The sequence below is a fragment of the Dasypus novemcinctus genome, chromosome 25 (assembly GCF_030445035.2).
Source record: "Dasypus novemcinctus isolate mDasNov1 chromosome 25, mDasNov1.1.hap2, whole genome shotgun sequence".
NCBI lineage: Eukaryota > Metazoa > Chordata > Mammalia > Cingulata > Dasypodidae > Dasypus > Dasypus novemcinctus.
Window position 1 is genome coordinate 55,268,423 of NC_080697.1, and position 72,089 is coordinate 55,340,511.

The following is a 72,089-nucleotide window of genomic DNA, read 5'->3' on the forward strand; positions in this document are numbered from 1 at the left end:
TCAAAATGGTTAAGAAGCCCTGTGCTAGAGACTAAAGAAGAAGCAAGAAAAAATTGAAGATATTCTCTAGAGGCTTACCATGTAACTGTGGAAAGAAAACATACACAAATGATCAGTTTATGCAGGAAGGAAGAGTATAAAAATGAGCTGCTTGTGTAGTAGGTAGAATAGGGATCCTGGAAGAGGCAATAACATGGTTAGAGAAGTCTTCTGGAAAAAAGAGGGGTGGGTAAGCTCTGTGTATTAGTCAGGGTTCTCTAGGGAAACAGAATCAACAAGAGATATCTGTCAATAGCATGCGATTCTGTAAGAGTCTCTCACACAGCCGTGGGGATGCACAAGTCCAGGTTCTGCAGGCAGGCTGCAACCAGGGGTTCCAATGAAAGTCCAACAACGGTTCTTGACAAGTTCTCGGAGATGTTGACTGTCCAAAGATAAGCTGGGAAATTCTCTCTCAATGCTGGAATCACTTCCCCTTTCAAGGCATTCAACTGATTGGATTAAGCATCACTCACTGCTGATGGTAATCTTCCTGATCGATGTAATTGTAATCGGCTATCTATGATGTACCACTGCAGTAAAGTCAATGGTGACTAAAGTCCATAAATGGCCTTGTATTACAGTTAGCCCAGTGATTGCCTGACCAAACAACTGGGCACGATTACCTGGCCAAGTTGACACAATAGCCTGACCATCACACTCCGCAAGGTTGACTCAAGGGCATTCTCAGTAGGAGCAAAGCCTAAGTGGATGGGTCTGGGATCAGCAAAACAAGGAATAGGATCATACTGAGATGGATGGCCCATCTCTGAGACATTGAAAAATCTGTGAGGAAGAGAAGACCAGGTCAGACAGCAGAAGGCTCTTAACATCTAAGTGAGTGGTTGAGCTTTCTTTGTCAGAAAGAGAATCAGCGAGACGGCTAACCTACCTTCTGAAGCAGTGAATCCGGTCCCCTGTTACAGAGGGCAGAATGGTTAAGAGGACTGGAAACTGTTGGGGGAGCCCAGGTGGAAAGGGGTGGGAACGAGAAGTGGGAACAGAGGGGAAGCCAGAGGCAGCAGCTGGCGCTAGCTGCTACTTGGCCATCCCCTGTCTGTCCTCACGGCCGCTGCCCCATTCCAGGCCCTCCCTATCTCTCGCCTGGATTTCTTGCTGGTTTCCCGGCTCTCTTCACTCTGTCCTACCTTCTTTATGGTTTCTGGAGTGAACCCTCTAAGGCCCACTTTGGCTGGCTTACTCCTCTGCTTATAGCCTTCCAAGGGGCTTCCAGCGCGTTGTACAATAAAATCCAAACTTCTTAACACCGCGTGTATGAGTTCCTTCCTAAGCAAGCCCAGTTTAGCTCCTGCCACGTTCCTTCATCTAGAAAATTCTTACCCCATAAACATACTACAGCAAACCTCTCATAGGTTCCCAGGCACGCCCATTTCTGGCACGCTTTTATGCTTTGCACGAGCTGCTGCTTCCTCCGTCACAAAGGCCCCCACATTCCCACACTTGTTAAAATCTCATCGTCCTCCGAGCCTTGGCCTAAAGTTCCTGCACCAGGCCTGGACCCCCAGTGTGGCAGCTCTCAGACTTGAGCATCAGAATCACCAGCAGGGCTGGTCAAATGCAGGTTGCTGGGCTCCAGTGCCAGCACTTGCGACTCAACACGTGTGTCTGGAGAATTACAGGCACTTTGTTGGTTGTGATGTGATGTCGGTCTGGGGTGGGGCTCCAGAACCTGCATTTTTAGCAAGTCACTGGGTGTTGTAGATGACACTGGCCCAGGAACCAGCCCTACTCCCACAGCACTTTGTGCCTCATTCTCTTGGTCCTGATCTCACTGTTCACAGGTTGTTCCCAACTCTGTCTCAGAGCGTGTATATTAATCATGTGTATTTCTAGGACTTTTGGTCACACAGAAGTTTCTGAATGTGAGCAAATAAATCTTGAGCACACTGAGACGTGCCAGGGATGGTTTAATGCATCCCTTTAGCTGCATTAAGAAAGCATGCGCTCTCAAATGGAGCTTGGAAATATGCTCGATTACCCTAAGTTAGGTCTTTGGAATCAAGGGTTTCAGCAAACTTTAATCTTCTCTCACTAACAGCTTAAGTAAAAAGCCAAACATACCCACTACAACTAGAAGAGTTTATCGTAGGCCTCAAAATGTAAAGACTAACTGAGTCTTCTCTCCATTTGAACATTTTTTGGTGGCATTAGAGCTGAGTTAGTGAACAGTTCAAGGTTTGGGCTGTGGCTGTATTTTTATCTATTTTTTAATATTCAGACTCTACCCATCTATGATGCACTTGTCTTCCACACCTTCGAAGTTCATCTCAACTTTCCTTTTAAGTTAGTTTTAAACTTCTAGTAGAGAAAACTGCTAAACCATGCTGAGGATGAGGTGAGTTCAATACTCTTCTTTCACCTTACATGGAGTTTTCAAACAGATTAGAGGCTTTAAAAAGATGTCACTAACATATTACATTAGATGGAAATATAAAATCTAATTTTAAAAAAGTAGTTGGCTTTTGACAACATTAGTAGTAACTAATGTTGGATTCTCTTGAGTAGAGTCAGACTTCCATGAATATACCATGTATTATTTGGAATTTTAAAGAGAACACATTTATGTTTTATGTCCTTGCCTTTTTAAATAGACAAATTTATCTCTAAAGATTTGTGTTTTATTGGTTTTTCTCTTTTTAGTAGATTCTTCTGCTTTATGTTATAAAGTCACAGTTCTTCAGTAATTCAAGTTTGTGTAAAACACGACGACTTTGGCTCCTCCTAGAGGCACTTTTGCTGAACTGCAATTTCCTAAAATGCTGCCACTCTGAGATTCTCCCAGGTCACACATTGTTTTTGCTCTAAGGGCATTTGTTGAAAAGTTCTTTACTACATCGCCCAGTGTTTTCATCGTGACAAACCACCGTGCTGCTTTCAGGATGGGGAGCAGATATGAGTTCTATTCTAACTTTCAAAGCTGCTTTGTCTAAGAAAGTAGATTTCAGAGTTTGGTTTATTACTCACCTCATCAACATGTTAACCATGTAGTTTCTTACGTTTCCTTCTTTGACCATTAGAAAGCTTAGTGCCAGATGTGTGGTGTGCAGCTGATAACTATATTCTGGCTGTGTCTTGCTTTCAAATGTTTCGCCCCTTTCCCTAGCTTTTCTCACTTATTTTCCTTTTATTATTCTTTTAGATTGTGTGTGCTTGTTTAGTCATCTTAAATGCCTTTTTAAACAGGAGAAGATACAGGTGACTAGTTGCTTTTTCTGATTTCTAATTTTCATGTCCCTCTTCACTCAAGCATTTTAGCTTTTTTAATATATAGCAGAAACATACAGCATAGTTTAAGCAGCTTTTGTGGGAGAGCAGAAGAACATCATTGCAGCCTGCACTCTTGACACTTAGTGCTAGGACCAAATAACATGTGCTTTACTTCTGGGAACTAAGGATCATACACATTTCATTGACTGCTTTGTACTTTCTTTCACTTACAGTGAATCCTAACCCTAACTGTAAACCTAATCTGAACCCTGTCCCTACCCTAACCCTAACCCTACACTCAATATGAGCTCTCTCTTTACACTTAGTGCTATGACCAAATAACATTGCTGTACTCTTGAGAACTAACCATTGAACACATTTCATTGACTGCTATGTGCTTTCTTTCACTTACAGACCATGTGCATACACCACATTGAGCTACCACTCACCCAAGTCTGAATTTAGTTTATTTTCGAAATGTATGCAGGACGCATGCCTCATTGATCACAATGGGATTTCTATTACGAGCAATGAGACACAATACTTGCAACTGGTGCTCATCCAAAAGGTAAAGTGTTTTAACACTGACATCTTCACAATACCTGGTTGTATTGAAGGGTTGTATTGCCTGGTATGTGTTAGCTCTTAACCACACTCAGTATGAACTCACTCTTTCCACTTAGTGCTATGACCGAATAACATGTGCTTTACTTTTTAGAACTAAACTCTGTACACATTTCATTGATTGCTATGTGCTTTCTTTCACTTACAGACCATGTGTATAGACCAGGTTTCACTACCACAAGCCAAGTATGAATTTACCTTATTTGCAAAATGTATGCAAGACGCATGCCTCATTCCTTGGACAAGTCACGGCTCACTCGTGTAAAGAACTCAACCTGCAGAAAGGCCTGGCCCTCCCCTGGGCTCCCGGGTGACTTCCAAGCCTGTGGAAAGTCTTACCTGATAGAGGTGCCTTTTTAATCTGGGACTGCGAGCAATGCCAGAAAGCCCTGCAACATGTTTTGGGATGGGTGCTTTCAGCCTCAGTGTCAGCTCGACCTGGGAAGGGGCTGGAGGCTGAGGTCAGCCAGGTGGGCAGTCAGCCACATCTATGTGACGGAGCCCCGGGGAAGCCCAGACACCAATGCTTATGGGAGCTGCCCCAGCAGGCAGTGCTCCATGCACACGGTTGCAGGTCGAGGCCGAGAGTAGCTGACCCCAGCTCACTGGGAGAGGACCATGGGGGGCTGTGCATATGGAATGTTCCTGGGCCCTGCCCCACACATCTCTTCTCTTAGCTGATTTTACTCAGCATTCTTTTGCTGAAATGCCTGTGAGTAGAGTCGTTTTCAGTGAGGTCTGTGAGTCCTGCTAGCAAATTATTGAATTGGACGGTATTCTTGTGAACCTCTGTACTTGCAATTGGTGTTGGAAGTTAAGGGCAGTCTTGTGGACTACTTTTCTGGCTTTGCAAAGAGCCTCGCACCATTCCTTATTGTCAAATTTAGCTGAGAATGATTCAGGCCCTTCTCTTAAGTGACCGATGTGACTTAACTTTCATTTGAGTTATCAGATGTTTGCTTAACATAAAGTTAATTCGTTCTTTCAATACGCTGTCTTTTCTCAAGGTCATATACTTTATGAACTTCCGTGTACTGGGTGATCCCTGAAGGGAATTTCAAAGGCAAGAGCATCGGCCCTTAATGTTTTTTCTTTTTATTATTCTGGGCTGAGTGAAGGACTGATATGCACTCAGTAAAGGCCAGAGGACGGGCTCAGCGTCCTTGTGATGGTTAATTTCATGTGCCAAGGCTAGGTTATATGGTGTCCAGTTGTTTGGTGAAGCACTCACCTGCTTGTTACTGTGAGGGTATTTCATAGATTAGACTTGCAGCCAGTTGATTGCATCTACAACCAACAAAGGAGACTGCTCTCAGCAATGTGCAGAGTGCCTTCATCCAATCAGTTGAAGGTTTAAAAAGCCAGAATCAAGGATTTCAGATGTTAGAAGAATTTCTGCATCTCTTACAGAGAAGGCATTTGACAAAACACAACACCTTTTCTTGATAAAAATACTCCAAAAGATAGGAATAGAAGGAAACTTTCTCAATATGATAAAGTACATATGTGAAAGCCCACAGCTAACACTGCACTCAATGTTGAAAGACTGAAAGCTTTCATGGTGAGATCAGAACAAGGCAAGATGTCTACTGTCCCCAATGTTACTCAGTGTGGTGTTAGAAGTTCTAGCTAGAGCAATCAGGCCAGAAAAGAAATAAAATGCACCCAGTCAGGAAAGGAAAAGGTAAAACTTTTGTGATTTGCTGATGATATGATCCTACACTTAGAAAATCCCAAAAAATCCACAACAAAACTATTAGAACTTACAATAGCAGCAAAATGGTGGGAACAAGATTAATATGCAAAAATCAATAGTGTTTCTATATACTAATAATGAGAAATCTGAGGAGAAAGTCAAGAAAAAAATTCCATTTACAATACTGACTAAATGACTCAAATACTTAGGAATAAATTTAACCAAGGACATAAAGTATCTGTATTTACAAGACTATAAAACATTGCTAAAGGAGGCTGAAGATGACCTAAATAAATGGAAGGAAGTTCTGTGTTCATGGGTTGGAAGAGTAAATATTAAGATGTCACTTCTACCCAACCGATTTACAGATTTAATGCAATCCTGATCAAAATCCCAATATCCATCTTTGTAGAACAGGAAAAGTCAATTATCAAGTTTATCTGGAAGGATAAGTGTCCTTGAATGGCCAAAAATATCTTTAAAAAATGAAGGAATGAAGTTGGAGGCATCTCACTTCCCGAATTTAAAGCATATTATTTAGCTACAGTGGTAAAAACAACATGGTACTGGCAGAAAGATAGATAGATAGAACAGTGAGGTCGAATCCAGAGTTCAGAAATAGACCCTCACATCTACAGTTCAGTGATATTTGACAAGGTTGTCAACCCCACTCAGCTGGGTCAGAACAGCCTACTCAAAAATGGTGCTGGGAGAACTGGATAGCCACATCCAAAAGAAAGGAAGAGGACCCTTATTTTACACCTTATACAAAAATTATATCAAAATGGAACAAGGACCTAAATGGAAGAACTAGGACCATGAAACTCCTAGTAGAAAACGTAGGAAAACATTTTTAAGATCTTGTGGTTGGTGGTGGTTTCTTGGACCTTATACCTAAAGCATGAGCAACAACAACAAAAAATAGATAAATGAGACTGAAATACTTCTGTATTTCAAACAATTTTGTTAAGTTGAAACAATAGGCAACTTAATGGGAAAAAATCTTCAGAAACTAGGAACTGATTTCCATGTTTTATAAAGAGATCATATAATGACAAACCGACAAGCAACCCAATTAAAAAACGGGCAAAAGAATCTAACAGATATTTTTCCAAAGTGGAAATACAAATGACCAAAAAACATATGAAAAGATGTTCAACATCAGCAGCTATTGGGAATTGAAGGCCAAATACAATGAGATTTCATCTCACACCATACAAAATGGTCATTATTAAGAAAACAGAAAACTACAAATGCCGCAGAGAATGTGGAGAAATGGGAACATTCCTTCACTGTTGGTGGGAGTATAAAATGGTGCAGCCTCTGTGCAAGATGATTTGGCAGTTCCCCAGGAAAACTAAATACAGAATTGCCATATGATCCAACAACCCCAGTGCTGGGAATATATTCAGAAGAACTGAAAGCAAGGATGTGAACACGTATTTGCACATCAATGTTCATAGAGGCATTATTCACAATTGCTGAAAGATGGAAACCACCTAAGTGTCCATCAACTAATGAATGGATAAACAGGATGTATTATATTCATATGATGGAGTATTATTTAGCTATAAGAAGAAACCAGTTAGGGAAGCACATGACAACATGGAGGGACCTTGAGGATATTATGTTGAGTGAAATAAGCCAGACACAAAAGGATGACTATTGTATGGTCTCACTGATATGAATTAAATACGATGAGTAGACTAATGGAATTGGACATTTATATTGGTAGGGTGGTGGGAAATGGAATGTGGGATGAGAAGGGGTAGTGGATGCTGGATTTCTGTAGAATGTTTAATAAGATCAAATGTAAATATATAGTAATGTTTGGACTTGATGGTACCACATTGTAACAAATGTAACTGTTGATTTATGGATGTGATCATGACTGAAGCAAGTGGTCTAGGGGGATTAATGTTAGTTGGAGGGCAGCTGGAGGGTGATATAGGGAATGGGTAACAATGATTTTGGCAGGAGATGAGGATTGTGGTTAATAATATAAATACAGGAATATTCTACTACAAGATGGGAAAATTGAACTAATGTAATTTATAGACTATAGTTAACAATACTATTGAAATGTTTTTGTAGCAAAAGCAAAGTTGGTACTACATAAATGCCAAAGGGGGAAAAAACTTGTGGTTTGGTTTTGTGAAATATGATTTAGCATTTTTTCCTCTTCTTCATTTTTTATTCATTAATAAGGAGACCCTGACCATGTCATTTAACTCATCTGTGCTCACCTGTGTCTCTTTCTGAACACTAGAGGAACAACTGAGTAAGTAGCTGCAAGTAGATGAGATAAAAGTGCCTGGACAGAACATTTTTATGAGTTACTTGTGAGCTGCCTTTTCTGTTATTTTATTTTTTTTAATTTAATGAAGTTATTTAAAACAAGAAGAATAATTTCTGCCTTGGCTTCAGTATTGTCTCTTGCCAGAATTTCCAGCCAAGCAGCCTCCTCTGGGCATCTGGGGCAAGGACTTCGGCAGCACCTGCACAGGAGCTTCCCACCTGCTGCCTGCCCTGTGGAATCTAGACTTGCCAGTTGCCGCATGAGCCAACCCCTTAAAACAAGTACCTTACACACGCACGCACAGACACACATATGTTGGCTCTGTTCCCTGGAGAAGTCTGACTGATGTAATCCTTGATGGTCCAATGAAAAGACTCTTCTCTGCTCTCTACAGTGTTAAGAATCTTACCTCGTCAGGGGAACCTGCACTGCTTGGACACAAAGGTCCAGCATCGGGCAGAACTGCTGTGACTGAGCGTGCTCTTGGAGCCCGTGGGATCGAGGGTTCCAACTCTGGGGGGACAGATGGAATTGGGCGGTGGGTGCTTGATGTCTGTAGAATATCTGTCCGCCTCCTACCTGAATTTCCCTCTAGGGAAGGCAATCAATCACTCCTGAGACTAGCTGTGCACACAAGGCTCACACTCAACTGAGCTGAGAAATCAGGGAATTCACCTTAGCACCCACAAAGAAAACACTGGGAAAAGCGTGAAGGCATAAACCAGCAAGAGCTGATGGCAGCCCAGCCCGGGCACTGAGACTTGGCTGTCACCCCTGAACACCCTCCCATTCTCAGCCTCTACGCCCGAATGAGCTCTTCCGTGCTCAGGCTTCACTGAGGTGGTCCTCGAATTTCTCTTTTTCCTCTTATTCCTGTGATGCCTGTGGGATTATGAGGTAGCCTGGAGCTGAAATCTGCCATTTTTGCAAGCTCACCGACATTCCCTATACCCAGGGTAATCCAAGTAAAAATAATACCTTGTATGCACAGGTAGCCTGTGAGCCACAGGTAAAACTGTTGGGCACCGGACCCATCCCTGACCGCTTTTTGTGGGGAGAAAAAACTGACCCTGGCTCCCACATGGCTTCTTTTTTTTTTTTTTTTTAATTTTTATTATTTATTTATTTATTTTTATTGATTTTGTAAAAATATTACATTAAAACAAATATATGAGGTCCCATTCAACCCCACCACCCCCACCCCACCACTCCCCCCCCAGCAACATTCACTCCCATCATCATGACACATCCATTGCTTTTGGTAAGTACATCTCTGGGCACCTCATGGTCAATGGTCCACATCATGGCCCATACTCTCCCCCATTCCATCCAGTGGGCCCTGGAAGGATTTACAATGTCCGGTGATTGCCCCTGAAGCACCATCCAGGGCAACTCCAAGTCCCAAAGGTGCCAAATGGCTTCTTTCTACACCAAAGCCTTGATGAAAAATATCCCCCTGTGACTCCACTGTCTGGTCTGTGGTCAAACCTAAGCCACATCCTTGACTAAGGTAACAGGTGTTTAAAAGGAGCTGCCTTTAGCACCTTACCCCATAAGGCTCCACAGGGTTGACCAGCAAACTGAAATGACAGGAACACAGAATTTGGCCGAAGAAAAGAAAAAGCTTTCTAAAGGTCATAACTGCATCTGGAAAGTGCACCCTGATGTTACTGATGCTCAGGGCAGTGTGGGCTGGCAGGGAGGATCAAGTACCAGAGCAAGGGCCACGCGTGGTCCTTTAACAGACGCACAACCTGAACGTTCATGATTCTAAGAATATACATATGCACATAAGAATCCTTCTATTGCATTTACTGTAAGTGTGGAAAGGAATAGGGCTGATGGTAACACATGGTAGTGAGTGTAACTAACACTGCTGATCTATAAATGTGATTGTCAATTGAAAGGAAGCCAGAGAATCTAAGGATTGTATAAAGTAGTGATTGTGGTGATGGATGAAGACTGGTTAATAGTGCAAATATAAGAATGTTCTTTTATACTAGTGTTAAGAATCTGGAGAGACATAGGAAGAGTATAACTAATATAATTTATAGACAATAGTTAACAGTAATATTGTAATTTTTTTGCAACAATGCCAAAGAAGATATGTAAATTCTAAGGGGCAACAATAGGGGGTATAAGGGAGTATGGACTTCTTCCTTTTGGAGTAATGAAAACATTCTAAAATGGACTGAGGTGATGATAGCACAACTCTGTGATGAAAATGAGAGCCACTGATTGTACACTTTAATTGGACTGTACAAAGCACGGGACTGTACAACACAGGGAACCCAGTGGTGGAAGGTGGACTGTGGTGAACAGAACAAATATGAGAATATTCTTTCATGAACTACAACCAATGTATAATCCTAAAACAGGGTGTTAATAATTGGGCATGAGGGCAAGCTTCTAGGGAATGTGTGAGTGCTCATTTTGTCATAGTGGGTTATACCATTGGATGGAGACCCATACAATGAGAGTGAAGGTATACCCACATTCTGGGGAGGACTGATGTTCTCAAAGAGAGGGAATTATATCTCTCGAGAGAATTGGTGGCTCCCAGTGGGTTAGGGCATCGAGCATGTCAAGCCCTCAACATTGTTGCAAGTATCTCTGAATATGGTCCTTCAAGTAATGAAGATTGATTGTCACTGTGGGCCTTGAGGGGAGGGGGAAAGAGGTATTGAATAGATGGAATCAGTGTAACTGTGGGGCAATGGAAATGTTCCACAAGATTATGCAAAGATGGATATAGGACACATGAAAGTACACCAAAAATGTATAAAAGCCTATAGGCTAAAATGTAAACCATAATGTAAACACAAGTGTAACCCTGTTTGAAAGCTATTGTCTCAATATCTGTACTTCAGTTGCAGCAAATATAATATGAACAGGTAAAAAGATCATTGCTGGGAAGGGACAAAGTGTTTGATGCTGGATATGTGGGAGTACCATATATTGTATATATGAGTTACTGTGATCTAAAACTTTTGTGAAGACAAACTTAATAATTAGGGGAAAAAAAGAAAAGAAAGAATGTATACACTGAGGAAGAAATAGAAGAAATTGCCTTGTCACTGTACATACAGGGCAGTACTTATAGCAGTGATAAAATGCAAAACATCAAAAACAAAGCTTTTTAATTTTTTAATTTTTTGATACCCCAATTTATTTTTACTTTAATTTTTCTAAATTAATATGTATTCTATATCTAACCTTTAAACCCATCACTGTATTCCATTTTACTCTCAATGGAACCTGGCAATATATTAGGTTTCATATTCAAAGAAGTTTTGGATCACAGAGAGGTGCAACTATGGCAGGGGAGGAACACTGGTGTGGGATGTTATCGATAGGGGGCACATGATTGGAAGGGAGTTCTCCAGGGCATGTATATAGGGTACATAAAAATGTTTGGATATTTTCATATTGGTTACAGTTAAAAAATGACAACAGAAGGAGTGCTGAGTTCCTAGCTGGGGGGAGGGGGTTTCTATCACATTCCCCAATGGAACAGCAACAAACCCCCAAGTGCAATGGCTAAGACCAATAAAGAAGTATGGTCCAACAATGAGCCCTTGATACTAATAACTATGTTTGTGAGCCTGTTTGCCTGAAATAAGAACTAGGCCTAGAGCTGCAGGGTGCCTAAGAATTACCTCCTGAGAGCCTCCATGTTGCTCAAATGTGGCCAGTCTCAAAGCCAAACTCAGCATGTAAATGCATTACATTCCCCCCAGAGTGGGACATGACTCCCGGGGATGAGCCTCCCTGGCACCGAGGGATTACTACCAAGTACCAGCTGATGATGTAACTAGAAAACAACCTTGAATAAAAGGGTCAACTCAGACCAGCAGAATATCTCAGCCTACATGTAATATCAGGTGTCAAAAATGCTTTTTGACCTTGAATAAAAGGGGGAAATGGAAAGGACAAATGAGTTTATATGGCTATAAGTCTCCAAAAAAGAATTGGGAAGTCATCAGAGGGGTTGCTCTTATGCACACCTCAGCAGGGTCCCAGAGACTGTCAAAGTAGATACAACCCCAGGTATTGGTTCTTCTGAGGGCTACAGAGACCCACAGGTTCAATGGTCATGGCAGATGTAGTTCAATGCCATGTCAGTTGCTCCTACTTTGGAGTTTGTGTTCCTGAGTGTGATGGAGTTGAACTAGGATGTGATCTTTGTTCATAAGCCTCTCCTGTTACTTTTACTGGACCTGAGGTTGGCCCTGTGGTTTGGTATATGCTCAGGGGACCTGAATCTCTGGAAAGTCCATCTGATAGCCAGGCCCTGAGCCTCAACAGACCTGCAACTCCCACCCTCTGGTTTAATGAACTTACTTCAGCCAGCTAACAGGGAGGTAAGGAAGGTCAACCACCACAACAGGGAGCCAAGAGTGCCTACAGCTGCAAGCAGGAGAATTGCACCCATCATCCATGTGGAATCTAAGCCCCCTCTTGATATAGAGGTGGAGTGGACATAACCATCCCAGGGTCCACAGGATGGAGGAATAGAGTGTGGATTAGAGTGGACTTACTGATATTTTATTCTGAAACTATGGTGATTAGTAATGGAAGAAAATGCAGCATTAATGTGGAGAAAGTGGCCATGGTAGCTTCTGAGGGTAGGGAGAGGGAAGAAGAGATATGACGTGGGGGCATTTTCAGGACTTGGAGTTGTCCTGGGTGGTAATGCAGTGACAGTTACTGGACATTGTAAATCCTGCCATGGCCCACTGGGTGGACTTGGTGAGAGTGTAAACTACAATGTAAACCACTATCTATGTGGGGCAGTAATGCTCCAAAATGTACTCACCAAAAGCAATGAATGTGCCACATTGATGAAAGAGGTTGTTGATGTGGGAGGATTGGGGTGAGTGGGGTGGGGATTATATGGGGACCTCATATTTTTTGAATGTAACATTAAAAAAAAATCCTAAAACAAAAGTTGGGTGCGTTGGGGGAAAATATACCAAATGTAACTATAGTTAGTAGTAATATTTTGATGATACTTTCATAGTTCATAGCAAATATTTCGCAACAATGCAAGGTGTTGGTGTGGAGTGATGAATGGGAGCCTTGTATGATGATATGCGTGTTTGTTTTGTAAGTTCACAACTTTTACTATGCACTTACTGTTTATGTATGTACATGCACGTATGATACACTTTAATAAAACTTTATTAAAAAAAGAATTCTTCAATTGCACTTATGAATCCATGCTTCTACCCATAGAGGGGAGAAGGCTGCCTGTTCTTACGACTTCCAAACACCAAGCTGTAGGAGGTGCAGGATCACCAAAGAGCGCTGACCTCGATGTCCATCTTCTCAGAACCACACGGAACTGAGGCTCTGGGTCAAGAACCAGGCAGGAAGACAGAAAATGCAAGCCACGCCCACAATAGCTGTCAGGTGATGAAGTAATCATGTGCAGAGGCCTGGGGGCAGTTAAGGAAAGAGTTGGATTACTGGAAGAATAGGGTAAGATGGTGTAGCTGTTTGATATTATTGATGAATTCCAAAAAGAAATATTAGATTATGTTTGTAATCTGATCTGTACCTGGGCATGGCAGAGTTACGATTAGGGCATTGAGTCCCCACCTCTTGGTGGGTGTGGACTCACAGAAAAAAGGCATGGCAAAGAACAGAGTTGAGGGTTTCTGATGTTGGAGTTTGATGCTGAAGACTTAAGCTGGAGCTCCAGCGAGTAAGCTCACAGAGGAAAGAGCAGCCAGCCCCAGGAAGAAAGGAACCTTGAACCCAGAGAAAAGCAAGCCCCAGGAATGTAGGAACCCAGGAAGCGGGAACCTTCACAGATGACAGCAGCCATTTTGCTCCAATAGACTTTGGTGAGGGAAGTCATTTATGCTTTATGGCCTGATATCTGTAAGCTCCTAGCCCAAATAAATACCCTTTATAAAAACCAACCAATTTCTGTTATTTTGCATCAGCACCCCTTTGGCTGACTAATACAGGTGGTTAACCAACCAACCGGAGCCCCTACCAGCAGCAGGGCTTTCCCGGGCAATCAAAAGGCGGGGCACTACGGTCCACCGTAAGAGGGGGTTTTGGACTAAATATGACAAAATACATAAAGCACCCGGTACCTACAACGTGCTGAAAAATGCTGAATCTCTCACGGGGACTGTTTTTTGGTTTGTTTTGAGGACGACAGGGCAGATAAAATGGAAAGAGACAAATCTAGACTAGGATCTGCACTCCCCAATCAATGACCTCATACTATTGACCTGTTATTACATGCCAGCCACTGTGCCGCGTACTTTATTTGTATTACCACAGTTCGTTCTGCGAGGCATGCATTTTATCTTCATCTTTCAAATGTGGAAACTTATTGGCAGTGCACCTTCAGGCCTTAGCAAGGCTAATGTAGTGACACCACCTACTTCTGACGATTCTTTGGAGGATGATAGTGGAGATGGGCATTTTGTTTCTTGCCCTGCACGTGCAGGCACATGAATACCAGTCATCCTTTTGAATTACCCTGGTATCCCTTACTCACTATTAAGATGGATTTATGGGGGAGTGGATGCAGCTCAGTGGTTGTGTCCCTGTTTCCCATGTAACAGGTCCTAGGTTCAATCTCTGGTACCTCCTAAAAAAATTGGATTCATGGGCACAAGCTGTGGATTTTAGCAGAGAGACCGTTACCCCCAAAGTACAGGTAGAACCCTCCAGCCCTGAAGAGAGGGAGCCGGGACTTCGGGGCGGCCATTCCTTGGTCCCAAGGCTTCTCCAAGCGCTCTAGCTGCCTTGAGCTTCCCATCACACCTGGCTGGGGGAGCACCTGCGCCAGAGCAGGCTGAGGAGAGCTAAAGCCCGGGCTGGGGTCCGGGAGACCCCCGGGCCGTGTCTTAACCCTTCTCAGCCAGAGCGCTGGCTCCAGAGCCCTGAGGAGCTGACATAATGCCAGCTCCTCGCCCAGGGCGGGTACTGCTGAGCCCCGCCTTCTTGCCCTTGTAGAGGGGCAGCGGGCCGGGCATCCGGGGGTCTGGGCAGGGAGGGGCTTGGTAACCTAGGAACACGGTCAAGCCTGGGGGTGGGAACTTGCTCCAAGGAGCAGAGCTTTGGGGTGGCCCTGCGGGGTCCTCGAGGGGCAGTGTGTGGGTGGGGTGGGGGTCATGGAGCCTGGGGGCGCTTGGGGGCTGGCGTGCCATTAGCGCACGCTGCTCCGAGGTCTCCCCTGAACGCCCTGGGGGTGGGGGGCCCTGCCGAGGAAGGAGACGCAGGGCCTGCTCCCGGCACCTCGGGGTGGCGCGTTCAAACGAGAAAGGCGCGGGGGGACCTCGGCATCCGGCTCGGCCTCGGCGCGCTGGGGGTCTCGGCGCGAGGCCGGGGTGCCGCCACCCTCCCCCCAGGCAGAGGGGAGCTTCCAGCCTGTTCTATCCCGAGGCGCTGCTGCTCGGGGGCGCGTTCCTCCCGCGCGCGCCCCAGACACCCCCGGGGCCTCTCCACCCGAGACCCGCGCCCGGGCGGGGGATCGGCCAGGGGCGCGCCCCAGTCCCGCCGCGGCAGACTCGCAGCCGCGGCTCTAGATTCGACCCGGGAGGGCTCTCTGGCAGGAAGTGCGGGGCAAAGGCCGCCCATTGCCGGCGGGCTGGCGCGGCGTGGGGCGTGCACGCGGGGCTTCCCGGGCGCTGGCGGCTGGCCCCGCACGCAGGCCGGGTGCCCGGGCGGGAAGGCCGCGCGCTCCGGGAGGGGGCGCCCGCGGGCTGCAGTGCTGGGCTGGAGGGGCGCGCCCTGCGCGGCCGCCTGCAGCAGGCGGGGAGGCCGGGAACCCCGAGTGCAGCCTCCAGGGGGCCCCGCGGCAGCGCCGCAGCTCCCGCGCCCCGGCCCGCCCCTGGCCCTGTGCGCCCCCGCGCCGGGGAGGTTTCGGCTTAGTTGCTGGAGAATTCCCGAGCTGGGCCGCTGTGCGCGGGGTCTGGTCCTGGGGAAGCCAAGCAGTTAGCCGAGACGGACAGACGGACAAACGGCAACATGTGGCCTCTGGAGGGGAACAGGGGCCATTTTCTGCGCCTTTCCTTAGCCTTCAAGGCGGCGTCCTGGAACGGTGCTTCGTGGCTGCTAAAACCCTGTGGTAGGCTAGTTACGGGGAGGGCAAACCGCTCAGGGCCCCTGGGCCAGCTGAAAGTTTGGTTAACCACAGTCATACGTGTACATGTGCATATACGGGCACAAGCAGGTATACATACACATACACATCTACACACACACACAAACATACATACACATAAACACACATATACATGCACATACATGCACACACATACACATACAAACACATGCACAAACGAGGACACATACACAGATATGCATACATACAAATGCACACACATGCATACATACGTGTACATACAATACATACAAATACACATATAAACATGCATACATACACATACATATAGAAGAGTGGGTCATATGTCTTCGAAATATTACAGTCATGTGACTCTGGCAGTGCAGGGCCTGTTAAGTGGCATCTTAGTCACAAATCCATCTCTGTCCTCGCAAAGGCTTTTTCCAGATGTACTTGAGAGTGAAGGTCCCACTGTGTAAGAAGTGTAAGACTGCACACTTGCAAACCTTCACTCAGGCTAGTTTTTTAAAGAAGAAATGGTCTTTAGGCCTGGTTATGATGGATTTGGGGTCTTTAACTCTGGAGGGAGGCAATTAGCCAGCTCTCCCTCTTTCTTAGTGTGTATGGGGTTTCCAGGGGCATCATTGAACCCAGGCATTTGCCATTTCCTGTAGAATCTTGCCCTGCTGCACGATTGACCACTTGTTTAATTAAACAGAACACTCCCTTCCCTACAAAAGCCCTGTGACAGAAAAATTCAGTTGAAGAATTTGCCATCTGGAAGGAAAAAGAGTTGGGTGATCCAAGTGAACCTATGAAACTTCAATCTCTAATGATTAGTTTTACATTCATTAAAATAAAACTGAAGTCAGAACCTCTTCATTTCTTCTCTACAGTTTCAATGCGATTCTTATAAACTACTTTATTTCTTGAAGCATGTCTATCCTAAGAGGCTTCCCCTTTCCCCAGAGTCTCGCATTCTGGTTTTCTCGGGCCGAATTGCTAATCCTAATCTTCTAGTTCTCCCACCATTTCAGAGGCTCAACTCTAAAATATACATTATCAAAATCTCCCATACAACTTTCAGCTCTTCCTCTGAACCAATACCAGGTGCAGGTTAAGATCTGGGTTTCCATTCTTTCCGTTTAGTTCTCCTAAGGCTTCATTGCCAGAAGGTTCTACCCCATTCTGCCTCCTGCAAGTTCTCATTACTTCCAATTCCCCCATCCTCCTTTTTTTCTGGTTTCTCTGTTGAAGGAACTATGCCACAATTGATGTGAATTGGAATCAGTACTCTCAGGTACTAGAAAAGTAAAATCATAATCAAAAATAGAAGTTAGGATTAGGAGTGTAGAGTGCTCATGGGTGGCCAGGGTCATTGTGGTATTCTGTACTTTTCTCAGTATTTTATGTTTTAGAAAAACAAAATTCCCCATATCTTAGATACTACCTGAGGGATGTGAACGTACCCCATATTCCAATGAGTTAAAGTTCAGATAGAATCGTTCTCCTGGGACAGCAGCATTTTGAATAAGAGTCACAGTCAATGTTTTTACTTTAAAGGTACAAGTGAGGTTTTCAGAAAATATAATGGAGAAAGGGATTTATTGGTCCTAGAGAATAGTCTCAGCTAAAATAAATAGTGGTTCCCACCCAGAATCAGAGTCACGGCATTACACAAGTGCCTGGGGGCATAGATCCCGTGGGGGCCCAGGTGGGCCATTGTGAAATCTCTGATGCTGGAGAATCCTGTATTGTTAAAGTGAAAATATGTGACTCTGGGTCTAACTCTTTTGTGTTAGACTATAAAAAATAAGCACAAATTCCTTCCTCTTGTGTGTGCAAACTCCTCCCATCAAGAGGTAGAGCTGCTTCTTCCTTCCAATCTGGGCTTGTGATGTGCTTTGACCACCAGAATGTGGGAGAAGTGACAGAGGGGTTTCAAGCCTAGGTCTCAAGAAGCCTTGCAGCTTTCTCTGTCTCGCTTCCCATCCCTCTCTTTCTCTCACAGAACTCCAGGTCTCTCACATGAACATGTCTGCCTCCTTGAGGAGGAGCGATCAGTTGGAGACTGTCCCTGCTGACAGTGATGGGTGCCATCTTGGACCATCTAGTGTAGTCCCAGTGGCTATGTGACTAAATCACACAGTGTCCTCTAGGCAAGACCAGCTCAAGTTACCACAGAATTATGAGCAAGCAGAATCTTTATTCTAAGCCACTAAGTGTTGGGGTGGTTGGTTACACACCAGCAGATAAGTGATGTACGTTTGCTGGGTCATGATTTTTGTGCTTGGGCAGGGTCTTGCCTTGACTCAGCCAAGCCACCAGGAAAATAGACATCTCCCCACTCCAAACTGATTCTTCTAAACCCCACCTTTTGGGACAAGGATTGAGACTCTGTGAAGCATATTTTTCCTCTGCCAGCTTTCTCCCTGTTGGGTTCTGCTAATACAGACCATGAGAAGGAAGGAGAGACTGCTCCTCCACTTTGTCTCCTGCTCCCATCAGCCTTGCTCCAGCAGTGGCCCTTCTCACAGCAGCCGAGGTTGCTCCATCTGTAGCTTCCTTTGCATCCCTAGGGTAGGGCACCCTGGAAGAGGGACCAGCTCCAGCATGGTGGCACTTCCTCTTCGTGGGTTCGAGCTCCAGTTGTGTGGGGCCACTCCTCTGAGTCCTGGAAGTGTCAGCACCAGCCAGGTGCAGCCCTCCCCAGAGGCCCAAGTCCCAGTTGTGTGGGGCTCCTTCTCCAAGCCTCCAGGTGGTGGTAACCTTGAACTTTCCTCTTTGTCTTGGGGTGTTGGCTGTTTGCTGTAGATGTTAGCCTGGATATTTGTGTTTGTTGCCTCATTTAAAATTATTTTTAACAGAAGGTCATTAGCTGAAAGCTGCTGCTGGCATGAAGTGGATGTGCTGCTGAAAAGAATGTCTTAAACTACTTATAAAAGCACTAAAGAGGTTATTGAGTTCAGGCTGCTGCCTTCTGGAAGGTAAATATTCAAGCTAGAAGGCATGTTTTGTTTTGAAGGGTTTGGAGGGCATTGCCCTCACAGAGCCATGTGACCACATGTAGGTTTGGGGCAGTGGCTCATGCAAGGTCAGTCAGGCCCTGAAGTGGGTTCCCCATTCTTTTACTCAATTCAGTAATCATTTATTGAGATCTTGGGAACAGTGAGGAAAGGAATGGAGGGCTTGGTATTTTTTCTATTTTAGAGGACCTGGTTAAATTAGTCTTCTTTCCTAATTTGTAAGAGCTATTAAATAAGGTGGACAAATTCCTAGGTGCAGTTTTTATTAACAGATGTTAAGACTAGCTTCAGTCATCATTGGAAATAAAAGAGTCGGAATTTCTTTAGGCATCTACCAGTGTTAAGTCTGACAGAATGCAAATGCTTCAACTTGCATCATTGGGGCAAATTAATAGTTGTTTGCCATCACGGAGGAGAAAGAAAGGGCTCTTGAAATGCTTCTCATCAGGTTATCTGTGATGAAGGGTCTATTTGTTTTTAATATTCACTCCATCATGGACCATATTTCATGAAACATGATTACATGCTTGGATGTTTCAGTGATGTCAAATTTTATTAATACTCCTTTTCTCTCAAACACTGCCTCTAGCCCACCAATCACACTTTACGTTCATTGCTCTAGAGTACCTAAAGAATACAATAAAACAGTTCATGCAGCAGTTACCTTAATAGAATGATTCTAAAGGAAGTGTTTTTAAAAATTCATGTTCATCTGAGTAATATTTACTCAATAGAGTACTTGGAGGACTTTCTGTCCTAAGTACACAATAAGGCAGGTGCAAAATATCTGTTTTTAAATGAATTTACAACCTAGTGAAAGATACTCTCATCCACATAATAACTGGAAGTGAATGAAAAGTGATGGTTGAGGTGCATGGACGAGAAGAGCCTTTCAGACCATCTGCTGGGTTCGGGCTGTGCGTGGCAAGAACCGGATTTAAACTTCAAATCAGAAGAGTGGTGTTATGGTGTGTCTTGGAAATTCTATTCCAACTTTGTGTCTAGGCTGGATGGTGGTAGGTTCTCTTGGAAAATATGTATTTATTAACACCTTGGTTTTCAGGTGTAGGAGATTACAGTAATCAAATTCTTTTCATGGCAAATTCTCATCACTGCTCTTCACAAATTCCTCTGCTGTTTGTGTCTGGCTTCTGTACCTGTTCCTCATTCTTATTTCTGTACCTGTTTTAAAGCTACCGTTAGAATGATTTTATTGCATAGCCCTTGTCCCTATGGTCTTGAAAAATGCACCTGGTTGTTTTGTATATCTAACTTACACAAATGGAATGGTGTTACACTGCATGTTTTCTTACTTTTCTTCACTTAACACTGTCTTTTAAAATCCACCGTGGATCTTGAACCACTAATTCCTAACTGCATGGTACTCCATAGGGTACATTTTGCCCCTCTAATGCCCCAGATGGCCTCTATCTTCCACCCCCACAAGCAACTGTGATAAATGTTCTTCTCTATTGCCCCGGGATGGACTGGAGAATTTCTTTGGGACGGATTCCAAAGAGCAGGATGAACAAGTCATCATACATACAGATATTTAATTTAATGAAGACTACCGATTTACGACGTTTCCACTAGCAAGGTGAGCTGTCGGAGGTGTTTAACGGGTTAAATGTTTTTCTGCGTTAACGCAAAGGTTCCTGTCCACACTGAGGGTGAGTGGGAGAGGGTCGGAGGAGGGGGTGGTGAGGGCACTGGAGGTCACACCGGGGAGGAGTGGAAGGCGTTTTCTCTCTTCCCAGGAAGGTCTCCAGGCCTGTGGCTTGTTTGTGTTTCTGTCTGAACTGAGTCATTCAAACTCGAATATGGTAGAATGAAGGTAGAATGAGACTCCGTTTTCTAGGCTGACAAGGAGAGTCAGCGGGACTCAAAGGACAGGAAGGAAAGGAGCAGCTGGGACTCTGGGTCCTTGACCCTCAAGCTCCCTGACCGGGGGGCGGGGGGTGGGGTGGGGCAGCAGATGCTCTGGTCAGGCCCGGGCCGGAGCCCACGCGACGGGCGCCCTGCGGGCTGGGAGCAGGGGCAGCCAGGGGCCCCCTCCTGGGGCTGGGACCGCTGGCAGCTCTTCCAGGCTCCTTACGTTTCCTCTGTGACGCTTTGGTCACAGCCCAAAAGGCTTGGCGCTCCTGCCGGCCCCTCGCCGGCCCCCCACGGGTCACTGCAGCGGCCGGCTCGCTGTGGCCTGAACACCAGGAGCCCGCGGACCCAGGTCGGCCCGCCGCCGTGGGCAGGAGCCGGGGCCTTCAGCCCCATCTCCGCGCACACAGGCACCTGCCGGCTGCTCTGCTTCTCGGGGAGCCCCGGCACAGGGGGTCTCCACAGCCCCGGCAGGGGGAGGCCGCTGCGCCCTGTCCCGCGAAAAGTCCCCGGGAGTCGGGGGCTCCCACACCTGACGGACAAAAGTGCTGGCTAGGGGGTCGCGAAAGCCCTGTAAGAGCTGGAGCTTCACGGACCTGACGTCTGGCCACTCAGGCGGGCCTAACTGTAGTTTAAATATGCTTTTCTACGGAGAGCCTGTTCCTTTGGGCGGTGGAAATTTACCCGGGGTCAGTTCTGAGTGATGGCAGTGGACCCAGGGTCTCCGGGCCTGGGGTGGTCTTGAGGCGGGGGCTGGCCCTGGACTCCGGGCGCTGAGTGATGACACTGGCCTCCGCTGAGGTCTGCGCTCTCCTGTGCGGTCCTGGGCAGGTCCGCGCAGCCCCGGGAGCCCTCTCCATCCCCGCCGCGGGACCTGCCCGCTCTGGCTCTCAGGCCACTTCCACGCCCCCTGGAACAGGACACGGACATTTGGTTCTTTGTGTAGGGCAAGGTGTGGGGAGACCCCAGGCAGCTTTAGACTCTCGCTGGAGTGTTTTCTCGGCTGTGGCTCCAGGGACCTTGTGTTGGGAGCAGTCTCCAAGGCTTGCTGCTTTTCTGTGAGCATCCCGGGGAGGGAGGCTCCACTCCTGGATCCGCCAATCCTTCCTGGGCCTCTCTTTTTTCTGTGTAAAGTTTGACCAGGCCGTAGGGGTGGGGCGAGTGAAACCTAGGATTTAGGCTAACCGAAGGACTGCAAACTTCTTCACAGGCAACCAAAGGCACGGGCTGCTTTTAGGTAGTCGGTTACAAGCCCAAGTACAATCTTAACCATTTTCCTCTGTTAAATGATATCCATGAAATGCAATTCCTTGAATACATAAAGGCAATGAGAATCCAGTCCTGGTTTTCTTTAACTCATTTCTGTAATTCTTCAAACCCTAAGGATAATTTCCAGAACTGGCAACTCCTGTGCTGACATCCTGGCAGATTCCATGCTTGCCTTGAAAAGAGAGAAAACATTAAGATCAAGAATTATTCATCAGTTCGTTGCAACATAAGCACCAGAATGAAGTGCTAATACTCCCATAAGCCATAGGAACGTCAAGATTCGCCAAAGGTTTGGAACTCGGGGGTCTTTTCTTTTTCTTCCTTTCTACCTTTATGCCTTCTTTACCTTTCTTGAGCCCAGAGGTAGGGTATAAGCTAAAGAAAGTGAAAAATTGGAAGATAATACAGTCAATCCTGGGTAAAATCCTTAGACATTCAGGAGTCTAGATTAAATGGATAAATTCCTAGTGGAAGTTTAGGATGCCAAAATTAGCATAAAAAGAAAGAGACCTTAAATAGTCCAATAGTATTAAAGAAATGGAATTGGTAGTAAAAGACCTCCTAAGTCTTTAAAGTTCCGAGGAACAATGAATTCCCAGCTTATATAATTAGTTGTAGGGGAAAAAAGAGCAAAATTTGCCTATCTCATTTAAAAAGGCTAGTGTGATTTTAACTGCAAACCCTGATAAATATATACTTGGAAAGAGAACTTTTAAAATTATGAACATAGATGCAAAAATCCTAAATACAGTAATAAATTCAAAGTGTATTGTATATAGTATATTATAAGATGGATTTTACTCCAATGACTTTTCATAAGCAGAAAATCTATCAATGTATTTCTCCATATTATAATTTTTGATAGGAAAAATAATTTGATTATGTCAATCAGTGCAGAAGAGGCATTTGATATAGTTTAATACCTATTTATTTCCCCCAACACCTATTTATGTTCTATCTCTATATATCCATCTATATGCAATCTAGGAAGAGAAGGTTACTTCCTTTAACCCTTTAACAAGGAATAAATCCATGTCACAAAACTACAACAGGCATTAAGATTTGAACAAGACAAGGATACCCAGGGTCTCTACTGCTATTTAATATTGTGTTGGAGGTTATCCCCAATGTATAAGGAAATTAAAAGAAATAAGATCATGTAAATATTGGAAGGGAAAAGTGAAAAACTCTTATTTACAGATAACAATATGATTATCTACCTAGGATTATCTACCTAGTTTTACCAGTTATGTAAAACTAACAAAACAGTTCAGAAGGTATTCTGAATATAAGAGAACTTGCAAAAATCAATAGCATTTCTCTACACTTGAAATATAAAACTAGAAAAATAAGACATTTATAAAAGTTACAATATCTATAATGTACCTAGGAACTGTCCAAAAAACACATAAAATTTCTCTGGAATACACTATAAAACTAATAAGGGACTTAGAAAAATCATCTGCATAGAGTTCTTTCTTATACTTAATTGGGAAAACTTAATATTATTGTGGTAGTTTGAATTATGTACCTCAGAAAAACATGTTCTTTATCCATCCCTGTGGGTGTGAATTCATTGTAAATAGGACCTTTTAAAGTTGCTATTTTTAGTTAAGTTATGGCCAACTGAATCAGGTTAGACTTTAATCTGGATTACTGAGTTCTTTATAAGTAAAACAGAATTCAGAGAGAGAGAGAGAGAGAGAAACCCATAGGCAGATGCTGGATGTCTTGGAACCCAGGAGAGAAAGGAGAAGCTGCCACCACGTGCACTGCCTTGTGACAGAGAAGACAAGGACCAAGGGTCACTGGCAGCCACCCCAGAACAACACTGTCTTTGAGGAGAGAGCATCGCCTTGGCAGTGCCTCAATTTTGAACTTCCCGTAGCCTTTGAACTGTGAGCCAATTAGTTCCCACTGTTTAAGCCAAACTATTGTATGGTATTGGTTTTAGTAGTGGGAAACTTAGACAGTTATAAAGGTGTAAATTCCTCTCAAATCGATGCAATCTTATTAAAAATCCCAGCTGGATAAACTTGATACACTTACTCTAAATGTATATGATGAGTAACCTGTTCATTTACCATGATACAGGAGCATGCTGGGTAACATCATAGACACTTTTCAGTTTGCTGTGGTAATGTTTGTGGCACATTTCTTTTGAACCATATCTACTCCTTTGATGTCTGTGCTATCACCTTTCTAGTTTATTTGCAGAAATTTATTCAAAGGAATAACTCCATGTTTTCTAAAAGATCTAGGAAACATGTAGCAGATGCCTCTTCTCTTTACCATTGTGTTCATCATTTCGACGAGTTACTGCAAGTTGGCGGTTCCAGTGGAAAGGCCAGACATTATTTTATTCCTGTATGCAAACCCAAGAGGGTCTGGTTAATATCCTTCAGGGAACTAAGTACAAAGAGTAAACTTCTAAAATTAGATGAATAGAAAACCAGCTCAAATAGTTTTAGAATTTTCAAAGCTGCTTAAGTGAAGAAATTTTAATAAGCACATTTTCCAGCTATCACTTCCATCTGTCAAGGCAGAGTAAGACAAGGTCATATTTCTAGAGTATGGCATTGGAGCTGTTAAATAAAACAAAGGGGCTGCCTGCATTGGTTGTTTCTGGGAGGGCCCCCTTTCCAGAAATGATTTTTCAGAGGACAAAAATCAATTGACTTCAGGGGTTTTCTGAGAAAATGGAACAATGGCTACTCCCTACAGAATTGCTAATAAACAGTACCTGGTGATAAGCCAGTTTCAGTCCAGGAGAGAGAGCTTATCAGGATGGATGAGCATACCATACAAACGGGGTGTATCTGCTGCCCACTGCGGAAGACTCCCCAATGTAAAATGGAAACATACATCAACCAGTTGGGACATTTCCCCACTTGCTTCCATGTTTGTCTTTTATAAACTTCCCCTTTCCACTCCCTTGTGGAGCTCCTTCACTTTCAGTTTGGTGCTGCCCAATTCCTGAATCATTTGTCACCCAAATAAACTTTAACAGCATTTTAATGGTGCCTCACTTTATCTTTGATGGCACAGAACAACTGGAACAGAGCGGGAGCTTGCAGGAACCTGTGGCCAGTGAGACCTTAATATGTGGTTGGTAGTGGCACCAGGAGTCAATGGAAAAAGGCAAATTGTTGAGTAGATCTGTGAGAAAACTGGCTGATTATATGGGAAACAATAAAACTAGTTGTTTACCCAACGCCATGCGCAAAGGTGGACACCAAATGAACTAAGGACCTAAATGTGGAAGATAAAACTTTAAAATTACTAGGAGAAACATGGAAGGTAGAAGAATCTTTTTATAACTTAGCAACGGAGAAGAATATATTAAAATCTCAAAACACAAATCACAAGGAAAAAATGATTATGTTCTCTTTAGATAAAAATCAAGGCTTTACAGTCAATGATCGACATTGTGGACAATGAGAATGGATAACTGACAGATATTTTTTGCAATATCTAAAACTCACAAATTAATCATACCTAGAATATTAAAGGAATCCCTGTAAATCAACAAGGACAAGACAGTAACCCCAGTAAAGACACAGGAAAAGGCAACTTATGGAAAAAGGCAATTTATAAAAAAGGAACCTGCCCAGTTTACTCATGAGAAGAATCCCATACTGATAGGAATTCAAAGAGATGTTCAAAACCGTTAATATTTAGAGAAATGCAAAATGAAACAATATCACATTATTGAATTTGACCAGCAAAGATAAAAATCGTGGACACTGCTGCGTGTCAATGTGGGCAAAGCTTCCAAGGTGCAGGGTCCTCAGCACTGTTGGTATTAATAGTTTAGCTCAGTTTGTTTTTAATTTGATGAGACCTGATTAAAAATCAGACACAGTGCCTTCATAATTAAGGTAATTATTCTTTAAATCTTGGGTATACTTTGCTGAAATAAAAACATGCTTTCAAGTTAGCATTCTGCTTTTACCCTTAACATATTAGGAGTGTGTTCCCATATTTTGTAATTATTCATATCCAGTTTTGTTGAGGTATGTTTTAGTTTGCTAAAGGCTGCCAATGCAAAAAAACCTGAAATGGTTGGCTTTTACGATGGGGATTTATTAGGGTAAGATCTTACAGTTTCAAAGCTGTGAAAATGTCCAAATCAAGGCATCATCAGAGATGCTATCTCTCCAAAGCTCGGCTCCTGGCAGATCCTGGACTCCTGCCACAAGACACGGCAACAACACAGCTCCTCCAGGCTCCTTTCTCCTGAGCTAGGCTGTGGGCGAGCAGGCACAGGGCTCGGCTCTCCCCAGGCTGAGTCTCTTTGCTTCGGGCTGCTCCACTGATTCTAGCCTCCACCTCTCTCTCAGCCCCCCAGGGTTTCTCTGTCCTGTGACTCAGGTCCTGGAGTCCTCCTCACATGGCAAGGTCAAATGGCAGCTCTTTCTCTCTGTGCCTCTCTGAATGTTTCTCCTATTTATAAAGGAATCCGATAGGACCCACCCTGGGTCACGCCTCACTGAAGGGCTCTAATCAAAGGCCCCCAACTGAATACAACCCAATCAAGGGGTCCCCCCCCCCCACAGGAATGGATTAGCTCCAAAACAAAATCTTTTCTGGGATTCATAAAAGCTTCAAACTGTCACATGGTACACTAATTCTTTTCCATATGATTTAGTATTTTACATACTTCCTTGACTTTTGTAGTGTTGATACCACTGCAATAACCATCTTTGGCCATAGCTTGTTGATTCCTCTTTTGTTGGAATGTTTACTTTTATGTAAATTTCCAGGAGAAGGTTATTAGGAACAAGAGGGAAAAAAATCATATGTTTCTTGATGTATTTGTTGCACTCCTTGGAGGGAATTTACTTAGACACTAGTGTCCTTGGAAAATGATCCCGCTACTCTTGTTGCCAACCCTGGGATGAGCCACTGCAGAGTCAGGGTCACCCAACGGCCTTGTTGTCTCTGTTCCAGTGCTTGGGTCATGCACCACTCTGAGTGCGTCAAAACTCTTCCCAAGCACTGCAGACTGGTTCCTTCCTTCAAACCATCTAAACCCTGTAACACTAGAGCCATTGTTTGTTTGCAAGTGCATACGTAGAGTATAATGAGTGTGTATATACACATAATGCATTTTCAATATATGTTTGGTGTATAAATGAATTACAAAAGTAAATGAAAGGAGGAGTAAGAAAGTACAGCAGCTCATTCTGGTTTGTACTAATGAATGTCCAGTAGATTGCACCATTTGCAAGCTGTTCCAAACTGTTAGAGCACAATTAAACAGAACTCTCTGATTCCGATGGGGGAAGAGAGAGAAACTGGAAAATATGTGTCATCGAAATATATCATTTGTTGCAAAAGACCTAATGTGAAAAAAATGTATTTTAACTTCATTAAAATAATCCCTTGGGAGCAGATGTAGCTAAAACAGTTGGACTCCCACCTTCCACATGGGAGGTCCTGGATTTGGTTCCCAGTGCCTCCTGAAAAAAACACAAACATGAACAACAAGCAAAACAGACAAAAAAAAACCCCAAACAAACCCAATTCAGGGAAGCTGATGTGGTGCAGTGGCTGAGTGCTGGCTTCCCACATATGAGGTCCTGGATTTAATCCCTGGCACCTCAAAAAAAACTCCACAAAACCCTTCTACTGGAAAATCTTAGATAATTTCCAAATGCTTTGGAAATACTCTAAGCAATGGGGCAAGATCTGTTCCCCTCCCCCCCCCCACTTGTGGCTTTTTGTGTGCTGTCTGTTCTCTGTGTACATTTGCTGCGTGCTCTTCTGTGTTTTTGCTTGGTTCCCTTTGTCGTTGCGTCACCTTGCTGAGTCGGCTCTCTGTGGCCCACGCTGGGTGGCTCTCCGCGGCGTGTGCGTGAGCCTGCCTTCACAAGGAGGCCCAGGAAGCAAACCCAGGACCTCCCATATGGTAGACAGGAGCCCAACTGATTGAGCCACAGCTGCTGCTTCCCCCAGGATCTGTTTTTGTCTCCTTTTCCTTTCTTCTCCCAGAAATGGGCAGACACCAGGAGAGAATAAAGTAAGAAAAGAAGGAACAGACGTTCTTTAGGATAGTGGCATATTATACAGGAGGAATGCACAGCACATCCTCCCTCTTCCATCTGCCTGAGAGGCTCTGTCCCTCGGTTCCAAATGGCTGCCTTCCTTGGGTCATGCAGGTGAGTGTTGGGGGACAACTTGGAGGGGCAGGTTGAGGGCGGGTCCCAGATGAAGCTTGAAAATTAGGTTGGGACCTTTTGAAATGTTCTTTTCGGAAGACTGTGGAGTCAAAGATGGGAGGTCCTGAAATTTCTACATAGGAAGCATTTAGAGAGAACAATGAGGTTGGAAGAGGGTTTGTGGAATGGTCTTGAAGTTGTATTTGTTTTAGTGAGTTCTTTGCTTTTATCTATATTTTATTCTTATTTAGGCAGCTTTAAGAAAAAGAGTGGTGGAGATTATGGGGGTGCTTGAGCTCCCCTGTTAATTCTTCCCTTAGACCTGACTACTATGTTAGAGAGATACACAACCACTTTTAAATTATGTATAGGGGGCAGGTCAGTAGGGAAGTCAAGGTGTAGATTAAAACCTGTAGGGGCCTTATGCCCAGAACATATTATAGAGCCCCCCTTCTCTGTAGCTAGTAATAAATACAATATAAATGGCAAAATAAGTATAAAGAAATCCTGAAAATTCTGATATTTTCAACAGCTAGTTTTTTAAAAATAGATGAAATTCTGAAAAAATGAAACGAAACATGTGGTGGTTCAGCTTATTGGGTAACCCAGAACTGGAAGATGAATGTAGATTTCCAGTTTGGGAAGGGACAATAGTAACATCGTGATAATCATAACAATATAACCCTTTTACATTATACCCTTTCCTATGCTTCCTCTGTGGTTATAGGCTGCTAAGGGATGCTACACAATTTGTTACCAAGAGGCCTCTTAAGAAGGCACTTACCTCTTGCTCTAGTCCAGCCTTAGGTCTAGACCCTAGGTTTGCAGGGGCCCCCCTCCAGCAGGGACTGAATTTGGAGGTGCTTGTTCCTACTGAAAAGCTCACAATGCCTCTGTGCTCGTTTTTAATGAGGGCTGAGAGGTCTGCATGTTGGGCAAGTCCAGGTGGCTGAGGAGCACATTGGAAGGAGGGGGTTCCTTCCGTGACTCAGATGCTATGTCTGTTTCCTTCCCAGGTAACTCCCTCTCAGGAGCACTCAGATCGGCCTAGTTGAGTTCCTGTGGGTGAGTCACCTGATGACCTGCCAGGTGTGCCCATGACTGTTCCTTTCAAAAGCTGCCCTGGCTGACCACTTCCCCTTTGGATAGAAGAGGGATCATTTCAGCCAGCTTCCATTGAGCTTCCATTGAACTTCCGTAGGCTTGGGCGCTACTCCCTCTCTTTGAGATGACTTTGCTTTTCTTTTGCTCTGATCCTTTATGAGCTCCTTGAACTTGAATTGTCAGAGGTCACGCTCGTTTCCTTCTCTAGCTCTTCAAAGGTACCTCATTGATCTCCACTAGATTAGCCAAAGTCCCAGCCACCCTGCAAGGCCAGCTTCCTCACCCTCATCGGACAGACAAGGAAAAAGGACTGGAAAATTCATGAATTTGCCCTAAGTAATTACAATAATCCAGGGTAGAATACAATTTGACCCACCCATGCTGACCAGAATAGTAATGACCTTAACTATCCTCAGAGAGATAAGAGACAGGATTCAGCAGAAGTGCCACTGTGGCAGTTTTGGGGCCCGGGTCTTAAGACATTGGGAAGTTCTCCTTCTTATCTCTGGGAACATGGAATCCAGGTTCTGGAGCTGCTGTGTAAGAACTCAGTCTCCCTGAAACCACGATGCTGTTGAGGTCACAGGGAAACTTTCTGGTTGTTAGTCCCAGCTGAGTCCAGCCTTCTAGCCACCCCCCTCTCGATGGCAGAAATGTGAGGGAAGCCATGCTGCATCCTTCAGACCAGCCCATCCTCTCGCTGACCTTCCCTGAGTAACCGCAAGTGGCACCGCATGGGGCACGATGGCTGCCAGCCCACTGAGGAAGACGCACTATGGAAATGAGGACTGGGATCCTGAAAACAGGATCTCTTAGATGAGTGAGTCGAAGGTAATCCCCAGGAAATGGTGAAGGAAGACATTCAGACATTCAGCTGTGCAACAAACTGGCAGGGCAACTCGCACAGATTAGAGGAGCAAAAGAGAAGCTTTTGTAATATTTGTCTCCAAGAAGAAGATGAAATTGACAGAATACCTGGTATTTTTGGACAGATTAAATGGAAATTTTTACTTCTTCTTTGAATCCTGGGATAATTATTATAGGCACAGAAATAACTGAGCCAATAAAAAACATGACAATTAAATCTAAGGACAATAAACATATAAAAAAGAAACCAAATATTAATATTCTGGAATGGTTTAAATATCATTTATATAGACCCGATAATGTAAATACTGAATACAGACCTAACACAAAATTATGATACAACTGTACAAATGTTTGGGGAGGATTGACAAAGAATTGTGTGTGTGTGTGTGTCTCTGGGTAGGTGTATGTGAAAATGAGAGAGAGAGGGAAGGAGAAGGAGAGAGAGTAATGGCAGGGGGAGAGGGACAAAAGTTAACAGTTTTTGTCTAAAACTGAAAACAAGGAGGGGCGATTTCCAAATTGTTTAGCAATCTGTCAGTCACAGGCTTCAGGCATTGCCAACCACTGAGCTACACCCGCTCTGCTGGATTGGATATGAATTAAGCATGGTGTCTTTCTTACTCCTTTGTCCCTGAGATTCGGAGGTAAAGACCAAAAGAAAAATAATAAGACCAGCTAAAAAAGTTAAAAGCAGTTTTGTCAGTGGTGTGCAAATATGTTGGAGAGAGGGAAAGAAACTGCTGTTACAGGAGCAAAGTCTTATGGAACCATTTGATTTTTTAAGCCCAATGCGTGGATACCTTTGAGGAAAATACAAACTTAATTTAAAACAGAGTCTGGGAAGTGGGTGTAGCTCAAGTGGTTGAGCACCTCCTTCCCATGTACGAGGTCCCGGGGTTTGATCCCAGGTACCTCCTGAAAAAACAAACAAAAAAACCACAGTCTGGCACAAAGCAATCCATCAACAAATGTTGTTTTTCCCCCCGTCCTAGCTCTCCACGAGTCTGAGGTGCTGGAAAAATTCAACCTGGTTACTAAGATGATCAACTTGAATTCCTTAGGCGACCTGCACACTTAGCATGTGCAGGGTATCCGCTGGATTTGTTACCCAGTGTATTTACATAATGGACCATTTGGCATGTGAGCTTATCCAGGTGGAGGTTTTATTTGGAAACCAAAATTTCTCTAATTATAAGGCTTCCAGTTTACGTCAGGAAATTTGGTATTGATAGGGTGACTAGTTTCCAAAATTTAAGTTGTATTTCACTTTTTTAAACTTCAACATTGAGAAGTATTTGAAATTCAGATCCTGTAGTACTATTAGTTATATCACTTTTCTTTCAAATTAGGACATTTTCAAAATTAGGGTTTTTAAAATTTTTTATTTTTTAAAAGATACTTAGATTACATAAATGATAATAAAAAATGTAGGGGATTCCCATATGCCCCACTCCCTACCCCTCCCACTCTTTCCCACATTAGTAACATCCTTCATTAGAGTGGTACATTTGATGAACACAGATTAGTGCATTGCCACCAAATGTGGATTATAGTTTGCATTGTAGTTTAAACTCTCTGCTGCACAATTTTGTAAGTTATGACAAGATATATAATGGCCTGTATCTGTCATTGCAACATCATTCAGGACAGTTCCAATGTCCCCAAAATACCCTCATATTACACCTAATTTTCCCCTCTCCCTCCCCTCAGAACCACTTCCACATAAATGATAAAAGTTTTTCCATTGCTAGAATAACAATAAGTCTATAGAGGGAATAACAGTAAGTCTACTCTAGTCCATCGTTCATTCCCCAATCCTGAGGATTCAGGGTTGGTGATGCCCACTCTTCTTTTAATTGAGAGGGGGGCTTAGATCCCATGGGGTAGATGGATGGGACTATCTTGCTTGCAATTGTAGACTTTCTCTGTTCCTTGGGATGGTCATTGTTCATCATTTCCTTGTCAGTTTTCTGGGTGAGTCCAGTGAACTGGAGAGTAGGTGATGCAACTCTATTGACATTCAGGGCTCTACTGACACCTGGAAAGCCCAGATTTAAGTCTTTTGGGCATGAACATATCAACTCTAGTACTAACTATAGGTTCAAATATAAGAGGCAGAAGAGCCATGTGTAGGGAAACCAAAACTGAATCCTACTCTATCACACAGGAAGCATAAATTCCAAAGTATGGCCCACTGGCAGGGTGCCAAACTCCTGAGCTGTCTGCCCTGACTATAGTGTCTGGATGTCTCCAGAGCCCTCAGGAGCCCAGCTATTTGAGGCACTATTTACTGTGGTCCTGCTGAGACGTGCATAAGGTCAACCTCTGGAATGACTGCCCAACTTACTTTGAATTTACTTTGCCATATAAACTCAGTTGTCTTTATCCTTTTCCCTCTTTTGGTCAAGGTCTTTTTCCAGTTGCATTGCTAGTTGGTGCTTGATAGTAATCCCTCAGTGCCAGGGAGGCTCATGCCCAAGAGTCATGTCCCATGCTGGGGGGAAGGTAATGCATTTATATGCTGAGTTTCTCTTAGAGAGAGGCCACATTTGAGCAACAAGGAGGCTCCTAGGAGGCAACTCCTAAGCAACCTATAATAACATGCTAAGTTTCAATTTCAGAGGAAAAGGTTCATAAGTACTGTCATTAATATCAAGGGCGCATCAATGGTCCATCCTCCTTTACTAGTCACTGCCCCTGTACTTTCTTGCTGTCCCATTAGAGAATATGGCAGAGCTCCCAGGGTGGGAATTGGATATTTTTTCGGTTATTGTGTGAATCTCCACCCACCATGACAGTGCCCATGAACACTTGAACTCCCTGATATGCCTTATGGTCATGACTCAGGAGAACCTCCTCCATGCATCCCCCATCCCTGACACCCCAAAACCAATGATCCTCCAAAAATTAGGGTTTTGATTCAGCTCTTCTCCTGAAACATTGCCAACACAGGGCTCTTCTGGATTCCTTGTCTTCACCTGGCATTTCCAGGTCAGGCTAATGCATTCGACATGAAGCTCTACTACTTTTGATTGTGACTGAAACTTTTTGCTGTGAATAATACCATGAGGAACATTTAAAAAAATTAATTATTTGTGCATAATAATTTATTTCCATTTGGGTTTATTTCCTTTGACAAGATATTGAGAAGAGAAGGGGCATGAACATGTCCAAGCCACTATGGCCAGATGGCTTTCCTGTGTCATTATCCTCATCTGCTCACTGCAGTGAGCAGAAATAATGAGTCTGCCACACGGACTGTACAGAGACGTCAAACCTGCCTTTGGCTGCAGCATCTCTTGGTGGGGGTGTTCTGTGCTCTGCTCTCCTGCATAAACCCTGTGTTGTCTCTTCACCAAATTAGAGGGGCCCCTTCTAAGGTTTTTCAGTACTTACTGTAACATACTCAGAGTATTATTTCTAGGTATGGTTTAGGTCTCCATCTTTCCACCCTGCTTTCTCTTGTTCTGCTGGAACCCTAGAAGTTTCCGGAAGAAGCCTGGGTTCCAGGGCTAAGAGACCTGTGGCTCATCACTCACAGTGACTCACCTACCAGCCTGCCCCCTAGTAGACCTGGAAGCTGACCACAGCATGAGTAAGCCCCGAAGAACCACTCGACCAAGTCCAGCTCAATTTGCTGACCCAGAATCAGGAATGGAGTAGGTGGTGGTTGTTTTAAGCACTAATTTTAGGGTGGTTTCTTACATAAGTCAACTGATACAGTTCCCAGAAGATGTTTCAGCATTATATGGAAAAGAGAATAAGTACATTCCTCATTGGGTGTGTCCTTCTCCCCTAGATGCACATCTGCTTTCTGTAGAAACTGCACAACCCACACACCACATACCTTCCTCACAATTACGTATCCATGAGCCCCTCTTCCAGAACACACAGCACTGCTCATAACTGGAACTCGAGCGTGAGTGTGTCAAGTCATCTCACAGTTCAGGTCCACTGGGCAGGCCCAGGCACGCCTTGTCTCTCTCACTCTCCTCGTCACACACTTCTCTCCCTGCTGTTTTTACAGGGTCGTCTCCACTTATAAACACAGCACCGGCTCGTTTCTTTACGTTCTGTGGGAAAGGGACAAGTTTAGTTTTCACAAAGGGGAAGCCAGAGTCGCCTCTGCTGTTGGAGGAGGGAGGGTAGGGGTTCCAGCGGCTTTGGCCGTCAAGAATTTGAAAAGTGGCGATGAAATGAGGGGGGACCAATGGTGAGTTCTGGGGGTGGGCCCAGTAGTGAAAGTTGCACCAAATTTGAAAAGCCCGCCAGGGGTGAAAGCGGTGCTGAGCCTGCCAAGCTGGCGAGAATGTAGGGAACCGGGGAATCAGAGCAGGAACCGCGGGAGTTAGTTAGAGCTCTCGGATAGGCTGTAACCCCTGCAGTACCCAATCAATGGGGAAAAAGGGAGGGACCCGTGTGTCAGGGTTAGGGTACAGATATCACTGTTTCTTGTTTGGCGAGCTGGCCCTTTTGTCCAGGTCCAGCACTCATTCTTGCAAGATCGTTAATAAAATACTTTCCTCCTCCACAGTCAGGTGAGCTTTAGTTTCCTTATAGGTGCAGCTTAGCTTTTTTTCTAACACTTTCAGGAGGCTTTTCGTCATTCTGCAGTCCCTGTGTCCTCGCATGTGCTTCAGCACATCGTCTGCCCGTGCAGCATTTCTTTTTTCCGCCCTAATGGGAGCCAATGGCTGTGGGGCACTGTGCAAGGAAATTTAGAGACACTCTGTCTGTATGAAATGGCCACAGCCTGTGGAGAGGAAAGTAGTCAGTTTCTCGTTTGAGAATAATATACATTCTGAATCTCAGGACACGACACGCATGTAGCAGTCAGTAATGGTGGCTCGTGCCGCGGGTCCCCTAAGGAGCGTTAGCTTCCACACGGGCCCGCCTCCCCTTCTCCTCATCGCCACTGCTGCCGATGGTTCGAGGCCTGCAGGGCAGAGTCCGCTGTGAAAGCACTAAACGTGGAGGCATCTGCTCCAACACTGACTCCTACTTCCCTCTGCCTCGCGTCCCAGCCCCTTCTCCCTGCTGAGGAGGCAGAGGGTGAAGGTCCAGCTGGGGATCTCTGCACCCTGCTAAGTCTGGTGAAAACCGCCACACAACCCTGGACGTAAACCGGCAGGAGGAATTTGGCCAGTGGCACTGGGCAGTGGGGAGAGGCCAGAGCCTTGGGTCTCCGTGCCTTGACCACAGCTGCTGGAGGCACTTGGTGGGCTTGTTACCATGGGGAGAGACAAAATCAAAACAGCTAAATAGCAGCAACCGGCAGGCACCACCTCACTAGCTGCAGTGTAAGTCCCTTCGTAAACTTTCCCCCATTTGTCCTCAGTGAAACTCTCTGTGCCCAACTGGGGTTTTTACTCTTATTTACAGAAGATGGAATTTAAGGACAACAAAGTGACTTGTAGGAAGGCACAGGGCTAGTAGGTGTCAGAGCTCAGAAAACTTGGGGCTGCTTGGGCTCCCAGTGCAAACCCTCTTCTACCTATTATGTTCTCTCCCAGGCCAAGGAAATCAGAGGGAAAATGAACGTGGCACCGTCCCCTCCCGTGTGCTCCTTATCTGCAGGGTCTGCGTCAAATGCTGACCCCGTTTTCCATCCCGAGAGCCTGAGATGGCACTTTCATTTTACTCTCTGGTAATTTGGTCCTGGGGATGATGCATCAGTCAGTTAAGAAAAACATAATGTTGCAGCAAAGCCAGGAGTGCAGTACCACAGGAAAACCCAAAACCAGCACTCAAGAGAAGGGGAGGAACAGATTTATTATGTGCAGGCCCAGAGGAGAGTCAATCTCCAGATTCTGAGTCCCGTTTTTCAGGTGGGACCAGCATAACTTTTGCTCGTTGGCAACGTGTTGCTAGGTGGAATTTTGCAAGCAGGGTTACAGAAGCAGAATGCAGCTGCAAGGCTGTGCTTTTGCAGGCTGATTTATAGGTGCAGGGGCAGGAGTTCCTTGTTAGATATTTTTGTAAGATCATGCTTTTTATTTCTCAACAATAAGAATTTCTCTCCAGACAAACAATCTCCTTTGAGTGATAATCTCCTTAAGGCTCAGATTGATTGCTTAATTCTAGATCTCGAGCTACTCTCCAGCTACGGCTTAGTGATCATTCTCTGCACAGAAGACGCCCCACTCCTCTTTCTTTCTTCCTGGCTCCAGAGCTTACTGGGGGCAACCTGAGAAAAGAGGCTGAAGAGAGGACACAACGTGGAGAAGCGTCTGGGTGACGCTGGCTGCCTGGTGTGGGTCCCAGAAGGAGGTGAAGCGTGCTGGGTGCCTGGTCCCGCCGATGCTTCCCGAGCCTCGTATTTATACTGCTCCAGGTGCTTCCATAATAGGCATTTACATTTGGGAACGTTGCTCAGGACACTAACTGTAAAAGAAGGATTGATTGCTCTCTCGAGGCGGACTCCTCTTGATGAGCAGCTGTTTCTGCCCCTCTGAGGGTGGAGTCGGCCCCAGTGCTCGGGGGGAGTGGCCTGCCTCCCTCCCTGAGCTACTCCAGAGGGGTCCAGGGGCGAGGCCCTGAGATGGGCACAAGGTGCTCCAGGTCCTTCAGGCAACAGGCAGAAAATGGCAGAACTGTCTTTTTCAGTGCCCCGGAAAACAGTGGAAGGGTTGCAGTAGCTGGGTGAGCGCCAAATCAAGAAAAGGGCAACTAAAAGCAGTTAAACCATTAACTGTTGCCTGTGGTTTACATTAGGGCTTGCTGTGTGTGCTGTACAGTAAAAATAGTGCAATTCTAATAATATCCCTTCACCCACTGTAACACACATACCTGAGTAATGCAAGGTATTAATAATAAAGGTGTGTGTGGGAACTCTCTATTTTCTGCATGACTTTTATGGAAACCTAAAATGTCTCTAATAAAAAAAAGAATGACATTTTGTAAGGTCACAACTTCTGTAATAAAAATATATTTAAAAAAGCTATCGGACCATGCAAATAAACCTTTGTACCCAATAAAAGAATAAGTTGCACTGAATACCCATAATGGTCAGTGATAATGTGGAAATACAAATCATATAATAATGAGAAAAATTTTAAAACAAAAACAAGCAAAAAAGAATGAAAAAAAATGGTGGGCAAACTTCATGGTGCCCTTACTTGCTCATTCTTGTGCCTTCCCGGGCTTGGTGCTGAGCCAGTCTGCACCCTGTGGGGGGCATGCCCCTTCTGGTGGGGCTAGCTAACCCCAGGCACGTGTGCATATGCCAGTCTGTCTGGTGACAGTGTGGGGACAACCAGGGCATTAGCTGCATGCTCACAGTAGAGCTTGCCCTGTGCCTAGAGGCAGCTGGCAGGGTAGCTAAATGCGTGGGAGAAGAAATCGTAAGCACCTGAACGACAACAAAAAAAAACAGATAAATTGGACTTCATCCAAATTACAAACTTTTGTGCATCGAAGGACATTATCAGGGAAGTGAAGAGACAACAGACAGCATGAGAGAAAGCATTCAGAAACTGTGTATCAGAAAAGGGCTTTCCATCCAGAATGTATGAAGAGCTCCTATAAGTGAACAACAAAAAGACAGACAACTCGCTTGAAAAACTCACAAAGGACATGGATAGATCTTTATTCCAGGAAGACATACATGTGGCCAATGAGAAAATGGAACAATGGTCAACATCCATAGCGATGGCAATGCAAATCAAAATCACAGTGACATCCCACTTCCCTCCCAATAGAATGGCTGTTATTAAAAAAACAGAAAATAAGAAGTGTGGGCAGGATGCGGAGAAATACGAACGATGGTATGTTGTTGGTGGGAAAGCGAAGTGGTGCAGCTGCCTTGGAAAACAGTTTGGTGGGCCATCAGATAGTTATGCATGAAACTATGATATGCCCTGGCAATCCCCTTCTAGGTAGACTCTCAAAAGAATTGAAAGCCGGGACTCAGACAGATATTTGAACACCAAATTTTATAGTGGCATTATGCACACCAGTCAAAAGTTGGAAGCAACCTAAATGTCCATCAACCACTAGCTAGATAAACTACACATGGCATATACATACAATGGAATGTTATTCAGAGATAGGAAGGAGTGAAGCTCTGACACGTGCTTTAGCGTGGTGGCCCTTGAATGCGTCATGGTGAGTGAATTAAGGCAGGCACAAAAGGGCAGATATATGTTTCCACCTATATGAAGAAGCTGGAATATACAAATTCAAACAGATGAAGTAGAGCACAGGTTGTCAGGGGTCAGGGGGGTGTCATAGGAATGAACACATTATAGGCACAGGGGGTCTGGGGTCATAGGAAGCTTCTGGTAATGGATGATGGTGAGGGCAGCACAACGTCATGGCTTGACTGATTCCACTTGATTATGTGCTTGGGAGTGGTTGAGATGGGAAATTTTATGTCGTACATATGTTTCCACAATTTAAAAAAAAGCAAAGACATTATGAAAATTTAATGTAATACGTGATCCTGGACTGAATCTAATAATGGAGGAGAAAAGCCCAAAAGGATATTCTGGGGAATATTGATAAAAATGGAATATGTGCTTTATGCTTTGTATCAATGATAAATTCCTTGAACTTGATAACTGCACTTAACAAGGTTGTATGAATGAACGTCCTTGTTTGTAGGAAATATTCATGGAGGTAACACATGTTCAAGGAGCATGATATATGCAACCTATTTTCAAAAGTTTAGGAGAAAGACAAAAAGAGATAGATACATAGATAAATAGATGATAGATGAAAGATAGAATGAAATAATATGGCAAATGTGAAAAGCTGGTAAATCTGGGTATCAGGTACGCGGTACATTAGAATTCTCTGTATTAGTTTTGTATTATTTTTGCAACTGGCCTGTAACTTTGAAATTATTTCAAACTAAAAAGTGTAAAACAACAGCAACAAACGAAATGACCCAAAGCTTGGACCCAGGTTAATAAAACATTATTCCCTTGGCGTAAGTAGCACCAGGGGTAGGTGGGGCTTATTTGTGTCCCACACAAGCCACGGTCTAGCCTTACTCTGCACCTCTGTGGTGTGACCCCAGGGTGGAGAGGACCTTGGGGAGGCTTTTCTTAGCTCAAGTGTGGACTCTGCGTGAATAGGGCCTTCGAGGTCCTTTCTAGATGGAGCCACCATTTTTTAAAATAAAGATTTTATTTCTTTCTCTCCCCTTCCCCCCCGCCCCGTTGTCTGCTCTCTGTATCCACTCGCTGTGTGTTCTTCTGTGTCTGTATTTATTTATTTATTTTCCCCCCTTGCAGCTTGCTTGCTGTATGCTCTCTGTGTCCATTCACTGTGTGTTCTTCTGTGTCCGCTTGTGTTCTTTGTCAGCGGCTCCAGGAATCTGTGTCTCTTTTTGTTGTGTCATCTTGCTGTGTCAGCTCTCCGTGTATGCAGAGCCACTCCTGGGCAGGCTGCACTTTATTCATGCAGGGCGGCTCTCCTTACGGGGTGCACTCCTTGCATGTGGGGCTCCCCTATGCGGGGGACACCCCTGTGTGGCACAGCACTCCTTGCACCGAACAGTACTGTGCATGGGCCAGCTCACCACACGGGTCAGGAGGCACTGGGGATCGAACCCTGGACCCTCCATATGGTAGGCGGATGCCCTATCAGTTGATAGGCTGTTTCCCATAGATGGAGCCACCTTGAATACAGGTGGATCCTAACCCACACGACTGGAGTCTCGATAAGCAAAGGACATGCAGGCACAGAAGTTCAATGAACAGAGACAGCGAGAGCGAGCTCACCCTGTGACAGAGGCTTGCCAGAATGTTACAGACTCAAAGAGGGCAAATTGCCAACAGCTTGATGCTGGACAGCCAGCCTCCCAAACCACGAGACAAGGCATTTCTGTTGTTTAAACTAACACGTTGTGTGATGTTTGTCACAGCAGCCCTGGCAAACTGAGATGGTGGAGTGCTGCAGTTAATGTGAAGTGGTGTATTTGTTCAGTCCCCAGAGAAAGGAAGGCTCTTTTTCTCTGAAAAGGTAGGAAAAATAAGGTAGCCCGAGGAGATTTAATCGTAGAGAAGGAGGTCTGAGAGTAAAGAAGACACTGATGAACATACATGGGTTTCTTGGTGACGGCGTGTCAGCACTGAGCCAGGAGGACCCCAAACCCTACCTCCTCTGCTGTTTTCAAAGGCCTTCTCTCGTTTTCTCTTCAGCTTGAGCTGAGTTTTCGGCTATTTGTAATTACGAGCGTGTTGGCTGGCACGGCCAGTGTTGGGGCTCCAAGCCCAGTGGGCTCCCCCACTGGATGCTGTCACCTCCCTTTTGAGCCTGCCCAGTCGAAAGAGGGGCTGTGCAGGTTGGTCGGTGGTCCCAGGATACATTAGAGAAAGAAGGGATTGAGTAACTGAAATGGGGCTGACCATAAGTGTTGATTTGTGTGTGTGTTGCCTCTTTCGGCTGACCTCCACACTGGCCTCTAACTGACCTCCACACTGACCTCTAACTGGCCTCCACACTGACCTCTAACTGACCTCCACACTGACCTCCACACTGGCCTCCACACTGACCTCTAACTGACCTCCACACTGACCTCTAATTGACCTCCACACTGACCTCCACACTGACCTTTAACTGGCCTCCACACTGGCCTCCACACTGACCTCTAACTGACCTCCACACTGACCTCTAACTGGCCTCCACACTGGCCTCCACACTGACCTCTAACTGACCTCCACACTGACCTCCACACTGGCCTCCACACCAACCTCTAACTGGCCTCCACACTGGCCTCTAACTGGCCTCCACACTGGCCTCTAACTGACCTCCACACTGGCCTCCACACTGACCTCTAACTGACCTCCACACTGACCTCCACACTGGCCTCCACACCAACCTCTAACTGGCCTCCACACTGGCCTCTAACTGGCCTCCACACTGGCCTCTAACTGACCTCCACACTGGCCTCTAACTGACCTCCACACTGGCCTCCACGCTGACCTCTAACTGACCTCCACACTGACCTCCACACTGGCCTCTAACTGATCTCCACACTGGCCTCTAACTGGCCTCCACACTGGCCTCCACTATGGCCTCTAACTGACCTCCACACTGGCTCCAGGCCTAGGGAGTAAGCAGCTCCCAGGCCTGGAGCATGAACCCCTCCGGAGCCCAAGCCTGCACCTGTGGCCACCACCCCATAACCTCACCCCCAAACCCTGAGCTGGCCCCAGTGTAAGCTGACCATCCCCACTGCCTTGGGCCCCGGTCTCGGCCTTCTCACAGGCATTTGCTTTGCACTAACCAGTCACGCCTGTGGGAAATCTACCACCCTCCACTGAAGCCCAACCAAGGCAGTGGAGCACGGGCCCCTCCCGCTGTGCCTGGGTGCCCCCCACCTGCCAGGTGAGCCCCCTGAGCTGATCCTCCTTCCCATCGACCCCCCACGGCAGCCCCTGCCCTCTGGGACCTGTGAGCAACAAACTATCTCTTCTCATGCATCGTGGCCTCAGTTTCCCATTTTGCCACACCTGACCTCCACCCAGACCCATATTTAAAATCCAACTTACCCAATTCCAAATAGGCTGTCTTGAAAGTCCTTCTAGCAATAGTGGGAATCCTGGGACGGCTTGGGGGAGGACCATTCTCAGCCATGTATTTTATGTGAAATTTTCACGCACATTTACGTGGGACTCTTCTGTTTTTCGAATTATTTCCTCTGAGATATACAAGACAGAACACCTCTGAAGCAGGATGTGGAGTCACTCCCTCCTGTGTTTAGAAGTTATATTAGTTTCTTGTAACAAATTACTACAAACCTGTGGCTTAAAACAAAATTTATTCGCTGTGGTTGTAAAGAATGAAGGTGTGGCAGGGTTGTGTCCCTCTGGAAGCTCTAGGATGGACTGTCCTTGCTCTTGTGGCTTTGGTGACCGCCAGCATTCCTTGGCTTGGGGCTGCATCACAAAAATCTCTTCTATGTGGGTCAAATCTCTCTCTCTTTTACAGAGACACTTACAATGGCATTTAGGGCCTGGCCAGGTAGTGCAGGGTCACCTCCTCATCTCAAGGTCCTTCATATCTGCAAAGACCCTTCCGAATAACGTAATATTTACAGTGTAAGGGATCAGGGCTTGATATTTTGGGGGCCGTTATTCAGCCTACCACAGAGGCTTTCATGTCATCCTTTTTATATCTTGGCTCAAAGAACCCAAGGAAGTGGGTTCTTGGTTGTCCTCTGATGTGCATTTGCCCCTCATGGTCTCACATGTCATGCACCCACAAGTCCAGAGTCTGCACCCGGAGCAGCCTCCTGAGATGGCCCTAGGCGGGGGAGATGCGAGTGGTGGGATGGTGGAGAAGACCACACACCCAACAGGGACATGATGTGTTCTTGTTTCATGACCCAAGGGAAATGTCCAGAAAATATATGAGAAGATGTTCAACCTCAGAATTCAGGAAAATTTAAATTTAAAGCACAGTGACTTACCATTGGACACTAACCAGTTTGGTAAAAATTAGAAAGTCTAATAATACCAAGAGTTGGGTGAGCATATGGACTATTATGTCTATTTATATAAACTTCAAAAATATGGAGCCTCTGATGGGGAGGTTTAGTAGAAGCCTGGGAAGTTTCCTTAGAGAACGCTCAAGGGTAGAGGGAGCCTGGCTGGGCTGTGGTTCAGGTAAAAGACTACAAGTCGTTACTGCTGGGGTTGAGAACCCGGGTATAGCCTGGGGTCTCCACTGAACTTTTCATTAGGGTAATGCAAGTCCTTCCTCAATATTTTCTTTTCTCAACACTTACTTAACAATTCTTATCCTTTTTTTTTTTTCTTCAGATGCTTTCATCCATAGTCTTCTTAAGTTCCATTTATTTTGTTCAACCCATGATTTAATTTGGGGAAAAAATGTCATCTTTTCAATATTCAGTCTTCCCATCCAAATACGTGATATGCTTCTCCGTTTAGTCAATCTTATCTTTGCATCTTTCATGAATATTTTCTGTATTCTCCATATAGTTCTTGTATATATATGGTTAAGATTATTTATAAGAATTTTATGTAAGCTTTGTTTTTGTTTTTTTATTTTTTGAAGTGTAAATGTGCTGTTTTTCCCATTTAATCTTATTTAGAAAATAATGTTTCTGATTATAGACATATCATCTGATAATGTAAACAACTATAAAATAAAAAGAATGTAAAGAAAAAATAAAAATCATTATTAATCATATGACAGAGAAAACCAATATTAATATCTGAGTATGTTTTTCCTTTAAGCACATTTTTACAGAGTAGATATGTTTTATATTGTTTTCCATTTCCTAAATCACATATATTCAAAAGAATATCATGAATATTTTTTATTTCATAACTAACATTTCACTGGCTCCATACTATTTACCCCTATGGCTATATGATAATATTCTAAATCATTGCTCCATTAGTTGGAGTCGATTTAACCAGAGGGAAACTCATTTCAAACTGTAGCTGGTAAATCCGAGCATCCAGCTTAAGGCTCAGAGGACAAAAGTCAGTAGTTATTTCAAGTGCACAGCATCTTGCATTCTCTTCTTTATTTTCTATGTGTGTATATATGTATTTACAAACACTCCTACACACCTTCCCCCATTCTTCCCGTAACCTCGAGTCTGCTCTTTATCTTTGCAAAATTGCTATTTCAGGTTATCTCTTATAAGTGATGGATGTGATTTTTGTCCTTATGTACCTTGCTTATTTCATTGAACATAATTTTTTCAAAGTTCTTCCAAGTTGCAGCATACCTCATAACTTCATTCTTTTTGCTGAATACTATTCCATTGCATTTCTGTACCACATTTTGCTTAGACATTCATTTGTTGTTGGACACTTGGGTTGTTTCCATCTCTTTGGCTATTGTGAATATCACTGCTCTAAACACTGGTGAATTAATATCTGTTAGAGACCTGATTTCCACTATCTTTGGGTATATACCTAGAAGTGGAATTGCCAGGTCATACTGTAATTCTGTGTTTACCTTTCTGATGCCCTGCCAAGCTGTACCATTTTACACACCCACCAACAATGTGGAAGGGTTCCTATTTCTCTGCATCATCATCAATACTTGTTATTTTCAGTTTTTTTTTTTTTAGAAAGGCATCCTGGTAGGTGTGAAATGGCATCTTGTAGTTTCAAATTGCATTTCTTTAATGGCTAATGAGGTTGAGCATGTTTCTAGGGTTATCACCAAGATATTTGCAATTTTTTCCTAGTTCATTCATTTTTCAAGTGGATGGAGCAATTTGTAAACTTGCCTACTCTGTTGTTTTCCCCCTGCACTCTCAGTGACCTGTACTCTTTTCTTTATTATTGCACATACAATTTATCTCCAGTTTACTATGCACCTAACCCTTTGCCAAGCACTTCATTTGCATAATTATCTCATGCAATTGTCCCAGTGACCCCGTGAGATAGGAACTATCGTTAGTAATTTCTCAACTCTTTTTTTTTTTTTTAAGATTTATTTTATTTATTTCTCTCCCCCCCACCCGGTTGTCACCTGACACCTCTGTGTCTATTTGCTGCATGTTCTTTTTGTCCCCTTCTGTTGTCAGCAGCACGGGTATCTGTGTTTCTTTTTGTTGCGTCATCTTGCTGCATCAGCTCTCCTTGTGTGTGGCGCCATTCCTGGGCAGACTGCACTTTCTTTCTTCTTGCGGGGCGCACTCCTTGCATGTGGGGCTCCCCTAAGCAGGGGACATCCCTGTGTGTCAGGGCACTCCTTGCACACATCAGCACTGCGCATGGGCCAGCTCCACACGGGACAAGGAGGCCCAGGGTTTGAACCGCGGACCTCCCATGTGGTAGACGGAAGCCCTATCCACTGGGCCAAGTCCGCTTCCTGTCTCAACTCTTCATGTCTGGTGTTTCTTATATATGTTTAGGACTAATTTGATGACCATCTTTTTTCTTAGAATGTTTGTGTAGTTTCTTTAATTGATTTTCTGTGTTTCTCAATTTGGCATCTACAGATATTTGGATTCACAGAAGTATTATTGAAAGACCAAACCTCTAAGAAAAATTTAAAATTTTATCTATTCATTTTGATCATAACCCAAATATTAATATAACTTCATTTCAGTCAATGTAATTTATTCATTTATTCATATATTTGAGAAGTATTCATCAAGATCTACTAAATGCTGTACTTTTAAAAATGGACAATAAGCAACTTATATTTTAGTAGCTGTCTACTCTAAAACCAAATACTGATATGTAATTTCAGTTACTGAATTTCCATTCAATTTATGAATACTTTGATGCTAAGAAATCACCCAAAGTGACTTAGTGAGTTAGTTTATGTGACTGCTGCTCTTAGATTGGTGTGTCTTAATGCCAAAATCATAGGAAGCAGCCAAGTCACTGAAACCCAATACACTGAAAAAAGCTAATTTACTGGGTGAAAGGAGATCATGTGTTAAAGGATTAACTTGGTGAAAATAAGCTCAACAAATGACTAATTCTCTGAACAGAGGAATTTTTCTCAATTTTAGTTGCATCTTGTCTTCACTATATTAGCTTGGCTGGTCTGATTTGTCACAAGTATCTGTTCTGCATTTCAAGCAGGAGCATTCCAAATGCTGAAAGTTATCTACGTGAAGTTGCCCTTAAATGAAATTTACGCTCTATGTTCTTACAGGTTTGCGCCATCCCCTTGCCTCTGCACCTGTTCCCCTTCTGCCCCTGTGCTGGCATCTGCCTTGCGCCCTCCATCCCCCTCTAGTCCTTCAGGGAATCTGGTGAATTGTCACAATTTAAAGTTGTGGGTCATTTGGTCATGCAGTGCGCTGGTCACTGGGGAAACTAATTCAGTGACTTGGCTTTTGAAAATTAGATAAAGGAGACTTGGTCATCCAGAGATTTGGCTTTGAGCAATTAAGGAAAGACCTATGGCCAGAAGACGTTATTGACAAGGTGGCTCCTCAAATGACCCATACCCACCACTAGATGGCGCTGTGTAAAGGTAAAGGTAAAGGTAGGGTCACACTGCCCTTGAGATCTGGCAGAAACTTCCCTAAAGGGTCCGTACCTGGACCTGCAGCTTTATGGGTTAAAAAGTGAAATGCAGGGAAGCGGACTTGGCCCAGTGGTTAGGGCATCCGTCTACCACATGGGAGGTCCGCGGTTCAAACCCCAGGCCTCCTTGACCCGTGTGGAGCTGACCCATGCGCAGTGCTGATGCGTGCAAGGAGTGCTGTGCCACGCAGGGGTGACCCCTGCATAGGGGATCCCCACGCGCAAGGACTGTGCCCCATAAGGAGAGCCGCCCAGCGTGAAAGAAAGTGCAGCCTGCCCAGGAATGGCGCCGCACAACACCAAGCTGACACAACACCAAGACGGAACAAAAAGAAACACCGATTCCTGTGCCGTTGACAACAACAGAAGCAGACAAAGAAGACGCAGCAAATAGACACAGAGAACAGACAACAGGGGTCGGGGGAGGAAGGGAGAGAAATAAATAAATTAATCTTTAAAAAAAAAAAAGTGAAATGCAGGTGCTCACCCTGACTTGCAGGGAGGGCTAAAAGGTGGGGTTTGACAGCCAGGACTATGTCCTTTAAAAGTGTCATGTGACCACATTTGAGTTTCAACCACATACCTGACAATCTTCCATGTTCAACTGTTCCCCTCAAGCCTCCCCCCCAATTCCTTGGGCCATCTGACCCATCCTCCCAACCCTAGCCCCCCTCAAACTTGCAAAGCCCCACCCAAAGGTATCCCTATGCCCCCGTCTTATCCCTTCCCTGTACAAATACTTACCTCCAGCTTATCATAGATTTCACCCATGTAGGCATCAGCTCACAATCTTCCCACTGTAGGTGCTGAGGGTAGGGAGAGGGAAGAAGAGATGTGATGTGGGGGCATTTTCGGGACTTGGAGTTGTCCTAAATGATACTGCAGGGACAGATGCTGGACAGTATATATCCTGCCATAACCCACTGAATGTACTGGGGGAGAGTGTGAACTACAATGTAAACCATTATCCACGCGGTGCAGCAGAGCTCCAGAATGTGTTCACCGAGTGCGATGAGTGTGCCACAGTAATGAAGGAGGTTGTTGATGTGGGGGGAGTGGGGTGTGGGGTGTGGGGTATATGGGAACCTTTTATAGTTTTTCATGTAATATTTTTCGTGAGCTATGTATCTTCAAGAAAATACAATAAAAATATGATTTAAAACAAAGTGTCATGTGAAAAAGCATTGCGAAGGTGGTGGCTGTTCTCAGTAGTCCCACGTTAACGTTCTCTGGTGGGCAGTGCGATGGGAGAGCCAGGGGAGCCGAGGAAGGTCAAGCCAAAGGCATCAGAAAACAGCTGGCATGTCCAGCTTCACTCGCTCTTTTAGAGATTTTGGCTTCTGCTTCTTTCCTTGGTCAAACGGTACAGTTAGTCATTTGTAAGTATAAAAAAAAATATTTCTTTAAAAAGAGGTTCACTTCAAAGCAAACAGATGCAATTTAATTTTATTGAGCAGGTTTTGTAATTCAAATACTTTAAGAGCTTAACTTTATAAGTTATCTTTCAACTTGAAAGCAGGTCACATTGCTCTGTGTAAACATCCCTGCCTCCTGAGTTGAAGTCTGAACTCTCAAGGACTTGGGAAAGTGAAATGACCTTGGCTCTTGTATTCCAATGAGAATTCATTACTCGGAACTTGGAAGCAAGCGAGAAGACTGTTAAGAATATTTATGACGCTAGGAGTCAGGGATTCTCAAGGTCATCTTTGTTTCTTTGTTGGGGCAAATTCCCAACTCTGATGTTGTCTGTATATATATAAAAAAGTCATTCATTTAGTAATGATCAGGCTGTTTTTACAATTGGTGTCTTTCTTTCTTTTTATAATTTCTTCCAAAGTAGTTTAATTATCTTTACTTACCTGTTGCTATATTATAATTCATTCCGTCTAGTTTTAAAATATCAAATAACTTCACTAAAAATGGCCTTTTACCCCAGGTTCTCCTTTTAACACATTACCACCAAGTGCTACGTTTTCAGTGGATTTGGCAGTTCCGTGCCTGTCATGTCACCCCCGTCAGGCCTCAGGGAGCCTCACTGTCTTATCCCCCTCCTCTCCCAGTGAAGGGAGGCAAACATTTCGACGTTTCCCTTTTCCCCGTTTCTCTAGACAGGAGGCGATGGGTCCATGCCCTACCCTCTGTGAACTTGGACCCTGGTGCTCAGCTCTTGTGCGAATCTGCTGAAGGGTAGAGTGCCAGAAGAGAAGGAAGAGGCGCTGAGAACGAGGGTGCTGTGTGCGGGGGGTCTTGCGTGGCAAGGGAGGTGGGCTTCTGGTGGGGCGGATGGGTCCTGGGGAACGGCTGCCCTGGGGCCTTACGGGAGGGCCACCTGCAGGGTGGAAGGCTCTAAGGGACAGAGGCTGGGGCAAGAGCCTCCATGGGAGGCTAAAGTGGGGAGGAAAATGCTGGCCTGGACCAGGTCTGCATGCCGTGGGGGGAGCGGGGGCCTTCTTGTCGGCCTCTGTTACATAGAGGAAGCTCCCCAGCGTTGGAGACCCAGCCATAAGCCCCAAGAGTGGAGCAGCCACCCAGATCCAGAGGGCTAAGTGTGGGCGCTGAAGAGGGGTGACCGAGCATGTCCCATTGGGCCCTCCCACCCTACAGAGTCACAGTCTAGCCTGTAGAGCATACGAGGAGAGTGTTGAATAGAACGTGTGCTGAAGGTTCAAACCAGACCAGATTACATCTGAAGAACCAGGGCGGGACTCCTTAGAAACTGAGCTACTTAAAAACTATGGGGCTGGACTGATGCCACTAGCTGTTTTTGGGGAATGAAATCATTTCATGTTTGTGATCTAACGAATTGAGAGGTTTCCATCCAACCAATTTTAACAGTTTATTGATTGAATTCTAAAAAACATTTCATGGTAAAGTAACCATGACTGCTATGATTTTAAGGAACTGTTAGAGTTTTAAGTAAGTTTCCCAAGGAGCATCATTCCTGGTGATGGAATAGGGACCCACGTGCATTTACCACGATAAGTGATTTTTAGCTTTTACTAGCTTAAACTACGATGGTTCTTTCTAGCTCCAAAATTCTCTGAATCTCCGATGGCATCTAACGCCTGTCTGCAGGCACAGCTGCTCCTCCGTAGCCTGAGTCAGGCTCCACGCCGCGGGAGGAGGCTCTGCAACTCACAAAGGCAGAAGAACCAGTTGGCCGGTGACTCAGGCGCACGGGATCACGGGGGAAACCCACGGGGAGACGGCTGGCCGGGCTCCCCCGCTGACGGGCTGGGCCAGGTGGCGACAGGGGCGTTGGAAGGCTGGAGCTCATCCCACTAGGGCAGGACACTGACGTGACTCGCGTTCCTACAGTGTCAGGGAGGAGGCCAAGTGCTGTCAACGTGTTGCATTTAATCCTCATAATCAACATGAGTGTCCATTTGTTATGTTCCTTTTCACATACCTAAGAAAGTCAAGGATGGAGATGTGAAGTAACTTGTCCAAAGACTCAGGTCTGTCCAACCTGAAAATCAGCTTTCGATTCTCTACACTACTGAGATTTTAATGTGACCTACTTCATGTGGAGGAGAAAATGGGGTGAGAGATTCCCAGTGGCTGGAGGAAGGGAATCTGAGGGGAGAGGGGCTCACGGCTCACAGAGAGACCGACTGGGCACAGAGGACAGATGGACCTGAGACTTCGGCTGCACAAAGGCTCCCAGGCCAGCACGTGGGGCCAGCCGAGAAGGACGCGCGCTCCCTGTGGGGTCTGCGGTGACCTGGGGGTGGGAGGCCTCTGAGGAGGGGGTTTACTGCTCACACAGGCCGCGAGGTGGTGATGGGAGAAGCACAGGAAGGGGGAGCTGGAGCGGGGCTGGGGGTAGGGCCCGGGTGAGCGGTTGACCTCTGGTTTCAGCAGCTCCTGAGCCAGGGAGGATGGACCTGCCTACCTGCAGGGTGGAAGGTCTGCTGTCAACGGGAGGCGCCCCCAGGTCTGAGGATGGCGGCGCCTGCTCCCCCTTCCTGCCGACGGTGCCCACCCAGCCCTCTTGGGGTCTGCTTGCTAATGAGGGAGCACACGCCAATGGAGAGAGTCGCTGTGCTGTTCCCTGACGAGGAAAGCCGGGAGTTTTCACGAGTCAGCCAACCCGATGAGTGTGTCCAGGGCGATTGTGCTGATGAAGAACCGAGGTGTGCACTCCGGGCGGGGGCCTGGGCCATTAGGCTGCTCATAGTTAGTCAGAGCGGGCTGCGCGGCTGAGGGTCAGGGGTCTTCATCTAGGTGGGAGGCCCGGTCAGCTGGGGTGCCCCAAGTCCTCGGTCACTGATGGGCTTCCTGCGGTGGGAAGCTGCTGCGTGGAAAGGTGGCCTTTGGGCGAGGTGGCTCTAAATGGCGACTCTTACTTGTCCATCCCCAGGCACCCACCCAACTCGGTAGCCTGTCCTCAGAAGGGTTGCCCACACCCAGCAACTCCTAAGGCTATTCCCAGAAATCCCCTTCCTGTAGCTTCCAGGGCCCCCTTTGTTCTGGAGACTTCTGTGCTGCTCAGCCTCAAGCTAGGTGACCTGGACTAAGGAGAGGAGCTGGTGACAACCCTGCCCCTGGAAGGACTGGGCTGGACACTACTATGCGGTCATTGAAGAGAATGATTGTGAGGATGAGGAGGCCGTGCGGGGCCTGTGTATGCTGAAGCAGTGGGCATAAGTGGGCCTCAAAGGGATGGGCACCTGATGAGCGCCATTTTGAAATGAAAGTATATGGACTGGAGAAGGATGCATGGAAAGCTGTGTCAACAGCAGGTTTGATCAGAAGAGCAGTATTTTTTTTTAAAAGATTTATTTATTTATTTATTTCTCTCCTCTTCCCCCCAACCCACCCCGGTTGTCTGTTCTCTGTGTCTATTTGCTGCGTCTTCTTTGTCCGCGTCTGTTGTTGTCAGCGGCATGGGAATCTGTTTTTGTTTTTGATTGATAGTGACAAGAACATATTTAGATCATTTAGTTATAATTGTGGATTCTCAGGTTTGGTTGGGTAAAATATCCTCGAGCAAGGTATTTTCAAGAACTTTTAAAATCAGCTTCCTCAGAACTGTCCAGGGCAGAACAATTGGGCACCCAACTTAAAGCTGAATTAATCTCTCTGAAGACCTTGTTAACTTAGAGGTTCTGTACTTACATAATAATGGACTTGGGTGGCTTTCGTTTCTAAATTGGGTTCAGACTCGGATTGAATGGATGAAATAAAAGCAGGGGATTTAATCTGTCCCAACTCCTCATATGATTCTGATTTAAAAATTATTTTTCAATGTTTTCTGACACTTCATGTATTTTTGGAAGAAAGCAGCTATGAAAAAGCATATGCATATGTGTGTTGTGTTAAGCAAAATAATTGGCTACCTATATTGGCATTGTCGGGAGCAACCCATTTTCTTAGAAGTAACAGGGACTTCCTAAAGAGTTAAAAATGAAAATAGGGGCTTTCTGAAACAAAACAAAAGAAAAGCATGTACTCTGCAGAAGTTGCAGTTTAAGCAATACCTAGAAATAATTGGTCTCCATCCAACAGAAATAGCCTATCAGAAATAGACAAATATACTGTAATAACCAGTCTATGATCATTTCCTGCTTTGTAAGGCCCTCTCAAATGTCAACCGGTTGTTGTAATTTCCCCTTTGGAAATCCCCTAATTGTCCTTATAAGCTAATACTACTTGCTAACTATTTTGAGACTCTTTGGTTTGAGCTCTCCCTACTTGAGCAGTTTTTCTTTCAGTAATATTAATTATTTTTGGTGACTCAATTTGTTTGAACAATTGGTTGTTCATTAGAAACATAAATTTCCATGATGGTTCTCTTTCTAAACACTGGACAGAATCAAAACTTAAGTATTGTTGAAATAGTTTATTAAAAGAGCTGAAATAAGAAGGGTATACCCAATGGCAGTTCAATTCACCAGCGTTCTAATGCCCTGAAAGTTCTAGCAAAAATAAACTTTTACTAAAGCAAAGCTTGTTTTGCCCCAATAATGTCCTATTACTCTCTGACTCTCATCTTTTCTCATCTTTTTTTTTCTTTGACTAACCAAACCAGAAAAACAATAACAGTTTTGGTGACTTTCAAAACAGGGCATCAGGAGATAAAATTGGGGAGGGACTTTCATAATAGTAAACCCTTGTGCATCTCAAATCTCCCTCTTTCCCTCCCTCCCACTTTCATTTCTTTTTGCTTATTATTATGGAAAATTTCAAATATGCACGAACATATATAGTGAACCTTAAATCTCTTATTTTGCAGCTTCAACATTTATCAACATTTTGCATACCTTGTTTCAGTTCTGCTCTACATTTTTCCTTCTTTATTTCTCCTTTCCCTCACTCCCTCCTTCCCTCCCCCTGCTCCTTCCCTTTCATCCATTTCTTTTTCTCATCCTTCCCCTTTTCTTCCCCCTCCTCCTTTTTGTTGGAATATTTTAAGGCAAATCCATGTCCTTTCACCTATAAATACTTCAGAATGCATTTTTAACTGATGAGGACATTTTTCGTCACTGTAACTGCTGCATTGTGTCACACCTCCTATAATTATCAATAAATCCTTAATATTATCTAATGCCCAGTCCATATTCAGATTTACCTGACTGGCTCAAAAATGTCTTTTTACATTTTACTTTTTCAGTGCAGGATCCAAACAAGGTCCATACACTGGCTGTTTTGTTTATTCTCTCTTTTTATAAATTTTTAAAATTTTTATCCCCCTCCCATGGCTTTTTGCATGCTGTCTGCTCCCTGTGTCTATTCACTGTGTGCTCTTCTGTGTCTGTATTTATTTTTAAAATTTTCTTTCCCCTCCCCCCTTGCGGCTTGCTTGCTGTCTGCTCTCTGTGTCCATTCGCTGTGCGCTCTCCTGTGTTTCTGCCTGTCTCCCTTTTCTTGTTGGGTCACCTTGCTGAGTCGGCTCTCCAGGGCGCTTGCGGCCCGGTGGCGCTCCGCAGTGTGTGGGCCAGCCTGCCTTCACAAGGAGGCCCCGGGACGCGACCCAGGGCTCCCATATGGTAGACGGGAGCCCAGCTGATTGAGCCACAGCTGCTTCCCCGTCTCTTCTCTTTTTTCTGTAAATAGTATCTTATTCCTCATGCCACTGATTTATTATAGAAACCAGGTTATTTTTGTTGTAGAATGTCTCACATTCTAGGTTTGACTGATGGCTTCTTGGGCTGACCGTTTTAATTGTTTTTCTAACTTCTGTGTTTCCTGTAAACTAGCAGTTAGATCTAGAGACTTGGTTAATTTCAGGTTTGTTCTTTTTTTTTTCTTCCAAGAATATTTCATAGGTGGCTCTGTGTACTTCCCATTACATGACAGCAGCAAGTCCATTAATGGCTAGTGGTCTCACTTGTAGTGATGCTAAATTTGACCCTTGATAGAGCATCTACCTATGACATGGGAGGGTCACGGTTCAAACCCCGGGCCTCCCTGACCCGTGTGGAGCTGGCCCATGCGCAGTGCTGATGCGCGCAAGGAGTGCCCCCCAGGCAGGGTGTCCCCACGTAGGGGAGCCCCACAAGCAAGGAGGGCACCCAGTAAGGCGAGCCGCCCAGTGTGAAAGAAAGTGCAGCCTGCCCAGGAATGGTGCTGCACGCACGGAGAGCTGACGCAGCAAGATGACGCAACAACAACGACAACAAAAAGAGACACAGATTCCCAGTGCTGCTGACAAGGATACAAGTGGACACAGAAGAACACACAGCAAATGGACACAGAGAACAGACAATTGGGGTGGGGTGGGGGTGGGGAAGGGAAGAGAAATAAATAAAAATAAATCTTAAAAAAATAAATAAATAAATTTGACCCTTGGGTTTAGTCAATGTCTTTTATCTTTTTTCTCATTTCCTCCCATCTCTTGGCCTTTTTGCCCTTATTCAAATTAATCTTGCAGTCTTTGTTTTAAAATCTTTATTTTTACAACCATTTTTAAATGACTAAATCCTTTTTCAGGTTCTCTGATCTTTTCCCAGAGCATCTTATTATTGTCTCATGGCTGCAATACATCTTTTAAAATTTACACTATGAGGCTAATAAGTTTTCCAAGTTCTTTTTTGTTCCCAGAACCAACTGCACTTTTTGTGAGATAATTTATAGTTGTTTATTGTGGCTTTCTCTATTATGCTGCTGTTTGGTCTCAGATGTCTTGTTTTCCTTGGTTTTCTAGTCATATTTAAGGGTAAAGATAGAAATTATGTTCCAGATGGGCGATGTAGGTTGAACCATCTTTTCTACCGGAAGATCTAGTTCCCTGATAAGCTTTTCTTCTGACAGTCAAAACCAATTGGGAACTCTGCACATGGGCAGGTCCTGCTGGTTAACAACCTTCATTTTAAGGCACAAGTGTGTGCAGCCTTCCCAGCAGGATGACTGCTCTCTAAGCTGCCTTTACCAAGTTGCCTTTACACTGAAGAGCTAACATGCGTACAAGCAGTCCTAGTTCTCCCCTAGTTCATTATTTTTTTTATTAAAGAAAAGCTTAGGGTAAACTCTTGATGGAGACTCCTTTTTGGGAGAACGATGGCCAAGTACGAATGCTTTCAGTTCTTTGGAATGCCACGGCAGCTGTCTCTACTTTGCTGGTTGGCGTGCTTAAAGTGATGACAAGCTGTGGAAATCAGGATGCATGTTGCTCTTGATATGCCAGCATAGGGTTTCACTATCAAAAGGTGAAGTAGAGATGGCAGTTAGGGGGTATTTTGCATGCCAACAATTATGAAACCCCTCCCCCCATGCCGTTCCCCTATGGCCAAGTCCCATGTGGGACTTGGGTAGCAATGGACTGGCAGATAGACTCCGCAGCTCGTATACCCATCTGTGCTGAGGATAAGTATGCCTTAGTCATGATGCATTGCACCACTTCACAGGAATTGGGATTATAATATCCCGCTTTGCTGACACAACTGCAGTGATGGTAGGAGTCCGCACCAGTCATTTAATGTTGGCATTCAAGCACCATCTGACCCAGGTACCCACTTTATTGCACATGATAAAGAAAAGCAGACTTTGTGTATCTAAACCAGGCTCCGTCCACCATAGCACCAATAGTGCAGAGGAATTAAAAGGTGGAAGGGTCTGCTAAAAGAGTAGCCATGCAAGGTCAGGCTACCCAGTATGTTTATTAACTAAAAAGGTGTGTGATTCAGGAATTCCTTAACGGAAGCCATAGTTATAAAGGGTTGGGTCCTGGAGGTGTATATTGAATTTACTCAAATACTACTTGATTTTCATCCAAGTAGATAGATGCTGTCTTGGGAAACATGAAATCGGACCTTGCAACCATATGTGAATGAAGTGGATTATAGATTACGCTAAGCATTCCCCTTATCTTCAAATCTATCTATCATCTAGGATGGTGGATGCAATTTCTTTTGTGTTCCAGCCTTACTAAGGGAAGGGCAGTGAGATTGGAGGATATTGGTGATAAATATGCATCATCAGAGAGAAATTATGTCTTTTTAAATAAGGAGGAGGATATACTCTTTACAAGGGGGAAGGTAGGTAGCTCATCATGTCTTGCTTCGGTAAAGGAATGAGAAGTTTCAAGGCCCTTACCTAGGAAGATGGAAGTTGAGGTGGCACAGGTGGCTATATACAGTACTGGCTGGAGACTGCCTTGGCCAGGCAGGTGGAGGTGAATGCAGAAGGTAAAGGGAACATAGAATGGGAGGAGGAGAGAAGGCAAGGACATATCTTGAAAAATATGGAGTAATGGAGTGTTATCCCTCAGTGATGTATGCCAGATACTGAGCCTGGGACCAAATGCTCTTGGGTGGGATGGGATGGGAGAACTGTGGTCGTTATTCTGTCTCTAAGTCTACTCTTTCTGGTGATAGTACCACTGATCACATACCATGATCATCTCAAGGTAGTTGTTGACCTCTTCAGGTGGCTGGGGATCCATTAAATGTACTTTTGGGCACTTGAAGAGCTCCTCGCAGGACATGCCATGTTAGTACAGCCTCATAAACCAAAAAATGTGAGTAAATAAAGTTGTGGGTTTGTTTTTTTAATTTTAGGAGGTACTGGGGATTGAACCTGGGCCTGCATACATGGGAAGCAGGTGCTCAACCACTGAGCTACATCTGCTCTCCAATGTCTTTTTTTTAGACCTCAAGAAATGGGTCTTGAGAACCGAAACAGTGGCTTTTATAATGGTTGATGTTAATTTATGCTTATAATTTTGGTTGTAGACTTTGAAATTGCTGTTGCCAGATTAAGGCGCTAACAGCACTGGAGTTGTTACAGAATTATTGATGAAAAGGCATAGCTATAAATTTTCCCCCACTATTGGTGTCCACACCTAACATCTTCTACTGGTGTAATGGCATGGAAGGAATGAAATTCAGAATTAGCCAGGCCATGTAAAATGCCTTTGTTAAGTGAATATGTAACTAGGTTATGGAATTGTGGAAAAGTGGAAAGTTCTATTCTGGGAACCCAGATATTAGGGCTGGATAGAATATTTTTTGGTGATAATGGAGACTCTCAAATGACAAAGTTGACCCATCCACTGCCCTAAGCTCTAAAAGGAGGAAAGTTAGCAATTCTGGGCTCTGCCGATGTACTATTTTACTAGACAGGTTGCTGGAATTTGGGGTGAGCCTCTGCTAGGAATAGGAAAGGCCTTGAGGCTGTGTCTACTCACATCTACACATGGTCCCAACCTCATGCCACCCTTTGCCTTGCTCACAAGTTGGTTTTGTAGTAAAATGAAGAGGAAATGACATCGCTCAAAGCTTGTATGATGCAGGCTTTGTGGTTTGGCGCATTTTGTCTTCTAACCCCAAGCCCTGTGTTACACTTTCCTAAGGTCATCCAAAACGATGCACATGATTCTTTTTGCCTGAGAAGGTAATACTTCAGAAAATGTTTGTGTTTTTTAAAATTTTTATTAAAACAATAATTACAAATACTTCATTTGGTTTCTGTGCTCGTTTTCCAGGCCACTCCCAGCTCAGTTTCGGATGCAGCACTTGGCCCTCTTATTGTAACAAGTGCCTTCAATTCTGTTAAAGAGTGGGCAAGGGGAAAAGTTACACGTTCCTCCTTTGTAGACACATCGGTACTGGTCAGACCTCTGGCCAATGCCTGTAAGAGGGAAGGAAAACATTTCAGACCTGTGGCTTACAGCCACATTGATTCTAGAACATTATCCGTTTAATTTTTCAGGGGTGGGGGTCTGTATCTGGTGTTTTTAAAAACTCCTCAGGGAATGGAGGTGGCTCAAGTGGTTGAGCGCCCGCTTCCCACATGGGAAGTCCCAGGTTCGGTTCCCAGTGCCTCCTAAAAACAAAGAAACAAACAACAGGCAAACGCACGACAAAGCCAACTCAGGGGAGCCGACGTGGCTCAGTGGCTGAGCTCCGGCTTCCCACATTCGAGATCCTAGGTTCAATCCCCAGCCCTGGTACCTCAAAGAAACACAAACCAGCCAACCAACCACCCCCTCAGATGAGTCTAATGTGCAGTAAAGAATTAAGAGCTGCTGGATCCAGTGGTTTCAGACGTTAGCATGCATCTAAATTCCCTGGGGGGTTTGCTAAAACACGACTGCTGGGCCCCATCTCCTGATGGGTCTGATTCTGGGTTGGGGCCTGATAATTTACATTTCTAACTAATTCCCAGTTGAGACTGAAGCTGCTGCTACAGAGCACACTTTGATAACCACAGGTCAAGAGTTTTAAGGTTTTTTTCCTGCACAGTCTCTGCTTTCCTTCAGCCTGACATGTCCCCGCAGCACTTTCTTTTACCCCTTTTAGAGCCCCTTGTGTGAGATTTAACTGTTCTTATCTGTCTGAGGGAGGAAAAAATTCTTAACTGGGATCAGGGCCTGCAGATGTTTGTGGAATTTAAGGGATACTGAAAATCTTCCATTACCAAAAATAATGGATGAGGCAGCCCAACTAGAAAAGCTGGGATAGTATATATATACGTATATATATATATATATATATATATATATATATATATATATATATAAAATTGTATTGTATAATTACAAGCCAACATTTAGGAGAAAACAGGAATGAAAGCAGGGATGTCACATCCTACTAACATCAAAAGTGCTATTATTATAAACACGTGCCAATAAATAGAAAAATTCCTAGAAAAATATGACTTACTAAAATAAATACAGGAGAATTAGAAAATCTAAATAGTCCCTTAACTATCAAAGAAATTGAGTCCATAAATTAAACTTCATGCCCAGATGGCTTTATTACCAAATTTTACTAAGCAATATTTAAAAACTAATGTCAGGGGAGCAGATGTGACTCAAGCAGTTAGATGCCCACCTCCCACATGAGAGGTCCTGGGTGTGGTTCCCAGTGCACCCTAAAGAAGATGAGCAGATGTGACGAGTAGATGTAATGAGCTGATGCAATGAGTATACAGTGGATGAGGCTCAAGTGGTTGGGCACCTGCCTCCCACATGGGACATCCTGGGTTTGGTTCCTGGTGCCTTCTATAAAGAAAAGAAGCAGACAACGAGCAGACACAATGAGCAGACACAGAGTGCAGACAATGAGCAGAAACAACAAGCAGGCAGATGGGAGTGGGGCACGAATAATGTCAATAATATACAAATTGTTTCTCAGGATAAAAAAGAGAGACCACTCCCCAGCTCATGTTGTGATGCCAACATAGTCTTAATTCTAATACCTAGCAAGATCAGTAATAAAGAGAAAGGAAAGGAAAATCAGGCCAACATACCTAATAAAAAAAGGAGGCAAAAATCCTAAATAAAATATCAGCTAACAGAATCAAGAAATATATAAAAATGATAAAACCAAGTTCATTTATCTCATTAATACAAGGTTTCATTTAACAATTGAAAATTGTTCAATGCTATATTGGCATCATATTATTACCTCAATAGATGCAAAAGAGCATCTGAAAAATTCAAGATTGATTCATCATAAAAAAAACTCTTAGCAAATTAGGAATTGGAGGGACTTCCTTAACCTGATAAAAGATATCTACAAATTTCCCCAAATTAATCTGCAGATTCAGTTCAATAACATGAAAATCCCATCAGGTTCTTTTGTGAAACTTGGCACGCTGAAACTAAAATTTATATGGAAATTCAAAGGGCCCAAAATAGTCAAGACACTCTTGGAGAAGAAGGTGGGAGGACTTGCTCTACTGGATTTTGGGGCTAATTATAGAGCAGTGCAATTAAGACAGTGTTGTGATGACACGAAAGTAGAAAATATACACAAGTGGAAAAGAGTAAACAGTGCAGAAAGAGACCCACGCATAGATTGAGAATTGTTAAAACAACAGAGACTCAGCAGAGAAGGGGAAAAGAATGGATTTTTCCATCATCGGTTCTGGGGCAACTGGACATTCGTATTAAAAAAAAACACAAAGACTTGACCCTACTTTGCTTCCCATACACTAAAATTTATCCCCAGATGGATTATAAGCCTAAACGTAAAAGGAAAACCAGTAAGCTTTTAGAAGATGATCTTGGAAACTTTCTTCATGTCTTTGGGGGTAAAGAAGGATTTCTTAAACAAAATACAAAATATCACTAATGCTAAAGTAACAGAGATGACACACTGAACTACGTTAAAATAATAATAGTACCCTCTGCCTAAGGAAAGTTTCCATTAAGAGAGTGAAAAATCAAGACACAAAGCAGAAGATATTTGTAACATATTGTATCCAGAATACATAAGGACTCACAAATCAGCAAAATACTCTGAGAGAAAAACATGGGCAAAAGACAGACACTTCATAAATGATTGCCGCATTGCCAACCTTTTTATTTATCAGGGAAATGCAAACTAAAACCCCAGTGAAGACCATAACACTCACCGACAGCCAACATTTAAAAACGAACATTGTGAAGTGTTGGCAAGGAAATGGGGCAATGGGAACTTTCATTTCCTATCTGTGGGGGTTTAAATTAGTATAAACAATTTTGGGAAACAGTTTGGCATTATCTATTAAGGTTGAACATATGCATCCTATGACCCAACAATTACCACAGCCAGTGGAAATGCACGCACTAACCAAGCTATCTTCCTCAGCATGCATGTGGATGCAGTAAAGGTATTAGAGGAGTAGGGCGCTGTTACCATGCACCCAGCTGGTGATCACTCTCGGAGGGAGGTGATTATGACTGAGAGCTGGAGAAGAGCTTCCTGGTAAAGTCCACTTTCTTGACCTCTATTTTGGTTACAGGGGTGCTTGTTTTATAATAGTTCATTAATTTGTTTGCTCATGTTTGGTGCACTTTGGTGGATGCATGTTTGTTTTACAATTTTAAAAAGTAAGGAATAGTGGCTCTGGCCCGGTCTTCTCCCTATTCTAGCGCTGTGGCCCCGCCGCAGCCCTCTGAGCCGTGCCCAGGCTCCCGCGTCCCTTCTCTTCACGGCACGGGCCTCTTTTTTCCCACTCCCTGGACTGTGAGCTCCTTGGAGAGCTCACAGCTCCACCCTTCCCTTCACCAAGAATGGCAATCATCCCTGTGAACGTGGCTCTAACTTGGTCCTCACTAAGCTGGCCTGAGAAGTACCATCTAACCTCCCTCGGCAGCCTCTGGAGTTCCGCGATCCAGGGGATGTAGAGAAGAGATCCCCGTCTTGTGGATAAGAGGGGTGAGAAGGGGCAGAAAACAGGCCTGGGGGGAACAGGATGGCAGCGTGTCCACACTTAGGGCTTCGAGGGCGACTCTCTCAAAACACATTTATTAGGCCAATTACAGCTGAATTGTCACTATCGTGCTCAAGTGCAACAGCAACCCCAAGTATTTTTCCAGTCAGCTGCTGGTGGAGTGAAGAACAATGGGGATTAAGTAGCAGGAAACAGCCTAGGAAATATATGCCAATGGGTAAATCATGGTAGAGAAGGAAAGGGAGCAAAGCACGTCATGGGAGTGAGCACATGAGAATCTCAGTTTTTAGTCGTGGGAAATAAATACTGTATAAGGGAAGCATGGGCAACTACCCTTAATTCTACTGAGATCAAACATTCCCGGCACAGGCTGGATGCTGAATGAAGAGCGACTAAATAGACCGCAGAGAGGAAGGTAAGTTGGAAACAGAGAGGCATGAGTGGGAGGTTTGGACTTTTATATAAGAATGATGAATAGACGTTTCTTAAAAGAGTCTTTCAGCGAAGCAGAGACTGAGTGGGGCGGGAGCCTGAGAGAGGGAAAGGGTTGAAAATGGGCTTCTCGCCCTGCTGCGCTGTTCTCAGCCCCTGCACAGGAGCAATGATGGATCAGTTAGGGCCACGAGCAAAACGCTGCGAGAAAGTTAGAAGGGAAAACTGGAGAACCGTCTACTAAAATAGAAAATTCTTGTAGTAAGAGACCGAGGGCGTGGGCGATTGCCAAATGAGAGGGTTTTGGAGCAGCCGTGGCCCCAGTTTGAGATCTGCCAGGCTCCGTGCACCTCTCTCTCTCCCGGGGCTGCCCGGCAGTCAGCAGAACTGGCCAGGATTGGGGGCAGCTGCAGCGTTCCCTGAGGAACGGAGGCACGTGGGCAAGGTGCCAGCAGACGCAGAGGCAGGGGCCGGGGGCTGTCACGGGGTCTCATACCCATTGGGGGAACGTCCCACACCCACGGCGTTGACTAAGCTGATGGAGAGGCCACATGAAGCTGTCACAGGTGAGGCCTTACCTGCCTGGAGCCCCTCCCAGGCCTGGGTCAGTCAGGTGCGGCTGCTCACCTGCCGCGGGTCGCTGAGCACAGGGCGCTGGGCGGGCAGCAGGGCAGGAGAAGGGCCGCCCTCTCACCGGGTATTAAACTAGAGGCCACGTGGGGCTTGGGCGAGTGGGGACGGTAGTTCAAGCAATCAGTGGAGGCCCGGAGGATTAGACTTAATTTCTGTAACTCTTTTTAAGCTATCTGAGATAAAATCAAACATATAAGCTTCTCCCATAAAACAAACAAATAACAAAACTCCAAAGCAAACTGGAATATAACAAAAAAATCCTCGGTGCCCTCTGCCTGCTGGTAGCCAGTGACGCGCCCCTTCACCTAGACGCTGATCCTGGCTGTTACCCAGCGGCAGTGCCTCTGATTAGCTTCATAAAGTTTCCAGTTCAATTCCAGCCTGGATTATTCTTAAGACAAACCTGTGTGCCGGGAACATCTCCAGAGGCCGTTGGGAAGTGTGTGGAAAGGACTCGGGATTTGGAATCAGAACTGGATTTGAGTCCTTGCTGTTCGCTAGCTGTGTATCTGGAAAGTCGCAAACTTGCTAAGGCTCACTTGTAAAAAAAATCTATAACCTGGGGATAACGGTAGTCCCTGCATGATAAAGACGGGGGTGTCTAGTGAGCTAGGATTCACAGAACTGCCTTTTCCCACTATGAAGGGCCACATAAGGTTTTTTTTTATTTTGGAGGTACTAGGGCATGAACCCAGGCCCTCATATGTGGGAAGCAGGTGCTCAACCATGACCTGCATCTGCTCCCCAGTGAGAGTTGGTTTCTTCATTTGTTTGTTTGTTTTTAGGAGGTACCGGGGATCAGACCCTGGGACCTCGTACATGGGAGTCAGGTGCTCAACCACTCGAGCTACATCTGCTCTGCACATATGGCATTTTTTCTTGATGTTTTAGTGTTTGAGGACAATGATGGCTTCCCATCAGCTGCTTACGAGGCGCCGCTGTCAAGCCCGGTTTGGAGGCTGCGAGGGGCCGTGTACCTGGGGCAACGGGGAGCGTGTTTTCCTGAACTGGCCCAGACACCACGGCAGGCACATTCTAGTAGCTGCTGCCAGCCAGGCAGGTGGAAGGAGTGAGGGCGAGCAGCACGGAGCGAGGAGCACAGAGAGAGGAACCCAGCGGGGTAGCTCGGGGGAGCGCGAGGGACGGCTGAGCCTGAGAGTCACAGAACAGTAGGGCTGGAAGCTGTTCTGCCCACCCCCCATTTTAAAGATGGGCAAACTGAGGCCCGCCTACCAAGAAGGTATGCAGCATCCTAGAGGGAAAGGAGAGAAGGATATTGAGGAACGACTCATGTCTGTAGTAGGGGGTTTGTTTGTTTTGCTACACTGATGTGTCAGTGAGCTAGAAAATCAAAGTCTGGTCGTAACAGAAATGAGTGTTCTAACTGGCCCACCCTCATCTTGCTCTCCTCTAATCTGCCTACAAACGGCCGCCAAACTGGCCCTTTAAAAAAGTCATTTGTGATTACAGATGAAAAATCGTCAGAGGCTCACCCAAGCCAGGCACTTCTCACGCCTCGTAAGGCCTCACCCGGTCTGGCCCCACACCAGCCCGGACCGTTGCTCTTGGGGTCCTGCCGCAGTCGACCCCCCTCTTCTCCTGCTCCCCAGAGGCAGTGAGGGGCCAGCGGTGGAGATGGGTGGTGGGGGGCCTGGGTCCTTGCCCCGCTTATCACCAGCCATGTGATTTTGGATGGGTTATGTATCCATCAAATGAGGATAATGATCCTTCCTATCTCACAGTGGTGTGGTGAGGATAAACTTAAAAGTGCAGCTATGGTTTTTATTCTCTGACTTTCAAGGGTTTTCACACATTCTGTCTTTTTTGCCTGGTTTGTCCTTGTTCCCATCTGCCTCCTCAATCTGCCATTAGTTTATTTGGTTCAGAGCTGCAAATTCAGAGGTCCACAGCAGCCAAATATATAATCTAAGTGTGTAAGGCAATAGGGAGCAGTGGGGCCTGTGGTGAAATGGACAGTGAGTGTCCTGTCTGAAGGAGCAGCCACTATTTTGCTGTAGCTCTCTTTTACCAGGTAAGAACATTTGCCAGATCTTTTGTTTTTCCAAGAGAAGATAAAAATCTGAATGTTGTGGGATGTACCCTGATTTTAAAATGTTAGGAATTAGTTTTTTTTTTTTAATTCCATGCACCCAAAACAGCTTCCATTTTCCCTTCACTGCTCAGCTTCCTTAAAATAGCTGTCCTTGATTCTTCATGGCCAGGTCAACTCCTATTGCCATGTATTCACTTAACACCCTGTACTTAATAGCATTTCATGATACAACTGTAATTAATTCCTTATATAATCAGTTGGTTCCTGTCTTGCTCTGCTTTTAGAATGTAAGGTGTTGAGACCAAGCACTCGTGTTTTTCTAGGTCATTTCCAGTTCCAGGGCAATGCCTGCACAGCGGTTGTCAACTAGAAATTGGTTGAATGAGTGAATGACCAGCCTCAAACCCTCTTGATTTCCAAAGACCTTGGCTGTGACCTCACCTACCTAATTTGGAGACTTGAGTTGCCTTGCCATTTTGACGTCATATGGTGTTCACAGAGAGACCATTGGCATGAGGTGAAACTGGCTGTGATGGTTAGGCTTGGCCTGGTAATGGTGCCCAGTTCTTTGGTCAAGAAAGCACTGGCCAAATTGTACTGTGAGGACATTTTGTGGACTTAAATCATCTCATCTACAGCTGATGACATCTGCAATCAACTGAGGAGATGGCCTTCTGCAATGAGAGAAGTCTCATCTGCTCAGTCAAGGCCTTAAAAGGAGATGTGATCTCAGCAGTCAGAAGAGAGAACAACCATCTCTACTTCAGACAGTCACCGTCTCCTGGGAACTCATCGAGGACCCACATCAGAGGCCTTGGCTTGCAGCCTGCCCTGCGGAACTTGGACTTGTGCATCCCCACAGTCACATGAGACAATTTTATGAAATCTCACACTATTTACAGATATGTCTTGTCGGTTCTGTTACCCTAGAGAACCCTGATAAATACAGTGCTCACCCCACTTTTTTTTTTTAATTTGGCAGAGATTAAAAACTGCTACAATCCTCCGTGTCTTAAGACTTCACGCAGTTTGATCCCACCCCTTCTATTCGCCTCGGGTCCTTGGGCCTCATTTTCCCCATATGTAAAGTGGGGCTGGACCAAGGAGCTCCAACAGCTCTTGCAGAAATGGGCATGCAGTGATCCAGTAGGTCCCAGCGGGATGCTGGGACCACGTGCCAGCACCAAGGAGCAGCTCCCAGCTTCTGCCTTGCACTACCCCCGAGCGTGCATCAGCTAGAACAGCGGCACAGCTCTGCGGGCAGCGGGGATCAAGCAAGGCGACCACAGCAGAACAACATGACAGCAAAAACCAAAGAGAAGCCCACGTGCAGGGTCGAAAGAGAGAAGCAGAGAGGATGGAAGGGTTGCCTGCTGCCTGGCCGAGGGGGAAGAGGCTTGTGGACCTGCATAATTTAGTGGGGAAGAGATCTGAGGGGGGTCTACCACCCTCCACCAGACCATAACATGCCCACCAACCCCCTCTGCAGTTCACTGGACTCACCCAGGACCACTAACCAGGACGTGATGATGGACACTGCCCATCCCGAGGAACAGAGTGTCAGCAACTGCAGGCAAGATGGCTCCATCCATCTGCCCCATGGGATCTAAGCCCCCTCAGTTAGAGGCAGAGTGGGCATCGCCATCCCAGAATCCTCAAGATTGGGGGGTGAACTAAAGTAGACTTATTATTATTCTACTATAGACTTATTGTTATTCTAGCAATGGAAGAACTTTTATCATTTATGTAAGGTCAGTGGCCAGTAGAAGTTCGAGGGATGGGAGAGGGAGGAATAGGTGTAATATGGGGGCATTTTTGGGACATTGGGTTTGTCCTGCATGATACTGCAGTGATGGATACAGTCCATTGTATATTTTGTCATAACCTACAAAATAGCGCAGGACAGAGTGTAAACTATAATGTAAACTGTAATCGATGCTTAGTATTAATAGCAGTGTTTCAATACGGGTTCATCAGTTGTACCAAATGTATCACACTAATGAGGGTTATTGATGTGGGAAAGTGTGGGAGGGGGAGGGTGTAGAGCATACGGGAATCCCTTATATTTTTTTATGTAACATTTATGTAATCTAAAGCTTCTTTAAAAAAATAATTTTAAAAAATCCCAGCAGATAATATTTATATTGAGTATTGTCCTTCTCTTTAGTCCTCTCTCAAATGTGAACATTTTGGGACAGTTCAGGATCCTTCAAGTCGTGCTTTGGTCTGTGGGGATCTCCAGGACACTCAGACACCCTAATCAGCTTATTGGAGTGAGAGTGGGAGCTGCTCCTTGCCCTTTCTAGAAGATGGGCTGGTTTTGGCCAACCCAATGGAAAGGCCTTCCTGAGCTCTCCCTGGTCCATAGTAAAATTTCATTTATCCAGACAAGATTTATGGGTTGTCAAAGGGGACAGCAGCACTGGCTGGGCATACCTAAGCTACTCCTGTATGTACTAAATGCTCAATAAATGCTAGCTCTTATTTTTATAACAAATAGTTAATAAGGTTAGTTTTTCCTGAATATCCTTGGAAAAACTTTCTATGCTTCACATGAGGTGCTCATCATCTCATTTAGATTTGATAGCTAGAGAAGAGCCATTCTCCATATCAGGACAATAACTTTCAAGTTTTTTGAGTTTTGCATCACCACTCAGCACAGACACACACACACATAAAACGGAGGTAAGAACAGGGATGCAGCAGGAACCCTCACTACAGGGCATGAGCCAACCCTTTCTATTCTGTTCCATCAAACAAAAACCTGGTCGCCACTCACCAACTTGATTCCTGCACCCTCTGATGGGTCGCAGCTGTCAATTTGAAAAAATCTGCCTTAGAATACTTTTTTACCCAGCTTTCAGATGGGAAAGCCGAGGGACATGTGGAGAAATCACTCATATTGGGACGATAACGCGGTGCCTGGAGAAAAGCGCCCTCAGGACCTTCGAGAGCGTTTCAGAGCCGCGCGTTCTCGGCGTGTCCCCTGCCCTTCCTGCGGAGGAGGGGACCAAGGCCTAGAAATCCGTGCCTTGCGCGAGGCCACTCCTGGAGCAGATGGCAGGGCGGGCTCAGAACGTGTTGCCGGGGTCCCCCCGCCCGGGCAGGGCAGGGTCCCGTCGTCGCTGCTCTAACCCGAGAAGCCGGCGTCCCCCGGAGCCCGCGGAGGTGACCTGCCCTGGAGACGCGCGGGGCTCCTCCCGGGAGCCGCAGTCTCCCTCCTGCCGCCTGCGAACCCCTTCCCGCCTCGCAGGGGTGAGTCACAGCACCTGGGCGAGCCGGCCGTGGGCGGGGCGCCCCCTCACCTGCAGCAGGGCACCCGGAGCCCCGCCCCTGGCCTGGGGTGACGAGGGAGCCTGGCCGCCCGCCTCGCTCTCCCCCTGGACACCCTCCCCTGATGGGAAGCTGGCACCTCCAGAGACGCTGGGTGAACGGGGGCGTATTTTCCTCCACTTGTGAAGAGACACCACCGAGAACCAGGGGGCCCAGCCTGCGCCCCCCGCCCTCCTGCGCACAGCAACCCTTGGCCCCGGGGCTGCTGTCCTCGCTGCTTGTCCTCCCCGGCACCCAGGAGACAGCTGTCCTCGGAGCTCATTCTAGCCCCCGGCTTCCCCACCTGGGGGCGGGGTGCCCTCCGGCAGGTGCCAAAGCTTACCTGGAGCAATCTGGGAGACGAGCAGGCAAAGGGGCAGCAGAAGAAGACACAGAATCCTCATGGTGGCTCGAGGCTCGGCCCGGGATGGCGAGAGGGAAGGCGAGGCTCCCTGGGAGGCAGAGCTGGGAGGCTTCGGGAGGCTGAGGTGTCACCGTATTTATGGGCTGCAGGATTGCACAATCTCAGAGACGGAGCTGCGAGGAGGGTGTGGCCGCCGCAGAGCCGGGCTCTGAGAAAGAACCCCTCGTGCCCTCGCCCAGTCTCCCCGGCCTGGGGGCGCTTCTCCGTCCAGCTGCACCTGGACCGAGGGCGCCTCCCTCCAGCTTGTTTACCTGCCGGGCACTTAGGGCTGGATCGCCGGCCAGGCAGGGTGACGGCAGCTTTCCCCAAATGGCTAGTTGCGGGAACAGATGAGCAAAGGGGTGATTAGAGTGAAGCTGGGCAAGGGCTCTGAGACAGCGTGCAGGTGTTATCACGGGAGCATTGCAGGGACCTCCCCGGCTGCAGCAGGCCAGGCTGGCTTCCTGGAGCCCCCTGGCTCCCCATCCTTGGTGCTGCAGCCTCTTCCCGGTGGGAGACTCTTACAGGTCCCAGGGACAGTCGGTGAAGGGGGTGGGGGAGGAATGGCTTAGGAGCTACCCCAAGGAACACAAAATCCCATGAAGACTGGGGAGGAGGTTGAATGGTCTCACCTGAGTGGAGAAGGGAGCAGGTCTGCTCTGCCTCCTCTCTTTCTTTCACCCATTTCTAGACACTGGAAGTCTCAGGAAGTCCGTTAACAGAGCCTTTAGAGAACAAAGCTTGCCAGGCTATGAACCTGGCTTTTCAGTGACGAGTTTTGTGACTTTGGAAAATGTATGTAAATTCTCTGTACCTCACTTGTTTCCTTTGCAAAGTGGGACTACAGTATTACCTAACATGGAATCATGATGTGGATTAAATAAGATAATGTATTAAAACATCTTAGAGCAAAGCGGACGTGGCTCAACTGATAGAGCATCTGCCTACCACATGGAGGTTCCAGGGTTCGATACCCAGGGCCTCCTGACCCATGTGATGAGCTGGCCCACACGCAGCACTGCCGCGGGCAAGGAGTGCATGTCTCCTGCATAGGAGAGCCCCATGCACAAGGAGTGTGCCTTGCAAGGAGAACTGCCCCACGTGAGAAATGCACAGCCTGCCCAGGAATGGCACCACACACATGGAGAGTTGATGCAGCAAGATGAGGCAACAAGAAAGAGCTGCAGTTTCCTGGTGCCACCTGACAATGCAAGCAGATGCAGAAGGACACACAGCAAATGGACACAGAGAGCAGACAATGGGGGGGAGAGAAGGGGAGAGAAATAAATAAATCTTTTTTAAAAAACCCAACATCTTAGAGGAAGCAGATGCAGCTCAATGGTTGAGCACCTGCCTCCCACACAGGAGGTCCTGGCTTCAATTGTTGGCCCCAGGTACCTCAAAAAAAAAACCCTAAAACTCAGAATCCTGTCTTTCACAAAGTGAGCTCAGGAATATGGAGAGTGAAAGGAATCTAAATCTGGGAAAGATGAACTCGATTTCAGGCTATGTTTTCCTGCAATGAGCCTGAGAGACGCTGAATCCTATTCCCCTGTGAGTACATACCACGTCTTGTTTATCTAGTCAAGCACTGGTGGACACCTGGGTTGCTTTGACCTTTTGGTTAATGTCACTAACGCTGCTCTGAACATTGGTGTATAAATATCCGTTGAAGTCGCTGTTTTCAGTTGTTACTATTTTGGGCATATAGACACCATTGTTTTTAAGGCTGCATCTATAGGGAAACGGACTTTGGCCCAGTGGTTAGGGCGTCCGTCTACCACATGGGAGGTCCGCGGTTCAAGCCCCAGGCCTCCTTGACCCGTGTGGAGCTGGCCCATGTGCAGTGCTGATGCGCGCAAGGAGTGCTGTGCTACACAGGGGTGTCCCCTGCGTAGGGGAGCCCCACGCGCAAGAAGTGCACCCATAAGGAGAGCCGCCCAGTGTGAAGGAGGGAGCAGCCTGCCGAGGAATGGCGCCGCCCACACTTCCCGTGCCGCTGACGACAACAGAAGTGGACAGAGAAACAAGACGCAGCAAAAAGACACAGAAAACAGACAACCGGGGGAGGGGAGGGAAATTAAATAAATAAAAATAAATCTTTAAAAAAAAAAAAAAGGCTGCATCTATAGACTCTCATTTATTTTGTGATTAATTTGCTGGTTTATTTCTCAGATGGTAATCTTGACTCTAGGGTGGGGAATTTTACCCTGTTACCAGCCTGTTCCTCAATAGTGGGCCGGATAGGAGACTGGAGGCCGTGCCCTGGAGGTCTCTGGAAGAGGTGAGGTGCTCTTGTCTTCCTAGAGGCTCGAGGGCCCAGGGCATGCCAAAGGGCGAGAGTGCCTGGGTGCCCACCCCAATCTATGTCCAGGAGAAACCATATGAAAACAGTTTAGCATCTGTTTTAGTAGACAGCAGGGACCCTGAGTCAGATCTAGGTTAGAGTCCCAGTTTTGTCATTTATAATTTAAAAAGATGGTCTCTAGTTTCCTAGCTGCTAAAAGAAATGCCACAAAATGGGTTGGCTTAACAAAAGGAGTTGACTGGCTCGTGGTTTCAGAGGCTGGGAGGTTGCTTCCTCCCAGGGTTGGTATCGTCTCGCGTCCTTGGCTTTTCCATCACACGGCAATGCCCGTGGTGGCATCTTCTCCGTTTTCCTCTGGGTTCCATTGACCTCCAGGGTCTTGCTTTTCCCATGGCTTCACCTTTTTTATCCAAATTTCTTTGTTTGTAAGGACGTCAGCCACAGTGGGCTAAGGCCCACCCCCCATTCAGTTTGGGCATCCCTTAACTAACAGCAAAGTTAAGATCCTATTTTAAGGGGGTGCACACCGGCAGGAATGGATTGAGATTAAGAACATGCTTTCCAGGGACACCTCCTTCAATCCCTACCAGCCACCGGAAGCCCCCTGACCGGTGGGAGCCTTGGAAAGGAGGTTGCGAGGGCCTCGGTGGAGGAAAGTGCACAGGGCCATGGCAGCAGAGGGGGCGGCCTGGGTGGGTGGGAAAGTCCAGTTGGAGGATGTGGACTCAAGGTGAGGTCGGAGGACGGATGGGAGTTAGGCAAACAAAGTTCTCCTGGGAGGATGCTTCAGGCATAGCAGGTACTAAGGCCAATATTTGAGGTGTGTGCGCAAATATTTTTGGTTTATCTTTAGTCAATAGTCAGATCAATAGGGAGATTTTAACCAGAGGGCATACACGAACATATTGCCATATTAGGAATAGTCTGAGGGATGTGAGGGAGGGTTGGAGAAGGGCAAGATGGGAAGTGGGAAGATGGGAAGAGACTGGCGGTGGGTTAATTAGGGTCTTAGGTGGTGATGCGGGGGATTGGGGGCGGGCAGAAGGAGGCAGGGACTCCAGAGATGGTAAGAAGCAAAAATGAGCCAGACTTGAAGATGGATGGAAGGAACTGGAATTCGGGCTCTCTTGACTAGGTGGAAGGTAACAGTCAGGTCTGGGGTAGGGCGAATAAGAGAAGGAACTGGTTTGGGGGAAGGGCGGCGAGTTACTGAAGCATTTGAGAGGAAATAGTGCCTCACTTTGGATTCCCGTGGAAGCCAGAGGCTTGGAGTGGAAGGGGTTAATTGGGAGGAATAAGGAGTGTAGGGGGTGGGGAGGAAATGAGGTGGCGAAGGGAGGGTAGCGAATAGAGGGGGGATATTGAGGCTACCCCAGGGACAGGGACGACTGGAGCTTAACTTCACATGGAAGATTGGAAACAGTGAGAGACACGTGCCTCCCAGTAACCCTGGCCAAGAGAAGAGGGCGGGGGGGGGGGGAGTGGTACCCCCCTACCTGTCATTGTCTGTCCCTAGTGGGACAGCGCCAGCCCCCCGTGTGTGCAGGGAATGCCAGCTCTGGTTGCCTTCTCATGCAGCTGCTTTGGATTTTGGAAGTCAGGCCTATCGGTGCAGACGTGGCGGGGGGCGGGCGGGGGGCGGGCGGGGAGGGGCAGTGGGTGGAGCACTGACCACCTTCCTGTCGGTTCCCCTGGCCCAGGGTGAGCAGTCAGAGGTCAGCACGTGGGCTTGGGCCTCTGGCGGCACATGTAGGACTTCAGCCCGGGTTTAGAACCTGTCTACCTGTATGTCTCAGTTGGAGCCACGGTGGTGAATGAAATCACCTAGGAAAGTGATGTGCTTAAAAATTCTGGAGAATACCGGTCTTTTGGAGATGAAGTGAAAAGCCCTCAAATGAGAAGAGAGTAGAACCACTAGAGAGGGGGAAGGAAACCAAGTGAGAGGAGTAGAACTCAATGGAAGAGAAGGGAGGGACAAACTGTTAAGAGCAGAAAAGTTCATGTGGTCAAAGCGTGGTACAGAGTCCCTGGATTTAATGTCTATGAAGTTGTGGGAGGAGGATCCAAAC

General features: G+C 45.6%; 1 long non-coding RNA gene across 1 annotated transcript; it reads left to right on the top strand.

The window, feature by feature from the left end:
* Positions 1-22,226: 22,226 nt before the first annotated feature.
* Positions 22,227-30,439, top strand: LOC111767382 (uncharacterized). The gene is made up of 3 exons (XR_002799215.2): positions 22,227-22,437; positions 28,146-28,312; positions 29,329-30,439. It is a non-coding gene; the product is annotated as an uncharacterized lncRNA (long non-coding RNA).
* Positions 30,440-72,089: the final 41,650 nt, after the last annotated feature.